Below are 72,089 nucleotides of genomic sequence, written 5' to 3' on the forward strand. Positions count from 1 at the left end.
GCCTGCAACCTCCTGCTCTGGGATGGTCGGTTGGCAAGCCCAGATTGCAGGTTGTCTACCCGCCATACCAGAGCAACAGTGTTGTGAATGAAGCCAGAGGAAGCAAGCAGCTGTGGAGCAGAGCTGCATAAGCCAATGCTTTCTATATAGCACCGGCTCCTGTCATAGGTGGGGTGATACCAAATGCACTCTGCCTGGGACAGTAAGTTTATTACTAAAATCACAGTGTATATATGGACATCTCTGTTCTGCAGTGGTTACTGGGCTGCTTTTAAACTGATTTGCAGGTATAGCGCAGTGTACCTGTGGCTTACCTGCACTAAGCCATAGACTTCTTGTCTTACCCGTGGGTTTGGTGCACTTTCAGAAAGAAATTCTATGGCAAAGTACAGCTAACCTGCAGGAAAGCCACAGGTGCAGGTAGACCACAGACCATCAGTGTAAAAGTAGCCTTAGGCCCCTTTAACATGATCTGTCTGACCCAATTGGACACTCTATTCACCTCTATGGAGCAGCAGATGTAAACAGACTTGTGTCCGTTTACACCTGCTTCCTTCCAATCCGATCTGCTAAAAAAAGGAAAGTGGATCTGTCCCCTTCCATTTGATCAGATGAGAGCAGAGGGCCCATAGAGTAGAGTGGGCCGTGTCTGTGTCCGCTTTGCATAGGCAGACTGAATGCAGAACTGTTATCTGCTCATTGTGGCCCACGACTGGTTGCTAAGTTGCCCTCGCTCTTCAAAAGGTTGAGCACCCCTGCCCTAACCCTTTCCTGCTCTATCCAAAACAACAAGTTGCCCTGGCATTGGCCATCAATGAAAAGAGTGACCAAATGTTGGCCATCAGCGAAGGGAAGAGTGCTCAGACTTTTGCCATCAGTGAAGGAAAGAGTGCCCCTGTGTTGGTCATCACTAAAGAGACAGGTGCCCCAGCATTGGCCACCAGTGATTAGAACAATGCCTCAGCACTGGCCACCAGTGAAGGGAAAAGTTCCTCGACATTGGCCATTAGTGGAGGCAAGATGTCCCAACCATGGCCATAAATTGGGGGAGAGTGCCCTGATTTTTGCCATCAGTGAAGGAAAGAGTGCCTTGATGCTGTCCATTAGTGAAGAGATGAGCACCCCAACTATTGCCATTAGTGAAGGGAAGAGTGCTCGCCATCGACCATCAGTGAATGGAAGAGTTCCCTGATTTGGTCATCATTGAAGGCAAGAGTGCTCTGACATTGGCCAACAGTAAAGGGAAGAGTGCTTTGATATTGGCCACTGGTGTAAGGAAGAGTGCTTTGATGTTGGCCACCAGTGAAGGGAAGAGTGCTCTGACGTTGGCCACCAGCAAAGGGAATATTGCTCTGGTGTTGGTCACCAGCGAAGGGAAGAGTGCTCTGGTGTTGGCCACCGGTAAAGGGAATAGTGATCTGATGTTGGTCACTAGCGAAGGAAAGAGTGCTCTGGCGTTTGCCACCAGTGAAGGGAAGAATGCTCTGATCTTGGCCACCAGTGAAGGGAAGATTTCTCTGTTGTTGGCCACCAGTGAAGGGAGGAGCACCCTGACTACTGACATCAGTTAAGGTGAAGAGTGCCCTCGTGATGACCATCAATGAAAGGATGAGCACCCCAACTGTTGCCATCAGTGACGGGACAAGTGCCCCCAACACTGACCATCAGTGAAAGGAGAGTGGGCAATGTCAGCTATCAATGAGAGGAAAAAGTCCTAATGTCTGTAAAGGAAAGATTGCTCAGCGTTAGTGTTAGTGGAACATTCCCAATCAATGCTGTAAAAACATCTCCAGCTTAAGGTCCGGTTCACACCGCTGCGGGTGAGAGATCCGGATGTGATTCGCACCGCACTGCAGTGCAAATCACATCCGATCTCCGTAGCGATGCGAGTTCAGCCATACAGATAGTATGGCTGAATTCGCATCGCTCCCGCCGCAAACTCGCACGGGACCCTTTTTTTGGTCCGCAGCAGAATCGGATCGCATGGGTGTTCACACCATGCATTCCGATTCCTGTGCGAGTGTGCAGATCGCACTGCGATATGCGGACGGATCTGGGGGTGTCATTAACATTTCATTGACACTCCCAGCAGTCCGCATAGGGCAGTGTGAACTGCCGGAGGGAGGCATGCGATGCGGGAAAACGCTGCGGATTCGCGGCGTTCCCGCATCGCTATGGTGTGAACCCAGCCTTAGTGTCAATACCATTCCTCCCAACATTTTGAGATGGGAATGCGGGATGCCTATTAACCAATGTATGTGACACGCCCACTGCCACACCCCCTTAAAGGAGAATCAACCAAAAAAAAGGTAATTAAATCCACAACTATTCCTTTATATTGGCTTTTAACATTTACAAATGCAGCAATTTAGAAATTGGATGAAAGGTTTAACACTGGGGAACACTTATTGATTGATATACAACTATATAGATCAGACCAAAATGAGGAACAAATGAGGAGGAAAGAGGGACAATTGCTCCAAATCAGGGACAGTTGGGAGCTATACAATAGACAAGAAATTGAATTGCCCAGCACTGGTATCAGGACATGTTCTGGACCTTGGGAGACTGGGGTAGCATAGTAAAGTTTCCTGACAAGAAGTGAGGGGAATTCCACCAAACGGGGACACAGCCAGCATAAACACCCGACTGACACTCTAACCCTTTCCTGCTCCATCTAAAACTAAACGTTGTGTGGAGTTGAGGTGTAAGCCCCTTGTGAATAATGTATGAGTATAGAAGGTACATGATGATATCCATCCCATAATATACACATCTTCCCAGCACAGGCCAGGCTCTTATGACAACCCTTCCTTGTCGCCCTGACACCCTGCAGCACCCAGGAGGCCCGGTGTCTTGTCAAATAGGGTCCTCCATCAGATGCTGTCCTCTGCGTACTGCGCATGCGCAGTACACAGGAGCACAGATTCCGAAAATTGCCGAGGACGAACGGCGCCTGCGCCGTGAGTCCAGGTTCTATCCCCACTATCCAAGTGGACATAGAGTTAGAATAAAAAAGAGCCGAGCAAAGCGAGGCCGAGCCCGAAGCGTGGCGAGCGAAGCTCGCCCGCGAGGGGCCCTCTAAAATTCTAAACCCTATGTCCGCTTGGATAGTGGGGCTACCTCCTCCACTCACGGCGCAGGCGCCGTTCAGCTTCGGAGATTTTCCGAAGCTTCGTCTGCTCCGTACTGCGCATGCGCAGTACGGAGCGGACACATATGGATGGCCGGACTCTATTAGGCAGAACACCGGGCGTGTCAGTGCCATGGAAGAGGCGGAGCCGGGGAAGGCGGGGCGGGGAGACATTCAGGAAACACCGGAGACTTCACCGGGCCCAGCGGGCCTAATGAGCCCCGATTGTTATTGGTGAGGCTGAGAGCGCTGAGGCCTGTGGGGAGGATGTGGAGCCGGCTGGGCGCCTTCCTGCAGCAGGCGGTGGAGTCGGTGAGTGAGGACTCGGCCCGGTAATGCCACATCGTCAGCAACCGTACAGCACTACCGGCTGACATGGTCAGAGATCCGGGGCAGGGCTGGATCTTCCCGGCTGTGATAGATATATAGGAAAGTCATAAAAGTAACACGGAGGTCCTTCATATATGCACGTGTATATATATATATATATATATATATATATATATATATATATATAAACAGGCCCTAAAAGGCATGCCAACCCCATACATATGTAATAAGAGATGTGTGTCACTGTAACAAACTTGCAGACAACTGCCAGGCCCAGCCATCACCCATAGCAATCAGTGACTGATAGGTGCTTATCTCCAGCCATCACCCAGGGCAACCACATATTGATAAGTGCTTATCTCCAGCAGTCACCTATAGCAACCAATAACTGATGGGTGCTTATCTGCAGCTGCCACCCAGGGCAACCAGCAATTAAACCGTGTATAATAATAATATCTCCAGCCATCACATATATCGCTCACATGCAGGCTATATATATATATATAGCCTGCATGTGAGCGATATATGTGATGGCTGGTAGGCTGTGCTAATCACAGGCAGTGAGACATTGCCCCGATGTGCGGATGCAGAGATCGGGCAATGTATCACTGCCTGTGATTAGCGCAGCGCAGATTTCCTGGCGGGCTCTGCATGTGGTCCATGCGAACACGTCTGAGCTCATCCCTAATGGCTGGAGTAAGGATGAGCTCAGACGTGTTCACATGCAGAGCTTGCCAGGAAGTTGGCACAGCGCTGCACTAATCACATTCAGTGAGACATTGCCCCGATGTGCAGCTGCAGAGATCGGGCAATGTCTCACTGCCTGTGATTAGCGCAGCGCTGTGCCGACTTGGCAGGCTCTGCACGTGGAGCATGCGAACACGCCTGAGCTCATCCTTAGGCTGGAGATTATTATTATTATACACAATTTAATTGCTGGTTGCCCTGGGTGGCAGCTGCAGATAAGCACCCATCAGTTATTGGTTGCTATAGGTGACGGCTGGAGATAAGCACTTCTCATTATGTGGTATACGCTGAGTGATGGCTGGAAATAAGTACTCATCGATCGCTGGTTGCTATGGGTGATGGCTGGGCCTGGCAGTTGTCTGCAAGCTTGTTACAGTGACACACGTCTCCTATTACATACCCTGTTTCCCCTAAAATAAGACCTAGCGTGATTGTCGGTGTTGGCTGCAATATAAGCCCTACCACCCAAATAAGCCCTACTCTGTTTCCTCAAAAATAAGCCCTACCCTGAAAAGAAGACCTACAAGGACTTTAACTAGGGCTTTTATTGCAGCTATCACCGACAATCACACTAGGTCTTATTTTAGGGGAAACAGGGTATGTATGGGGTTGGCATGCCTTTTAGGGCCTGTTCTCACCTTCATGATGTGGTAATACACGAGTTGTCCTTTACAGCTCCATTCACACTTGCAAATAGAGCTGATAGCGCTTACATTCAGGAGCAGTCAGCGGTTCATGGCGATTAACAACACATAGAAACCAAAAATTGATGAGTGCTTATCTCCAACTATCACCCATAGCAACCAAAGATTGATGAGTGCTTATCTCCAGCTATCACCCATAGCAACCAAAGATTGATGAGTGCTTATCTTGACCCATCACCATAGTAACCAAAGATTGATGAGTGCTTATCTCCAGCCTTTGAAAATAATTAGAGGCAATTGGACTGCGGTACCCTGCAATCCGTTGAAGGTAAATGCACTTCATTTGTGCAGCCTACTATAGACTCTGACAGCAGGACCGGAAAGTGCGCCTGTCCCTTATAGGTGCACTAAAACGTCGGGAGGGACACACTTCTCATAGATGGCTCTGTGCCTTCTGCTTCCCAGACTACTTTTCATTGCATTGAGATCTTCCTGTTTTAAAGCAGAACATCTATTCAGCTATGTTCAATTTAACCACTTCAGCCCCGGAAGAATTTACCCCCTTCCTGACCAGAGCACTTTTTGCGATACGGCACTGTGTTGATTTAGCTGACAATTGCGCGGTTGTGCAACGTTGCACCCAAAAATTGATGTCCTTTTTTCCCCCACAAAGCTTTCTTTTGGTGGTATTTGATCACCTCTGCAGTTTTTATTTTTTGCGCTATAAACAAAAAAGAGCAAGAATTTTGAAAAAAAAAAGCAATATTTTTTGCTATAATAAATATCCCCAAAAAATATATAAAAAAAACACATTTTTTTCTCAGTTTAGGCTGATATGTATTCTACATATTTTTGGTAAAAAAAATTACAATAAGCGTATATTGATTGGTTTGCGCAAAACTTACAGCGCCTTCAAAATAGGGGATAGATTTATAGCATTTTTATTATTATATATATTTTTTTATTATTAATGGCAGCGATCTGCAGTTTTTTTTATCGTGACTGCGACATTATGGCGGACACATCGGACACTTTTGACACCATTTTGGGACCATTGTCATTTATACAGCGATCAGTGCTATAAAAATGCACTGATTACTGTGTAAATGGCAGAGAAGGGGTTAAACACTAGGGGGCGATCAAGAGGTTAACTGTGTCCTAGGGAGTGGGTCTTAACTGTGGGGGGGGGGGGGGGAGGCTAAAACTGACATGACAGCGATCACTGCTCCCGATGACAGGGAGCAGTAGATCTGTCATATTGCTAGGCAGAACAGGGAAATGCCTTGTTTACAAAGGCATCTCCCCGTTCTTCCGCTCCATGACATGATCACGGGCCCCTGGCGGACATAGAGTCCAGAGGATCTGCGGGCACGGTCACGGAGCATGTGCCCACAATGCTGCGATTTAAAGGGGGCGTACCTGTACGCCCATTTGCCCAGCTGTGCCATTGTGCCGATGTACATCGTCGCGCGCTGGTCGGCTAGTGGTTAAAAAAAAACACTAAACAGACCATACACGCACTTTTTTTTTTTTTTTTTTTTTTTAAAGTTGAACTAAACCCTCCTATCCTTTACAGCCAGAGAAGCTCCCATCTTATTCTTTGTTTGATCAGCAGTCACCATGGTGATGCCCATGTGATCAGATATTTGATGGCTCGACAGTTCGGTTGACAGCTAACATAAGGACACTAGTAACTGTTTTGTGAAACAGTAAAGTTGGTGGATTTAGTTCTGATTTAATTCGGTAAAGCGGAACTTAAACCTCATATCATTTTCAGCCAAGGAAGATGTCATCTAGGCTTGTGTGTGATCTTTAACTGTCATGATGGTGCTACTGCTCAGTTATGACAGCAGACAATTTGATGGTTTGACAGTTTGGTTGAGAGCACAGGCAAATAGGACAGATGGCAATCCTGGCACGTACCGGAATTGCTAACGTTTTTTTTTTAAATGTTAATTTTCAGACTAAAGTTCCACTTTAAAGCGGAGTTCCAGCCTGTATTTATTCGCTACAAAAACTTTTGGTCCCTCAGCTCTGGGTGCAGGCGCCAGCATCCTTACTAAGGGAAATGGGAAGTGAAGCCTTGCGGCTTCACAGCATGTTTCCTACTGCGCATGCCCGAGTCGCACTGCACTTTCTTAATGGTCCTGCTGTCTTCTGTGACCTGTGTGTGAAAATTCCATCGATCACGCCTCAATGGTTGTGCAGCGATCTAGAGTAGGTACCTGTTTTTTTTTTTTTTTTTACTGGTATCCGCCCCCCCACCCCACCAAAGTGCCAAATGTGGCAGGGGAAGGAAGGTGCGAACAAGTGGAGCTCCCACTTTTGGCTGGAGCTCCACTTTAAAGTGGAATTAAACCCTCCTATCCTTTACAGCGAAGGAAGATGCTTCTGTTTTGATCTGCAACTACCATGGTGCTGCACATGTGATCAGTTATGACACCAGACATTTGATAGTTTGACAGTTTGGTTGAAGACACAACAAGCATATATGACAGTTGGCAATCCCAGTGCTCTATCAAGAAATGCCCTTTGTGGAAAAATGCCTCTGGTGGTTGTGCGCATGCATAGTACGCAACGTCACTCCATCTGAAATGTTGATCAGCTGGTGTGACGTCAACACATCGCATGCGCAGATCGGAGGCAGTAGCCAACGATCTGCTAGGCCCAGAGGGAGAATGTATTTGGCAGATTCTGCCTCGCTGTTGTGGGTGTGTTGAAGGGCGGGTTTTGTGTGTGTGTTCTAACCGGCCCTTAGAGACAGCCAAAACACGCCGTTTAACACAGAAAACACACTGTTCAATATAGCCAAAGCCACAACAGGCAAGAATATGACAATTTCATTCTCTCTCAGCGCTTGCGATAATCTGCGTGTGCGCCATGTTGGTGTCACGGCAACTGAACAACATAGCTGGAGTGACGTTGAGTACTGCACATGTGCAGACCCATCTGAGCCATTTTTTTTGACAGAGAGCATTTCTCGATAGAACACCGGCATTCCATGAATGTAACTTTTTTTTTTTTTTTAAACTCTGTTCTGGGCTTCAGCAAAATGGCAGCCTCCAGCAAGAAGAAACTGTAGCAATACTGGAGGCAATTTACAGCACACACTAATTTTGGTGGCATAATTATTAATGTGGAATGTATGTTCCTTGCTAAAGAACATTATTTTTTTATCAAGTTGTTATGGGCAAAGTTCCACTTTAAATTGATAGGTTTAGTTCCACTTTAAGGCCTCATGCACTCTGAATGTTATTTTTTTACCTCAGCTTGCATCAGTCAGACCAAAGTAGTACAGGGACTGCTTTGACGTCGCACAGATATGAATGGTAGTCATTAGAAATCACGGGGTACGACTTGTCATGTCTCAAGTTGCACAAGTGTGAAAGGGGCCTTCGTGGATTCACAAGTATTCAGCAATGTTGGTGTTTGGTTAATTTAGGATCTACACACTGATAAAGGTTGAGAGAAGGTGTGCTAAACTTTGACTCAAATATTCTTTGTTCTGCCGTTTAGCGTGAGCCGGCCCAGGACCTGCTGCAATCCTTTGTACAGCACTGGAAAGGGGTGACTCAGTACTACCTGGAGACAACCGGTAAGTATCTGGTCAGTATGACCTACTCATTGTTAGCATTTGTCATCTATAACATCTTTCTTTTTGTATGGAGACAGCCTTCGGTCTGTTCAATGTCTTCCATAAGAAACAGCTGTTTTGCACCTTTAGGAAATGTAACTTGTGGAAACATCTGAATATTTAGGGGTCATTCACACCCATGATTACGGCTGGACAGTGACTATCTGTGGCAAGAATCTTTAACCACTTGCTTACTGGGCACTTAAACACCCTTCCTGCCCAGACCAATTTTCAGCTTTCGGTGCTCTCACACTTTGAATGACAATTACTCAGTCATGCAACACTGTACCTAAATGAATTTTTTGTCCTTTTTTTCTCACAAATAGAGCTTTCTTTTGGTGGTATTTGATCACCTCTGGGGTTTTTATTTTTTGCGCTATAAATGAAAAAAGACCGAAAATTTTGAAAAAAAACACATATTTCTTTGTTTCTGTGACAGAATTATGCAAATTATTAATTTTTCTTCATAAATTTTGGCCACAATTTATACTGCTACATATCTTTGGTAAAAATAACCCAAATTAGTGGATATTATTTGGTCTTTGTGAAAGTTAGAGAGTCTACAAGGTGTGGTGTGAATCGCACAAAATTGATCACATCTGATGTACTGGTGGCCTATCTCGCTTCTTGTGACCCGAACAAGTCCGGAAAGTACAAATACCCCCCAAATGACCCCTTTTTGGAAAGTAGACATTCCAAGGTATTTAGTAAGAGGCATAGTGAGCTTTTTGATGTTGTCATCTTTTTCCCACAATTCTTTGCAAAATTAAGATTTTTCATTTTTTTTTTCTCCACAAAATTGTCATTGTAATAGTTTATTTCTCTCACGTGGCATGTGTATACCACAAATGACACCCCCCAAAAAATTCTGCTACTCCTCCTGAGTATTACAATACCACATGTGTGGGACTTTTTCACAGCCTGGCCACATAGAGAGGCCCAACATGCAGGTAGCGCCATCATGTATTCTAGGAACATAAATTACACATCTAACTTGTTGACTATTTATTACACTTTTGAAGCACCAGGACAATGACACGTGACACTGATGACAGATGGCACTGATACGTGGCAATGATGACACTTATACATGGCACTGATGACAGATGGCACTTATACGTGGCACTGATGACAGATGGCACTTATACGTGGCACTGATGACAAGTGGCACTAATACGTGGCACTGAAGACACGTGGCACTAATACGTGGCACTGATGACAGATGGCACTAATACGTGCCACTGATGACAGATGGCACTAATACATGGCACCGATGACGCATGACACTGATGACAGATGGCACTGATAAGTGGCATTGATGACACGTGACACTGACAGGTGGCACTGATGACAAATGGCACTAATATGTGGCACTGATGACAGATGGCACTAATACGTGGCACTGATGACAGATGGCACTAATACGTGGCACTGATGACAAATGGCACTGGGGGCAGGTGGCACTGGGGTGGATGGCACTGCTGGGGGTGGATGGCACTGCTGGGGGTGGATGGCACTGCTGGGGGTGGATGGCACTGCTGGGGGAGGATGGCACTGCTGGGGGAGGATGGCACTGCTGGGGGAGGATGGCACTGCTGGGGGAGGATGGCACTGCTGGGGGAGGATGGCACTGTTGGGGGAGGATGGCACTGTTGGGGGAGGATGGCACTTTTTTTTTTTTTTACTCAAGGCAGAACGGCTGCCGCTGCAGCCGTTCATCTCTCCCCTCTCACACTGTCTGTGTGAGGAGGGAGAGCGGCGCTGAGAGATGATCTCATATGTTTACATATGAGATCATCTCCCATTGGACACGCCGATCACGCTGTAAACGGCCGCTGTGATTGGCCGTTTACAGCGATCTGTGTTTGCCTGTCCCCGGGGGACACGGCGAACACAGAACTTCCGCGATGCACGGCGGCGCGCATTGCGGAAGTAAACATCAGGCCGTTCAGGGACAGCCACCCGGACGAACGCGCCTGCTCTACGGCCGTCATTCGGCTATAGGGCAGGCGCGAGGTGGTTAAACAAAAAAAACACTGTGGGCATGTATCTGCACATTGAGCAAATACCTGCGGTTAGGGACAGATGATTCGCCCTGGGTCCAGGCAGACTGGAAGTTATTTACTAAAACTGCATGGTGCAAAATCTGGTGCAGCTCTACATAGACACCAATCGGCTTCCTTTTTTTAATTTTTTTTTATTGTCAAGCATTAATTGAACAAGCTGAAGCTGATTGGCTACCATGCACAGCTGCACCAGATTCTAAATGCACCTGTTTTAGTAAATCTCCCCCTGTGTGCGGGCAGATTGTGTCCAGGGCTGATTGGCTGTCCCTAACCACAGATAACCTCTCAATGTGAGGATACAGGCCTGCAGCAGCGGACAGCCTGTTATCACCTTGTATAACCTGGTATGTCCAGGTAAATGATACCTTGTTGTTTTTCAGCACAGATTGGGATTTCATTGTGTGGTAAATGTTAATGGATCTCTCCATTTTATAATTAAAAAAATAAATAAATGAAACTGGGCCAAAATGGTAGGAAAAAAAAACATAAAATTAGCAATACATTTCGTGCCATTACCAATACCCGCCACCAAAATAACAACCCAAAATGAACTCTACTCCTGACGATCACAGCAAAACTGTGTATGTATGTACTTTTGTTTTTTTATACCCATAATAAGGCCCAGAAATAATAGTGCATGTTTTGCTTCTTATATCCTACCTAAAACACACTGACACTAAACATAAAAGTTTTTTTTTTTTTTTTTTTTTTTTCTAAAACACACTGACATTTTGGCCAAGAGTTCGACACTGAACTAGATTTAGCTATTTAAAAGAGAAGTGTGGAGTTTGGGATTTTGCTAAATTTTACTTGCCTAGGTGGATGTAGCATAGATCCAATGCTGCGTCTTTCCCCTGCTGGCTCTGACACTGAAAACCTAGCGATCAAACACTGCAGATCACTTGGGTTCTCACAGCTCCCCGAGCAGAGAGCTGGCGACTGTCGGTCAGCGACTCTTGGCTCTGCCCCCTCCTCACTCATTGGAGCGCTGGGCTGTAGAGGGGGCGGGAGAGGCTGAGCTGGGTGCGGCCCAGACATGTGGGCGGATCCCAATTCCAGAGTCATGATCTTGGACGGGCTCTGTGACGTCAGCCCGCTGTCTGCTGAAAACGAGTCACAGGAGTGCAGAGCAAACTGCACTCCTGTAATCCACAGGAGAAGTACAGCCAAACAAGCTTTAGCTGTACTTCTCCATTAACGCTTATTATTTTTATTTTTATTTCCTCTAGCAAGGATAAAAAGAATAAAGTGTATCTTATTCTCCATTCAATAGGATAATAAGTAGAGGGATGGGCTGTACAGATAGTGATCACTGTGACGGCCAGTCACAGGTTATCACAGCCATCATGTGATCAAGAGCCGTTGGTGACAGCTCAGTCTCACGGGTATATGTAGCCCCACGGAAGAAGACCTACCTCCATGAAGCTGGATATGTGTGTTCACTCACTGGGAATGGGTTACGCTTCACTTCCTATGTCTAATGCTAGCCATACACTGTACGAAAAATCTTTTAAACTCGTTTTCAAATAACAAACACTCAGTCGTAAGAGCAAACAATAGTGCCAACATGTAATGACTGAATTTTGGACAAGGAATTGTTCAGTGGATGTAAATGAATCAGTTTTTGATTCGTCTTTGTAATATTTGAGCAGTGCCATTAGTTACATTTTTAACGGGCGAGAATCACATTAACCTTTCAATTTATCATTCGTTTATTTTTTTGGGCTCTGAAAAGTCAAAACTGATTTTCTATTTTTGCCCATTAGCTGGATGAAGAACAAACAGTCCAAATGGCAGATTTTCAAATGATTTTTTTGGGACCATTAAGCCTCATACACACAATGAGAATACAGTATTGGACAAATGATCGTACGTTTTTCTTTTTTTTTTTTTTTTCCATGCTAGTCCCATATTGTTAATCGATAGATTACTAAACTTACGAAAATTCTCGTATGACCGAATATAACTTTGGAAGTGATGTAATGTGTTCTTTCATCTCTGAGCATGTGTGCTCTTGGTCTTCCATTTTTTTGGGGGGGATAAATACTGTACTGATAAAATGAAAGCTGTTCATTCTGGTATTGTAGAAGAAAAATTTTTGTTTTTGTCCCTTCGGATTATTTTGCATGAACTGTCGTGATCGGTTCTCATGTACTAACGGTCAGATTATCAGACGATCCCATCGAAAGAAGTATTTTTCGTCCGATTTGCTGATCGTGGGTACTAGGCATGTGTACTGAGTTTTCAGAGTCAGGGGGGTGAGCGTGCACCTGAAGTCTGCCAATTGTAGCTGTGGCAGCTACCTAACTTCACACAATCAGGTTTATTTACAAAAGGAGTTGAGATTTTATAAACAATAAATCGTTTGAATATTCACCTCCGTTATCCAGTCATGTACACCTAAAATAAGTAAACAGGATTTTGCTTTTGATGTGATTGGATAATTACAGTCAATATTCAAACAATTTATTGCATATAGAGTTTCAACTCCTTTAGTAATTCAGCCTCATAGTTTTACAGCTCCTGAGTGTGCATGACAGCAAAAAAAAAAAAAAAAAAACAGATCCTATTAGTTAAAGTGATGCTTATTTGCTGTGCACATAACTTTAGTCCCTGAGGCTCTGCCTGAATTCTGAGCTGTTGTGATTGGGCAAAGTTCCTAAATTTCTGGTAGCTTTGATTCTTTTTGGCACCTTCTGATTCATGCAGATTCCTATGTGTCAGTGAGGCAGCCCGACATTTGTTTGTCTTGTATTTTTTATATTTGTAAGCAGCTTTTTTATTTATCTTTTTTTTTTTCAGTGACATTTCACGTTAGGAGGAATGAATCCATTTTGAGGAGACTATGCTGTTTATATCATACATGGGGTTTACTGTAGCCTTTGTTTTCTCCACAGATGAATCCTGCCAAGCACGTCATACAGATATCCCATGGAGGCTCCGCCAGCTCCTGGACATCCTTGTCTACGAGGAGGGAGAACTAGCATCCAGCGAAGGCGCAGGGGGTGGCGAAAAAAGCGGACCTGCAGACAATACTGGACCCTGCATGGAATATCTTTTACAGCACAAGATATTGGAGACACTTTGCACCCTGGCAAAAGCAGAGGTACTCGCTATACTATGTTATCCAAATATAACTGCTACATGCATTGTCGTATAGAGTTCCTTCAAATGTAATTCTGTATGCTGCCTAATGGCCAGTACACACGATCCTAAAATCGGATAGAAAAGACAGATTCCGACGAAATTGTATGATAATCGGATCGTTAGTACATCGATTTCGAGAGATGATCACGACAGTTCATCAGATATTATTTGATCGGACGTGTATGATACCAGATTGTAAGATTTTTGTTTAATCTGTACAATTGTCATCTGAAAATACAAATGCACTACAACATATGACATGACTTCCGATATTTTTTTTTTTTTTTTTTTATTCTGTTGTATGAGAATTTTCAGGTTTGATATACAACTAGCATGCAAAAAAAAAAAAAGTACGATCTGTCATCCGATTTTCGGATTGTGTGTACAGGGCATTAGAGTGGTAACCTCTGTTACTCTAAAAGTGAATCACAGGTCAATTCATGCAATAATCTGGATATTTAATACTAGTAAAAAAAATGTTTTTAGAGAGTGGCATGGTTTGAACAATTTTTAACTCTAGGGGGGATAGAGGTGGGGGAGTCGAGGAAGAGGTAGTATTACAGTATTCCCCACTTCAGCACTGTCCTCTAGGGCTTGTAGTCCTCATACTATGTGAGGAGGAATGCAGATGACCACCTTCTGGGAGCACCTTATAGAGATGAAGGTTCGTGACACTAGCTGGAGGGAACATGCCTGAGTGAGAGATAAGGTAAGTATTACATTCAGGGTTGTCCCGATACCACTTTTTTAAGACTGAGTACAAGTACCGATACTTTTACTTAGCATATACAAAAAACTCTAACACAATCATCTGGTTGATAGTGTCTACAAATAAAGTGCACTGTGCAAATTGTAAATCATTGGTAGTATAGTCCCATTGGTGATTAAAACATTAATCCATTAGTATATATTGATGGGAAGGAATCCAGAAGTGTAGGACTAAAGGAGTCAACCCCGTGTATACATCTACCACCCAGGGGAGAAGACTAAATACACTTACCAGAAGGTAGCATCAATCATTCATGTGATATCAAAGCTTTGGATAGTGAGTGGTACAATTTCTCCTCAGTTGAGCCTCCTCAGGGAACTTCGTCCCAGTATGCCAGAATATGGATCAGGATGGCAATGTCCCAGATAGTAAAAAAAAACTTTCCACCACAGAACCGTTTGGTAGGTTTATGGTTAACGGCATCCATAAAAAAAACGCATGGTTACAGGTTTATTTGGAATAAAAAGGCTTTACATAGATTCCAATATGTATTGCAGCAAGTAAAAAATCTCCTCGATCACAAAAGCATACAATTCAAAAAGGCGAAATGGCATGGAAAGGACTCTTCAAACTGACGCGTTTCGTTTACAAAGACTTCAACTGGGGTACCCCACTTTTTACAAACTATTTCCAGGAACACGTGCAATGGGAACATTGTACTGGTCATGAATACTGGAACCAATGGGAAGTCCACGTTGATTATGAGTGCTGTCCTAAAATATCAGAGATAATATATTGAAGAGTAAAATAAGTTTTTCATGTAGACAATTGATGTTTGACATCACACCTCTGACAATTAATTGAGATATACAACATGTAAAAAAATATATATATAACTATGTATATATATAATCTTGTAGTAATTGCACAGCCTGCTCAAATCTCTGTCTTCCTTTCTCCATCACAGTACCCCCCTGGAATGAGGCAGCAGGTTCTGCTCTTCTTCAGTCGCCTTTTATCTAAGGTCCATCGCCCCCTACTGCACTATAATAATGTCCATCGGCCTGTACAAGTGAGTAGTTAAAGCATGCCAATTAATCATTTATTTTATGGAATTGTCTAAACCAGTTTGTTGGAATATTTAGGGTACAGGAAACCTTTGATAGTTGCTTTCTTGCATCACCTCCTACTTTTATCCTCCCAGCTAATGAGTATCTATACCAACAAAGTGGAACGTCAGCCATTGTCTTTCTCGCCCCAGTTTATAACTAAAGTGGCCAGCTATAATCCTTGCCTAGGCATGAGTTATGTCACCCCATCTGTCAGACATCAGGAAGTCACATCCAAGATGGTGGCTCTGGGGATGACCTCGCTGGACTCGATGTTTGTTTGTTAAAAGCTACAGTATTTGCAGCTGCTGACTTGAAATTTTAATGAAATTGAGTGAGGTTCCTCATTAATGTGAAATTTTGGGCAAAGGCAAAGATTGCATACACCTGCTTGCATCGTTTTTGGAGCATGTTTGGGGAGTTAGGAAAAAAAAACTGCACCAAAAACACTCCTTCCCATTAAAAGCAATGGAAAACACACAGTAAAACGGAGCAAAACCACACCCGTGGTGCGTCTTTGGGGCAGTTTTTGAGTCGCTTGTTTTTTAAAAACTGCACCACAAACACAGTAAAATTGTGGTAAAAACACGTATGCATTTTAAGTTTTTGCAGCGGATCAGTGTGAAAGCAGCCTTAGCATGAAAATTGTCTGTCTGTGTTAGGAAATAGAAAAATGATGGATCCACTAGCAAGATCAACTGGTAAAAGTATATTACAGGGGAGCTCAGAAAAGCAAAATTGTTAAGTTTATGCTGATGATAGATCTATAGATGTTAAAGATGGGACCATTCTGACACATAACTGTTATCTCTTCTGTTTACAGAAACTGATCACACTTGGTGGAGATTCTGTTGGGGTCACCGCACATAAGGAGGAAATGCAGTTCCTGACTTCAGTCTGCAGTAAACTAGAGAATGACTCTTCACTTATTGTACACATTCTGGAGGTATACACACTGGTAAAATGAATGAAACTTTGGATAGAATTTGATATTCCTAATGCACTTTAAATCCAGAGCTACGCAATGTCACTTTTTTGGCATTTTTGACCATGTCATTGTGTTATTTTGTGAAAACTTGCACCCAGAGCTATTAGAAAACCTCACTTTGTGACTTTTAAAGCAAAATGTAAATGAGCTTCTCTCCATTCTCTGAAGATTTGGTACCTCCCGATCTTCTTGTCCTGCCTGTTCTTCTTGCCTCCTGTGCATTACTATTGAGCTGTCCATTATAATAAGGGCCCAATAGGAATGTGTAGAGCGGGCAAGCATTCAGCCCTGAAAAAGTTAAGCTGAGATCAAGCAAATACTCCTACATACTGTAAGTTGTACCTGTTTATCTACTAACTACAAGTCTATCTGCCGCAGTGGCCGATTGGACTTGGAGTTTATTTATTTACAGATCCCTGTGAATAAATGAAGCGACTGTGTTGGTAGAGCACCATACAGTCATGCCAATTTTGTAAATATGACAGGGACAGCAGGGGAGAGGAACACCCTCCCGCTGTCAAAAGGGGAAGGTGGGGGGGGGGGGGTCAGGTTATATATTACACCCTACATACAGTTGTAACATGCTCCAAAAGTGAACTTGCCCTTTAAAGTCCAATTTACACAGTTTTTTTCTGAGCATCCAGAAGCGAGAGGGGGATCTGATGTCACACACTGCACAATTCTGAGAGCATAGCCAAATATAATCTGAGACCTGAGTGAGGGGAAAGGGTCACACCTCCATATACACAATATTATAGGGAAACATTCACAGCTGAGGCTGTCAATCATAGGCTGTGTACTAGAGGCCCCCTCCTTGTCCCTGTAGATCACTTGTAGTCAGCACATCTTGTCAGAAAAAATGACTCGTGCAGATGGCAATGGAAGGAAACTGCAGACAGAAATCACACTTGGTGCTTTGGATTGAAGCAGGTACACACTCTAGATGGATATGTTTTGTTAATTTTCCATGTCAGAGCTTTACAACAACTTTAACATACATACTGTAATTTTCAATATTTTTACTCATCTGCAGTGGCTGTAACCTTTTGTCAGGATGTGGCAGGGACATTACCATACAAGCTCCATTTAAGTTAGCCATGATATACAGTACTTAGTTAAGTGATCTGTATAAAAGGCTAGAAGAAGGCTGGTGCATGTATAAAAAATATCATGTTTATACTTCTGTCACTAGACACAATACACAAGTTTATATGTTCAGGAATTTCATTGTATATTCCTACTACAGGGCGAGATTGTGAAGAGGGCGACTTCCACTGAAGAAAATGAGCCAACTACTGGATCCGTTAGTTGTAAACCTAAACAGACGTTATTCAAAGCTTTACTCAGGCTGTCTGTGTGCCAGGTACAGAGGTTTAATATTGAAGGGGAAGGGGTTATATTGTTTGAATTCAATCTTATTTTATTGAGGAAAGGAAAAGTGTTCAGTACTCAAATGTCATTCAATAACACATATAAAGAGATAAATATAATTTTAATACCAGTGCCAAAACATCTCCTGCAGTATGGAATTTGTTAGCGTCGATTAATCTAGTTTGATATACAAGCCTGTGTAGCTATAGCGTCAATCATAACTTCTTAAGGGTCAGTGCTAGGGCTTTTGTTGTGCTAATTGCGATTTCTCTTAGGGTGAAACTCTGTCACAATTTCCATATGATGAGACTAAAGATTGTTTTGGGTGGTCATGTAGCACTGTAACATATAAAGTGAAGAGGGAGGATGAAGATGAGGATAGAGGGGTCAAGGCAGTATAGTAGGTCGATAGGAAGAGGGAAACATTCCAGTTAGGCTAGACAGTTGCATTTGGTGGATTCCTCTGCAACCCAAGGAATAAATTCTGAGGAATATCGAAACATAGATCACGAGGTCCAGGTCTTAGGGAATTGCTCCTCTTTACCCATTTCCTGTGACAACATGTGTTCTAAGCTATTGATTTGGTCCACTTCAATTGCCCACTCTCCCAGGGAAGGCACGTTTGTCGACTTCCAGTGTCTGGGCAGAACCGTTCTAGCTGCTGCCAGAAAGTGGCGCAGAATGTCTTTTGTATCCGATTTAAACGTTCCAGGGAGCATAGGTAGCAGAGCTACCTCAAGAGGGTGTGATTGATGTTGCCATGAGTCTGCAATAGAGGTCGGCGATCTTTTGCCAGAACCTCTGCACAGGGGGACATTCCCACCAAATGTGGAGTAATGTTCCCTTGGATGACAAGCAACGCCAGCAGGTATCCGGGAGCGCTGGGTTTATCTAGTGCAAAGTCAAGGGGCATTTGTACAAATGGGTCAACAACTTGAACCCTTTTTCTTGAGCTTTGGAGGCTAAGGAAATTTTGTGAGTAAAAATGAAGCACTTTTGCCAGTCAACAGGTGAAATGGAGTGACCCAAAACTTATTTTCAGGCCTGTGTGTATGGGGGGAGATCGGGATTATAAACCATATGTAGGCGAGAGTATAGTTGAGAGACCACATGCATAGGGGGGTCGGTCTGAAGCAGCATGTTCTCCAAGTCGGTTAAGTCAGTAAGTATATCAGGCAGGGATGGGAAGGTATGAACGTAGGATATCACTTGTTGCCTCTGTAGCCAATATGAGGCGATTGGCCGGAGGGAACGACTGTAGTCAGAGACTAGTTGGACTTGGACTTGGGCAAGTCGTCTGTTCCTCTTTAAACCAAGGTCCAAAACTCACCCCCTATATGGCTGGTGGAAAAGCCGGAGTCCCAAACAGTGGTGTCATGGGTCCTTTAGTGGAGATAGGGTCTTGGAGGAATTCATGCTGGTCCATATTTGTATAATTTGTCGGGTGAGATTGCCAAGGAGTATCCCGCCCTTCAGGAATTCAGCAGGCGTCCACGGCAAAGCGCGGAGATCTACTGGATTGAGATGGCTCTCTATTTGTACCCATAATTTGGTGAAGGATTGGTGGAACCAGTTAAGTATACGCATTAGTACTGCTGCTCTATAGTATATAGAGGCATCTGGAGCTCCAGCTCCACCCTAAATCTTGGGGACCGATAGAGTCTCATAGTGTATCCGAGGATGAGCCCCCCTCTATATAAAGGAGGAAAACCTTTGGCGGTGCTTCTTAACCACTTGCTTACTGGGCACTTAAACCCCCCTCAGTCCCAGACCAATTTTCAGCTTTCAGCGCTGATGCACTTTGAGTGACAATTACGCGGTCATACAACACTGTACCCAAATGAAATTTTTATCATTTTTTTCCCACAAATAGAGCTTTCTTTTGGTGGTATTTAGTTACAGCTCGGAGTTTTATTTTTTGCTAAACAAACAAAAAAAGATGCAAAAAAAAAAAATCATGTTTTAATAGTTTGTTATAAAATTTTGCAAACGGGTCATTTTTCTCCTTCATTGAAGTGCGCTGATTAGGCAGCACTGATAGGCTGCATTGGTGGGCACTGATGGGCTGCATTGGTGGGCACTGATGGGCTGCATTGGTGGGCACTGATGGGCTGCATTGGTGGGCACTGATAGGCTGCACCGGTGGGCACTGATAGGCATAGTTAAGGCGGCACTAATAGGCACAGATAAGGTGGCACCGATGGGCACAGATAAGGCGGCACTGATGGGCAAAGATGGGCACAGATAAGATGGCACGGATGGGTGGCACGGATAAGTGGCACGGATGGGCACTGGTAGGTACCACAGATAGATGGGACTGATGGGCACTGATAGGTGGCTCTGATAGGTGGCTCTGATAGGCGGCACTGCTGGGCACAGATGGGCGGCACTGCTGGGCACAGATGGGCGGCACTGCTGGGCACTGATGGGCGGCACTGGGGTGCAGCACCTTTGAGGCAGATTGGGTGGCACTGTGGGTGGCACTGTGGGTGGCACTGTGGGCACTATGGGCACTGACGGGGGGCACTTACTTTTGCTTTTATTTTACTTCAGGATGGCACTGCGGGAGGCAGGTGGGCACAGGCAGGTGGCAGGTGGTCCCTTGTATTGATGGCCGTGATCGGGACTGATGTCCCGATCACGGCCGCCGGTGATCGGCTTTTTTTTTCTCTCCTCGCGCTGTCAGCGCGAGGAGGAATAATAGCCGATTACCGGCTCCGTTCTATCACATGATCAGCTGTCATTGGCTGACAGCTGATCACGTGATAAGGGGTCGGGATCGACCCCTTACACGGATCGGTGATCAGGCGAGTCTCACGGACTCGCCGATCACAGAGCGCGCCGCGCGCGCCCCTTGGGGGGCGCGCAGGCCGCTCGTAACCGGGACGACGTCAATAGACGTAGTCCCGGAAATGTAGGTCCGCGCTAATGCCGTCATTTGGCAATAGCGCGGATCAGTAGTGGTTAAAGAACCAGGAGGTATGGAAATGGGAATCGTCTGGAACAAATGGAGAAACCGAGGGAGGATGTCTATTTTTAGAGCATTCACTCTGCCTAGCCATGATAGGCGTTTCTTCATGTAGTTTGAGAGATCTGTCTTGGTTCTAAGCAGAAGGGGAGTGAAGTTCAGTGAGAACAATTGGGACCCTTCTGTGGGTATTTGGATTCCAAGGTAACAGATGGAAGTGGAACCTGTTTTAAAGGGAAACTCCTGGAACAGTGAGCTGTTCAAGAATTCAGACTTAGTATGATTTACTTTGAAGTTGCTTAGCTGCCAAACCTTGTAAATTCCTGCATGATATGTGGTAGGGATAGATGGGGTTGGGTTACAAACATTAACAGGTCATCTGCAAAGAGAGCCAGTTTAGAATGAGTGGGGCCTACCGACACGCCTGAGATGTTGGGGTTATTGCGCAAGGCAATTGCCAGGTATTCCATGACAAGAACATAGAGAAGGGGAGATAAAGGACAGCCTTGTCATGTCATGTTCGATTGTGGATGGACAATGTAGGGTACAATGAGCCATTCACCCTAATTCTAGCTGAGGAAGAGGAGTATAGGGACATAATTCGGGATAGCATATTGGGGCCCAGACCTCTATGCGCCAGAGACATCTGGAGGAATCGCCAGTCGACCCAGTCAAATGCTTTTTTGGCATGGACCATCAAAAGGCATAGAGGGACATCATGGGTGCAAGCATAGTCAGTAAGAAGCAGAGTTTCCAAAGTGTTGTCCCTTGCTTCTCGACCACTTACAAAACCCAACTAATCAAGGTTTGTGGCGGGGGGAGCAGCGGCTGCAATCTATTTTTTTTTTTTTTTTTTTTGTATTTTGGCGTATATTTTTAAGTCTACTCCAATTAACGATATGGGTTATATTGTTTTTACAGCAAGCATCTGACTTGTATTCTCTTCAGTCACAGAAAGGTTGTCTAGCAGTTCGAGCAAAAGAGACTCTTCTTGGGGTCCTCCGCACCACCCAGCAGGAGGGTCCAGCACGAATTATTGCACACAGCGACCTGAGCCAGCAACTGTCAGAACGACTATGTGACTTGCACAATGACATCCCTCTGAGCGCTCACCCATGTGATATCACCAGCCAAGAGGACACTGATTGGAGGTTAGATTGGAATTATTCTATACGCATTCCTTTCCCTAAAACTGTTTCTAATTGGTATCTCCTTCTTCTTTTTTTTTTTTTTTTTTTTTTCTTTAAAGATCATTCCACTGCATCTTTTTCCTATTGAAACAAGATCAGTTTCATAAATAGATTTTTCCTATTTAAAAAAAAAAAAAACGTGGTCACAGTGAGGTTTGCCTTGGCTGCCTACTTAAGGTGCTTAACCTAAAAAAAATATTGGATCCTGTTCCCTTAAAGCATATTATACAGCACAGTGCTTGTGCAGGGTCTTTTGGCCCCCTGTAACACATGAAATACCTGATTGATCCTGCCTTGCTATACCCTCCCCCGTCAGTTTACATGCCTCCGTCATCAACAGCCCTGCTCCCTGCTCTCCTCTGTGCTCCTGTGTTCTCCCCCCCCCCCCTTCACCTCCCTCCCTTCCTGTCTGCTCATATCAATGCCCCCCCCCCCCCCCTCCTGCTGGTATCATATGATGATGTTAACATCCTCTCTGTTATAATAAATGATGTGCCCCACTGTATATGTTTTCTAAAAACCCCGCCGATAAATAACTTTATTCTATAGCGGCGGTCACATGACCAGCCGTCTCTCTCCTACTCTCCTCCTTCTGGCTGCCATCAGAGGGCGTTTCTCGGCCCTGCCCATTTTGCTATCAGACCTGGAGAGAAGAGAGACGGCTGGACACATGAGCACTGATCGGTGTTATAAAATAAGGTATTTGTCACAGATTTTTTTAGAAAACACATACAGCGAGGTACAGCATTTATAACAGAGGGGATGGTAGCAACAACAATATGTGGGTTAACCACTTAAAAGTAGTTGTAAAGGCAGAATGTTTTTTATCTTAATGCATTCTATGCATTAAAATAAAAATCCTTCTGTGTGCTGCAGCCCCCCCCCCAATACTTACCTGAGGTCCCTTTCTGTCCAGCGATGTCCACGAGAGTCTCAACCGTCCAAGATTTTCCTTCCTGATTGGCCATTGGCTCCCACTGCTGTCAATCAAAAACAGCTAGCCCATCGGAGGAGAGAGAGGGTGGGGCCAGGATCACAGAAGAGGGACCAGAGAAGAGGATGATCTGGGCTGCTCTGTGCAAATCCACTGCACAGAGCAGGTAAGTATAATAGGTTTATTATTTTTATAGGAAAAAAATGAGACTTCACAATCACTTTAAACCTGAATTCCAGGTGTGATCTGAATTGCATACTTGCATTGGTACAACATATTTCATATTCAGGGACTGCTGGAGAAGCTGATAATTGCTGTAGTAGCTGACGCTACTAAAGTAATAGCAGTGATCTTCCAGATCCATCGCTGAGTGATTTCCTGACACTGACTACAGGGGCTGGCTTGCTCAGCACTGCTGCCATTCGCCATTGTATTGTTTTAATTGAATGCAAGGTGTTCTTTGGATAAGATGGTGGCAAGCCTTCTCAAGCTGGAAGTTATGGTTAGGTATGCAATACAGATCTTACCTGGAGTGCAGCTTTAACATTTTACTCCCATATAGCGTCACTCATGCCCTGCTCATCCTACCACTGTGAAGCATGTAAGCAGGATCTCCTGGATTGATTGGACGCCTGGTGCCACATTCATAAAGTTGGGCTCCCAAAAGATGGCTGTGCGTGTGTATAGAAAAGCTGGTTGTCTTGGGATTCGCCAGGGAAGGCTTTATAAAACTGTTTCATGCATGTATTATCTTTTAGCATGACTTCAGTCTGTGGCTTAAGCCAGCCTCTTTTAACCAGGATGCTTTGAGGTTTCTTTAGGGGTCCCTTGGCGAAATGGCTCCAAATTGCCCAAAAAATTGTATACAAGCTAGCAGGTGGATCAAGCTTGCCTTTTAGTTATGCAAAACCACAGGTTTTCGTTACAACCTTCTAGCCGCCAGCATCCTGACAACCAGTAATGTCATTGGCTGTTAAGGAGGACATAAGGTGCCTGCACAGCATCCTTGTTGCCCCTTCACTGCCCCCCTTCATCAGCACTGGGGGTCACATTATTTGAGTAGAGGAGCGAAACGGAGTAAGAAAAGAAATGCTGGAATACTAGTCAGTACAAGTGAGCGAAGGTGTATTTGCTTTGGAAGAATAAATCTCTAATGTTGGGTGTCCAACATGTGCACCATTACAACCTTTAAGCCGTTGCGTCCTAACAACCAATGATGCGATTGGTTGGAAAGGATGGTGATGGGCTCCTGCACAGTATACTTTTTTTTTTTCACTTACTAAACTACAGACTATTGCCCTCTATGAAGATGAGGAAAGAGGAAGGTTTTCTGTAGGCCTAACACATTTTTTAGGCTAGCAACGCTGCTATTCCATAGAGCAGAGAGAAAACGTTGTCACCCCTAGAACAAGTGTGTCACTGTCAGGGTCACGAGGTGTAAAATAAAGAAAAACAAACCTAAGAAAACGAATGCAGCCACTACATCTAAGTACTGGTAACCTGCAGTTTATGAAAAATGTTGTTCTTGGCTATAGATGCACTTGGCTTTATAGTAGAATGTGGGTTGCAGGACTACTGCCAATGTTTTATATATAATAATGTTACATAATTCTTAAATCTGTTCTCTCTGCTTTGCAGGACAGAAGTCAGCAAAGAAGAGTATGACACCATGCCACCAGAGATGGCCGCCGTGCGGAGGTTTCTGTGCTGGTTAAGGTTCTGTAACTCTTTATTACAGGAGTCCCATGAGGTAAAACAAATTTTGGACTCTCTCTGTGTTTCTCTAGCACCTTTTTGCTGTATCTGAATGTATCAAGCCTAACCCTCTTTCGTTTCCTTATCACAGATGATTGCTGTGTCCATAGCAAATGCAATTACAGAAGTCTACCTGCAGGGAAAGCTCCAAGACGAACTGCTGCAAGTGTGAGTGTCAGAAATTTTTCAGCATGTAGAGGTGTGGGATATTGTGATTTTGTTATGGGGATATTGATACTGGGTGATGGATATAAAGAGAGCCAGGAAATTAGATCTTCATGTGACTTGCTGCAGCTTCTAATGCCCACTGTAAAAATTGAAATCAGAGTAAGCATTTTCAGTACAGGGGAGAGGATCCTGTACAAACTTGCCAGCAAGCTGCGTCCAGGCCAGGAAGCCTGGACATCTATTAATGGCAACATAATTGGCTTTAAAAGAGTTAGCACCAGCTGACCTTTTTTTTTTTTTTTAAAGTGTTATTATATGTTCAGCTTTAAAAAAACAAACAAAAAAAACATACAACAGATGTTATACTTACCTGCTCTGTTCAGTCGTTTTACATAGAGCAGCCCCTATCCTCTTCTTCCTGGATCCCCAAAAGCCCCCCCCCCCTTGTGCTTCTGGCTCCCCCCCCCCCCCAATAGCAAGCTGCTTGTTCTGTGACACTGGTGTGTGCTCACTCACGATTCCTGCTCTATTCGTTATTAAGACGCACAGAGCTGTGACTCAGCCTCGCCCCCTGCTTTCTCCTTATTGGCTCACTGACTGACAGCAGTGGGAGCAATTGGCTCTCACTGCTGTCTCAGCCAGTGAGGAGAGAGAGAGAGACCCGTGGCAGCCAAGGCTCTTGTGCACGTCGCTGAATTGAGAGGGAGCTCAGGTGAGTATTAGGGGGACTTTAAGTACAGTACATTGGCTAACCAAGCTCTGTAATTTGTCCAGCTTTGACATTGGTTATTCATACTGCTGTGTGATGTTGAAAACTCTCTAGCACAATGTGTTGGAAAGGGATGTGCACACATTGATAATACACAACCGTGTTTTTCCTGTAGATCAGAACTACATATTTTGAGAAGCACGGCTCTACTCACTGCTCTGCTCCAACATCTGAACTCCCCGCCATTACTGCATCAGCTTCTCATTTTCCTGCTAGGAGAGGAGAAAGGCCCAGAAAGGAGGAGTGATAAATCTCCACAGCTCCGATACCAGCTTATCCAGAGGTGCAACCATCTCTCTGATGAGGTAACCAGCTCACACCGTTACACTATTACATGCCTAGTATACTTCATTGCAACAGTGAGTCTATTTAGAAAGACCTGAAAGTGATACTAAACACACTGTTTAATTTAGATTGTCACTTCTATTTCTGTATGTGGATGATGACACTGTGTAAATTTAATTTAAAAAAATCTAAGTACCTTTTTCCTAATCAATCTACAGCTGTCACATGACCCAGCTCTTTCCCAGCCTGTCTGCAGGGAATCATAAGCAGGAGGAGCTTCTAGTCCTCTGCTGCTGGTCACATGTTCAAGATAAGAAGAAAAAAAAGCCTTTGGAATACAACAATATCAACAAACTGTTTTAAATTGTCATACAAATGTATATCTGAAATCAAATCTTAATTCTATTTTGGCAATAACCTAATGTGGGCGGATTCCGGCCAGTCACATGCTGTGTCACACCCATCCAGCCTGTGTCTTAAAATAGAATGGAGGTGAAGCCCCCATTGCGTTTAGCTGGTTAGTGGGCATGGAGGAGGGAGGGAGTGGGCTGTCATTTACCACTGTGTATACCTGCATACCTGTGACAGGGAGGAAATGCTCATCATACAAAGTCACTGAAAACTGAGCATGTCCAGAGTGCCACCCCAGCTGCAAAATACCTAGCTGAATTGGGGACTTGGACAGAAGGTGGTGATGGAGAGCAGCAGGATCAACCAGTTTTTTGCAGAATGCAGAAAATAATTCCTATAGTGTTTTCAGTGAGTAATGAACAGCATGTAATACATTTTTTATCAATAGTTTTTTTTTTTTTATGATGTGGGCTTAGTGACACTTTACAGAAAAATTCTAGGCATCTGCATATTGTACTATTCCAGAGATCTCCACTTGCTTCCGGGTCCCATGTTGAGCAGCCAGCACAGAAGGTTGTCCACTCAGCACAGGTACCATTCACAGAATGATTGGCATCTTCTGAATAAATGCAAAGCGTTCTCTGATTGGAGGAGGTGCAGAGTGTGATGTCACCACCCCACCTCTCCACCCTGTTTAATCAGAGTGCATTGCACTCATTCAGAAAATGCAAAGCATTCTCTGAATGGCGTCCGTGTCAAGCAGCCAACCTCCTGCATTTAAAGTGCAGAGTGTAGTCTCTCGGGTCCTGGAAACAAGTGGAGATCACTGGAGTAGCGGTGTCCATTTCAGTTATGTCAAGCTTCCAGGGGCATCAACCAGGTATTGTGTATATACATGGTTACAGTGTTGGCCCAAGCTGGTTCAAGTATAGCATGCTATTGTCTGTAATTCTTCTTTAAATGGTTGGTCTATCCAAAAATATTTATATATGAAGTCTGGCGGGTTTCTATGCGTGGAGAGTTTCCTCTTTTTTTTTCATGATTTACAATATAAATAAATGGAAAACCCAACTAGGAGAAGGTGGCACACTTAATAATTTGTTGTGGTATCTGCCTAGTACTATGACCACAAATGCCGATATCCTTGCCACTTTCTATAAGTTGAAAAGAAAGGCCATACATTTTATTTTTTTTCTTGTATAAACTACTATTCCCACCAACCAGCCACGTAATAGATGAACAATGATGGATAATTTTAAAAGTCCAGCCCGTGTGAGAAGGGTAAGCTGCAATATAAAGTACATTTTATTTTTTTTGAGTTTAGATACACTTTAAAATAATGTATAAGCCATTGTCTGATAGCCCTACCCTCTCCTCCTTGCCGTTGTCTGCCTTATAGCTACCTGAGACAGCCAAATAAACACACTGAGGAAAAAGTCCTATCCGTTCAAAAAGCATGACTTTTTTTTCTTTTTTTTTTTCAGATCAGTCTCACCACAATGCGCCTGTTTGAAGAGATGTTCCAGTCATCTGATGAGATGGCCCTTAACAGTCTGGTGCTCCGTAACCTGGAGAATCGGCATTACCTATCGGGGGGAAGTGAAGAGAGCCGAGTGCAGGATATGGAATCCTTTGAAGGCACAGAGTAAGTTACTGCATTGTTAGAGATGGTAATGAAAGGGCCAGTTCACACCACAAACACAGACAGGATTCTTTTCTGCATGCGTGTTTTTGATGCAGTCCGGTGCATTTTTCTCCCTATTTTTTTCTTAACCTTCAATAAGACCGGGGTAGATGGGAAGATTTTGTGGAATGTAGAGGGATCCCTGTACCATCTGGAAAGGATTTTAAAATTCTTCTCCTGCGAGTAACAGGAGATAGAGGATTTGTGTGCGAAGTGGAACGCAGTCTGCCAATCCGCTCTGGAAAGGGTTTTTCCCAGGTCTGCTGACCACATCCTAGTGTAAGGGGGTAGGTCATCCTGTATGACGGCTTGAAATAAGCCGTGGGGGAAGTAGATGTTTGGGCATATCATGGAGGGAGCTTAACCGTTCAAATTCAGAAAGCAGACGATGTATTTGAGAGGAGAGGAATAGGTGTTTTGCAAAGGAGGCCAAGTGTAGAGAATTGAGCCAGTCTCGGGTATCCTCAGGGAAGATCGGGGTCCCAAGTTCTGGGCAGATGAAAGTATGGGCTTGGGGCCAGGAGGAGCGGTGGAATGAATCCAATGTAGGGACCCCGTTGCCCTGGGGAAGGGCTGGATTGTCAAATAGGGAGGGTAGGGGAGAGGGATCTGAGGAGAGGACCTCACATAGTCCCCTCCAATACCAGAGTGTGAGGACAGCGGTGGTTAGAGGCGAAGCGCAGGATAGGCTGGAGAACCTATTTTTATAACCCCATAGGAGGGCATGTAAATCAACTGGAGCCAGATCTTGCTTGACCATTACAGAGGCTTTTTGAAAAGGGCGTGGGAACTATACGCGAGCCATAAGTAGCTTTGTAGTATAAATTCCTGTAGTTTCGGGCGGGTGAGCAGTTTGTAGTTTAGATAGTCCCTGGTTCCAGATAAAGCGGATGAAGAGGGAACTTAGGACTTAGGAAAAAAAGGATTTAGGAATTAGTATGGGTACAGTTTGGAAAAGATTTTTAATGGTGGGCGGGCAAAGGACAAATAAACAAGGGAATGGTAAGACCCAGAGGGTATGCCCCAGGGAGCACTGTAGTGGGGTGTCCAGGAAAGATTGAGAAATTAGAAAGTAGTCTAATCTGTTGTACGAGTTATGGGCTATAGAAAAATATCTGTAATCTTTCTCAGTGGGGTGGTGTATGCACCAGACATCTACCAAGTGATGTGTGAGTGCAGTAGGGATATGAGAGAGAGGATGCGGTCATGGAAGACTTACCAGAGGATGTGTCGGCAGACGGGGACAGAGCAACATTAACCACTTCAGCTCTGGAAGAATTTACCCCCTTCCTGACCAGAGCACTTTTGGCTATACAGCACTGCGTTGCATTAACTGAAAATTGCGCGGTCGTGCGACTTTGCACCAAAAAAAAATTGACGTCCTTTTTTTTTTTTTTTTTTTTTTTCCCCACAAATGGAGCTTTCTTTTGTTGGTATTTGATCACCTCTGTGGTTTTAATTTTTTGCGCTATAAAGAATAAAAAAAGACACAATTTTGAAAAAACAATATTTTTTACTTTTTGCTATAATAAATATCCCCCAAAAATATCTAAAAAAATAATAATTTATTTCTCAGTTTAGGCCGATATGTATTCGTCTACATATTTTTGGTAAAAAAATCTCTAAGCGTATATTGATTGGTTTGCGCAAAAGTTATAGCGTCTACAAAATAGGGGATAGATTTATGGCATTTTTTTTTTTTATTCCCTTCCTTTTTTTTAAGTAATCTGTGTTTTTTATCGTGCCTGCGGACACATCGGACACTTTTGACACTATTTTGGGACCATTGTCATTTATACAGTGATCAGTGCTATAAAAAAGCACTGATTACTGTGTAAATGACACTAGCAGGGAACGGGTTAAACACTAGGGGTTGATCAAGTGGTTAAGTGTGTCCTAGGGAGTGATTATAACTGTGCGGGGGATGGGCTCACTACAACATGACATAGATCACTGCTCCAGATGACAGTGAGCAGTAGATTCCTGTCATGTTGCTAGGCAGAACAGGGAAATGCCTTGTTTACAGTGTCACGATCGCGGACCCCCTGGCGGACATCAATGCCGGGTCTTAAAGGGGACAAACAGGTACGCCCATTTGCGCAGCCATGCTGTTGTGCCAACGTACATCGTCGTGCGCTGGTCGGCAAGCAGTTAAGATCACCTCCAACAATGACGCAGGGACCCCCGGAGGAAGATAGTCTGGTGAGAGTGGAGGAAAGAAAGCGAGCCTGGTCCGTATTAGGAGCGTAGACATTGGCCACTGTAAAGAGAAAATTATTTAGTTTCAATTTCAGAAATCTAAAGCAATCATCGTCATCAATGTAGAACTCAAGAAATTCAGGATGAAAATATCTAATGCAATGGAGACTCCTTTGGACTTAGCTTGGGGGTTAGTGCCATGGAACCACTTGGGATAGTAGCGGTTATGGACTATTGGTACTGAGCCAGAGCGAAAATGCGTCTCCTGTAGTAGCAGGATACTGGATCGCATTTTGTGGAAGTGGTAAAGGATCTGGCTGTGCTTCTCTGGGGTGCTGAATGCCCTACAATTATAGGAATGCGGGTTGGGGGGGAGGGGAGTGGATATGGGCCCTTCGGGTGCCAATTTCTCCCAGCAGTGGGAAGGGAAGAGAGGGGAGGAAAACTGGTGAGGATAGGTAAAAGAAAAAGCAGCTTGAGGATATAGAAAAAAAAAAAAGTCTCAGGCCTCAGTGTCAATAATGTAACAACAGAGGGGTTTGAGGTATACCTGACCACTGAGGGCAGAGACCAGAAAAGCAGAGGGAAGAGAAAAAATGGAGAGTAGGCCACTAGGTGGCACCAAACAGTCAAAAACAAATGGACATAATAAGGTACTATAGGGGACATTTCTGGACCAAGAACAATAAGGGGGGGGGGGTGTAAGTGGGAGGCATGGAGAGGCCCACAGGGCCCAGTCTCCACAGGGCAGCGGGTAAACTGGAACATAAATATATGCCATGGAAGAGTAATAGTCATGAGAAACAAAACAAAAGATGGCAAAGGCATAAAATGACAAACTCCTTCTATATAGGTATACAAGCATTACAACAACATGAGGATCATGGCGAGACCCGGATACCATGCGATGGCATTGAAAAGGAAAAAAAAAGGACATATCCATAAGCATAGCATCCAGGTGTCGCTGTCAGGGAGATAAAGTGACATTGATCTAATATCATGCAATAGAGGGGGGATAAAACCGTTAACAACGTAAACCTGAAAATAAGCATTAGAACGTAGATATTATTATAAGTGAACTTGTCAGCGAAACATGGGCCAAGAGTTTGTCCCTGAAAATCAAATAGTAAGATGCAAAAAACAATGAACATTATGCAAAACATTAAGTGGGGATTCACAGGCATATTTACACCGGAGATCCAGGGAAATCTCAGGAAACAGTCCTGCTAAACTGGGACAGACGATCGACCAGTCAGGGCAAGTCAATCATCCGGGTCCTTGTGCGAAGAGGATCTGGAGCGTCGTTTGCGGCCTTGTTTTTGCCACTGTGGTAGGAAAGGCAGACCAGAGGTGGCTGAGTGGAAAGGCCAGTCAAGCAGGGAAACGTGCGGGAGTCCCAGGGTGCCAAGGAACGCAGGAAGGTCTCCAAGAGTGTGAAAACTGTCTGTCTGTCTTTCCCTCATGGTGGACTCGTAGTCGGAATGGGAAACACCACTGGTATTTCATCTGGTGTGATTGCAGGAGTTGCGTGAGTGGCTTCAGAGCTTTCCTCATGGTCAAAGTCTGGTGGAAGAGGTCTGGGAGAAGCATCACCCGAGTATCGTTGAAGTGGATAGAATCCTGTGTGCTTGCAGCACGCATAATGGCTTCCTTGATGTTGTAAAAGTGAACCCTGCAGAGAGTATCACCCACAAATGAGGGGTCAAGTTTTCTGGGGCCGGATGTTTTATGAACACAGTCAAGTTCAAGGGCAGGGGCAAAAGCTGATTGAAAATGGATGACACGGCCTGAGGGAGATCTTTGGGTTCAACTGACTCAGGTATTCCACAGACGAGGATATTATTGCGCCTATTTTTATTCTCAATGTCATCTTGTTGGTAAGAGAGGTGCTGCAGCATGACTGTGTGAGTGTTGAGGATTTCTTAATGTGATTGCACAGCCACATTGCGGTCCTCTGTGGTGTTTTCTATATTCGCAAAATGGGCACCAATGGTTTTTTTTGAGGTCTGAGATCTCCTGCTTGTGTCTTTTTGATCAGTTTTACACACTGCTCAAAGTCAGCCTTTATGAGGAGAGAGCGGATATAGCTATGCAGGGATTTCGTTTGGGATACCATGTCCCATCTGTCCTCGGATCCCAGGGAGGTGTTGAAGTGGCTTCTGGATCGTCTATTACAGCGATCCTGGTCTCCAGGAGGTGGATGGCGACCCTGCACAGAGTCCAGGGTTGACTCAGAGTGGGCTGGGGATGGAGGCGCTGGCACCATCTTGAATTCAGGCCGGCGCTGGGCCGTGGCAGAGGATTGGGTGAAAAAATGCCCCATATCACCCCCTGGTGAGACACGGTCCTCTTCTGGTCTTTGTACTTATTCGTCCACATTGCTCCCATGGGGAAGGAGTTTCGTGTCGTGTAGGAGCTCTGTGGAGCCGCAGGATCCTGGAGCCGATGCCCTGATGGGTTTTACTTCCTCTTTATTCCACTGCAAAGTAAAATCATGATGCATACTAGCCCATTATGTGCTACTCACATGCAAACAAAATCCACAATGTCCCTGCTGGTGGCCGCGTCCATCTTCACTTCACTTCTCTTCCTTCCGGGGCCATGGACTCTGGCTCTGTGACTGGCCGGAGCCGTGTGATGTCACTTTCAGGCATGTGCACGGGTGCTGACAGTCCCACCATGGGCCCTATAGAGATGGCACAGTCGTGCCCTTTAGTGTGCATGCGCTGATGACTTCAGTACAAGCGCATATGATAAATATCTCCTAAACCGTGCAAGTAAGCCTTATTATAGGCTTACCTGTAGGTAAAAATGGTCTGTAAGGGTTTACAACCACTTTAAGGTGGCTGAAGACCGCCAGCTGGAGAAGATGCCGATGAGGGACCTTGTGGAACTCCAACTATTGTTAAGGCGAGTATTATTTTGACTTTAGTTCCACTTTAAACATCCGTTATGATCCCTCCCTCTGACCCAATAACAGGCTTGGTGCCTGGTAATTGGCCACTCATTGTGCAAGAAAAACGAGAAAGCTACTTGCCCCCCATACCCAAGAAATACCCTTTTCTGCAGGCAAAGCACAGGTTTACATTAAGAACTGAAGATTTTATGAAAAACACACACACACACACACACACACACACACACACACACACACACACACACACACACACACACACACACACACACACACACACACACACACACACACACACAGCAGTCTATTTTATAAGAAGTCGCATAGCCATTGGTCCAGCAAATCTGCCTCTGTATATTGATTCTCAGTGAATTGTCCTTCCATGAGAAATGTTTTTTTATTTTTTGTTTTTTGTTCCTAAATATCTTGGAAATATTTTCCACATTTGGGGGTTTTTAAGGTTTGGTCAAATTTACTTGACCAAAAGAGACGGGGTAATAAATTCCTGCTCTAGTCTGCAGCCTATAATGGCTTTGCACAGTGCTTTACTCACTGAGGAAGCCATTTGTTTTCTGGCTGTCATGGTTATATGTGTGGATGGTCCTGAATGGTGGCCTATGGTGTGGCGGAAAAGTTTGAAGATGTTCCTTATGGTCAGAAAGCGACTGTAGATAATATGATCTATAGTTTACTCTTCTAATATATGCAATGGATATTTATGCTTAAACTTTACTAATGTAATTATCGCCTACAGTGAGCTTGAAGAAGACCCGTATTTCACAGATGGGCTCCCGGATACAGGTCTGCCGATGATGGGAAGAAGCCAGAGAAGTCACGGAGAGTCCCGGGGGGCTGAGCAAAGCATGAGAAGGTGAGGAGGCACAGCAGGTGGTAAGGGTTAAGTGAAAAATGTCACTCTGCGCACCAGTAGTAAACAAAACTAAAGCTGCAAGCATGAAAGTTAAAAATCACTCAACATATATGTATAAAAATATGCTGCACTGATTCATATAGCAAAAAAACATTAAAGTGGTTGTTAAGCTACCTATAACAAATCCTGTAAGGCTCGGTTCACACAGGGACGACCCGTCAGGCGACTTAGCCGCCTGACAAGTCACGTCCTGCTCTATGCAATGGAACCGTTCTAATCGGAGCGACTCAAGTCGCTCCGACTTAGAAAAAGGTTCCTGTAGGACTTTTGGGGCGACTTGCATTGACTTCTATACAAAAGTCATTTCACAAGCTGCCGCTAAAGTCGGATCCCGGTCGCCTGAGGCAGTCGCGCTGCAAGTCGTGCTGCCTCAGTGTGAACGGGCTCTAATCCCCTTTCTTACATGAAGATCTAATGTGCAGTGTGTGTGTGTTTTGTAAAAATGATTCGGCGAAATACCTTATTTACAGTGCCGCGGGGTGCTCACGTGACCTGACGGTGCTCTACCTCCTTGATCCGAACACTACACTGGGTGGGGTTGTGTTTCCCCACTGATGTCAGCCAGAGGGGGAGAGGGAGAAAGGATGAAGGAGTGTCAGGGCTGGGCTCAGCCCTTCCTTCTATAAACTGGCCGCTCAGCTGTAGGCTAATTGCCAGCTCCCATCTCTCCACAGTTGCTCACCTATTGATGATATCCTGCTATTCAGTCCTGCCTACTTAAGCCGCCCAGCCCGATCTCTGCCTTCACTTTGGTCAACATCAAGAGACCATCTCCTGCGTTACTGCTAAAGATTTACTTGGCTGACATTCCTTCTGGCTCCAGATCCTGCTTGCTGTTCCACTACACTGTTCCCTAGCTTCCTGACTTTCTGGCTTGTCTGACTATCTGTTTTGGTTACTGAGCTTTGGCTATGTTTTGACTACGTTCTATTTACTTTTATTATTAAACAAGTGTGATTTTAACTGTACTTCTGTCTCTGTCTGATTCATGGTTTCTGACAAGGAGGCATGTAAACTGACCATGGTAATCGGGGGGATCAGCAGCCAAGATTACCATGGTCAGCACACCAAGGGGGACATAGGAACTGGCAGGATCAACCAGGTTTTAGAACATAGAGAGGGACAAATGACACGGCACATGCACTGTGCTTTGTATCCTACTGTAAAGATCAGGATTATATAATTTTATTTTTTGGGGGTTACAACCACTTTAACATAAAGTACTAAATACATTTAAATCATAATTTTGTCATAGATATGTGTAGTTATAATCCAACATCACCAGATAACAGCACCAGAATGACGAAACACATAGGCTTGGTAGCACCCTGCAAGAGAGCTAGGTTTCCTGGAGCCAGAGGTATTTGTATATTGCCAATGTTAGAGCCATCTACCGGAGCAGCATTGAAATGGGTTTTAAATGGATATTGGCATTTTTATTGAGCTGCTATTTGAGTGCATTTATTTTTTATTTTTTTGTCTTAAAATAAAAAATATCTTAGTGAGCACTATGCCAGTTTTTGTTTCCTTTTAATAACTGACCCATGCTTTATTACCTGAGCTTAGAGGATTGCTGAAATTACCAAGTGAGAGTTCTGCGGAGGATGGCTTGGGCCTTGGGAGAGTGTAGCTGGCTTTATGGAGTCTGATTGATTTGATTAAAGGCACAATAAGACCTTTGCAATGATGGTCAATCCATAAGGTGAGATGGCGTGGCCTGGTGATGTGCTAGAGCAGACGTGTGCTCTGTGAGCTCCGAGGCCGACACCGAGAAAAATACCTAAAATCATCCAAAAATCCATATTTTTGCTACCTGAGCGATGGGCCGGCGGACGGGCAAGTCTCTGCCCAAGAAAGGAGCCTCGACGGGGTCAATTAAACGATTCCTTTCCGTGGAACCGGACGAGGTGGAGGAGCAGGACGACCTAGGCCGCAAGCCGCGGGGTGGAGTAGATCTCGCCTCCCGCGATGGGCCGGACCGGAGGTCGCGCTCGCCTGAGTCCTCGGCAGGCTCGGGCGATGAAGGGGAGCAACATCCTTCCGCCGGAGCGGCGCCGAGAGTGAGCGGTCTCCCTACCACCTCCGATCTCGCCTCCATGCTTCTGAACCTCGAGCAGGTCATTAAGAAGGAGGTCTCCGCAGTTCGTTCGGATCTCTCGCAAGTATTGGTTCGTGTCGAAGAGTTGGAACAACGTCTAGATCGCCACGCAAACGCTATCCGATCCTTACAGGCGACTACACGACAACTTGCCATTTTGCATCGTACGACCGTTTACAGGATCGAAGATCAAGAGAATCGTAACAGACGTAATAACGTTCGGATTAGGGGACTTCCCGAAGCGACTGGGGACGACGACCTGTTACCGTCCGTTCGGGGCATTTTCAACAGTCTTCTGGGCCGAGCACCGGACGCCCCCTTGAAGATTGACCGGGTGCACAGGGCACTCCGACCACGCAATCTTGCTACAGACGTCCCACGGGACATCATTTGCCGGATCCACCATTATCCTGAAAAGGAACTGATTATGCAGAAAGCTAGGGGAGCTAATCCGTTTGATTTTCATGGAGCGATGTTATCCTTTTTCCCGGACCTAGCTAAGGAAACCTTGGATCGACGCAGGGCCCTACGACCCCTCACGGAACTGCTTCGGGCGGCGTCCATTAAATATAAGTGGGGCTTCCCTGCGGCCTTGATCGCCTCTAGAGATGGCAGAACCGCAATACTTCGATTCCCGGAGGAGCTGCCCAAATTCTGCACGGATATGTCCGTTCCTATCCCGGAGCTGCCTGGATGGCAGGACGGCATCCCGCCCCTGCCCGCAGGGGCCGACCAGGGCTGGCAGAGAGTGAGCCGTGCCCGCCGCACTTCTGCACCTGATTACCGCCCTTGAACTGGCAACCTGCCCTTCAACTAGTTTACCTGTTCAGGATGTCTACTTGCATTTGTGGGACATACCGCCTGAGCGCAATTGGGGGGGCTCCCTTACCAAGTTTGTGCGAGGAAGCTGACCGCCTCTGGCGACAACGAGTTTTTGCAATGGCCACGGCTGTGTCATCCTTGGCCATGTGGCCCATACCCCGGTACATCCTTGGGGGCCTCAGTCTGGATGCGAACATTGCTGTTCTTTTGCCTTATTTAATGGCGTGTTATTTTTCCATCTCCTTCTCTGTGCCTTTGGAGCGTGACTGACTCGCGGTACCCCCCCCCCCCCCATTGTGTATCTTACCGCCTTAGCTTCATACCCATATTGTTCTTTCCAGGCGTTTTACCGTTTTATGTTTTGGATGATGTTATCTCTAGATTTTTATGCCTTGGTGCCGGCACCGGACCGCGGGGCGCTACTTTGGACCTTTATGGTGTGGTTTGCGCCCGGCTGCCTGAGTCCCGTCTCCCCCTTTTTGAGCGGGGGCTGCCCGGCGCGGGGCCCTGGCGTCCGTTCCCCTGTTGGGGTGGCGGGCGTGGGGGCCCTGTGGCGGTCACGCGGCCCGCTCTCGCACGGCATGGAAATGCGTGCACTACTAGCTGTTCTCCGACAGCACCTTTTTTGGTTCATTTTGTTTTTCCCACTAAGGTGGGGTCTTTCATTTTCTTGTTGCCTTTCCTTCTCCTTTCCTTTTCTCTTTCACCTTTCTTGTCTATTGCCTCCACCTCCTCTGATCCCCTCCCCCCTATTTGGCGGCAGACCGCCTCTGTTTTGAATCGGTAATGTTGTGGTGATCGCGGTTCCTCCTCCTGAGACCCCATGGCTACTGTGAACCTTGTATCTTTTAATGTAAGGGGCCTTCACGCCCCGGGGAAGAGACACAACTTATATAGGGAGCTGGACCGTTTGCGGGGGGACGTGGTCTTCCTCCAGGAGACCCACCTCACGCAGACGACTCGAGTTAGACTGCACTCACCGAAGTACCCCACGTGGTACTACAGCCTCTCCGACATTTCTAAAGCAAAAGGTGTGGCCATTGGGATTCGTAGGGGAACCGCGTTCACGTTTGAGGAAATGTTGTGTGATCCTGCGGGTCGTTTTCTGTTTCTGCGGGGCACCCTGGGCAGCATGCAGTGTACTTTGGCCACCTTATACTCCCCTAACAAAAACCAGGTGCATTTTCTGGCTTCCACACTCAACTCCCTGCGGAATTTTGCACGTGGATGCATTCTTCTAGCGGGCGATTTTAATGTTCCCTTGGAACCTACTGTGGACACCTCCTAGAGGTGGTTCCTCGCTTTCCGGCAGGGGAGTGAGGTATATACGTTCTCGACTCCATGATCTACAGTTGATGGATGTCTGGAGAATTAATCACCTGTGGGAAAGGGACTTTACCTACTTTTCTCCGGTGCACCAAACCTACTCTAGAATAGATTTATGCTTCATTGATCACCAGCACCTCCCGCTCATAGTGAAGTCAAGCATTGACTCATCCCCCATTTCGGACCATGCTCCGATTTCCTTAACCATTAGCGTGGCGTCCGTACCCCTGAAATCCACTAACTGGAAGTTGAACGAGGAACTCCTAGCCGAAGAGGCGGATAAAAAGGTGATGGGTGACAGTTTGGAGTTTTATTTTAAGACTAATGTCAGTCCTGAAGTTTCACCGGGAGTGCTATGGGAGGCCCACAAGGTGTATATTAGGGGAAAGTTCATGGAATTGGGTTCTAGGAAAAAGAGAGAGCGCTTAACTCAACAGTCCGACTTGTTGCGTGATATCACAGACTTAGAACGCCGGCATAAGCTGAACCAGACTCCGGCCCTTTTTCACGCCTTAACGGAAAAACGGGAGACCCTGAAGTCCCTCCTTCATTTAGATCACAAGCGACGCGCGCGGATAGTAGCTCACCGATTTTATGAGTGGGGAGATAAGCCCAGTAGGCTGTTGGCCAACTCGGTGCGACAGCGTAAGAACGCGGCGTTTATTGCCAAAGTTAAGACCCCCTCGGGAGACCTGGTGTTCGAGACCCCCCGTATAGCCAAGACATTCAGGGACTTTTATCAGCGCCTGTATCAGGTACACCAGGGTGTCCATGACAGAGAGGCTCGGGGACGCCTTATTGGGGACTATCTGGCCCGTGCCGCCCTCCCGAAACTCTCCGAGGAGGTTTTGGCTTCCTTGGAGGGGGAGTTTACGGCTGCGGAGCTCCTGGGCGCCATGAAAGCTATGGCGCGCGGTAAGGCACCGGGACCAGACGGCCTCACGGTATCTTATTATAGAGCGTACGCTGACATACTGTTGCCGTATTTGACCAGATATGCTAACGTGACCTCGGACGGCGGGGACCTTCGCCCGGAGACCACTCATGCTCACATCACGGTATTACCCAAGGAGGGCAAGGACCCTAGTGACTGCGCGAGCTACCGCCCTATTTCGCTCTTGAATATTGATGCGAAGATTTATGCTAAAGCCATAGCGAATAGGCTGCTCCCCTTGGTGCCACAGTGGATTTCACGGGATCAGACAGGATTCATCCCCGGGAGGGAAGCAAGGGATAATTCTCTCCGCACACTTTCCTTGATGGCTTATGTGCGGCGGACTTCCCAGCCCACCCTGTTACTTTCCACGGATGCTGAGAGGGCGTTTGACAGGGTGGACTGGGACTTCCTTATGGCTACGCTGGCACACTTGGGTATAGGACCCACTTTGCGCTCCAAAATAGCGGCGTTGTACCACTGCCCCACAGCTCAGATATGGATTAACGGTACCCTTAGTGACCCCTTCACCCTATACAACGGCACTCGCCAGGGTTGCCCGCTCTCGCCGATATTATTCGCGATCTCCCTGGAACCATTTTTATCCCTTATTAGGCGAAACCCGAATATACGTGGCGTAACAATAGGTACGACGGAACACAAATACGCGGCTTACGCGGACGATATTTTGTTTTATGTGCAACAGCCTCTGATCACCCTTCCAAATCTTATGTCCGAGTTTTCGGCCTACGGCGCGGTGTCAAATTTTAAAATCAATATGTCCAAATCGGAAATGTTAAACATCTCTGTCCCCGCCAAACAGGTATCTCACCTGAAAAAGAACTATCCCTTTACCTGGCAGTTGAGCTCCATGAAATATTTGGGCATTCAACTTACGCCCTCACTATCGTCCCTTTTCCGCGCTAACTTTCTGCCTTTGCTCAACACACTTAGGTCAGATATCCAAAGGTGGTCCCAGCTACGACATTCTTGGCTGGGTAGAATTGGTCTGGTTAAGATGAACTTGCTGCCTAGGGTGCTCTTCATGCTTCAGATGGTCCCGTTTGGGATACCGGTGGGGTTTTTTACAATCTTGACATCTTTGGTATACCGGTACATATGGAATAGGAGAAGACCCAGGCTGAATAGATCTCTCCTCATCCGCCCTAAGTGTAGCGGGGGTTTAGCTGTACCAGACTTTAAGCTTTACTACAGGGCCGTTGTGCTGACTAGGCTCTCTGACCTGAAGTATTGCAAGGACACGAAACTCTGGGTAAACTTAGAAACGGACCTCTGTGGCGCTGAACCTTCCACACTGATGTGGATCCCGAGGAAGTTCTGGACCCTTTTGCCTACCACGTCACCGCTTACACACTCCTCCTTGATGGTGTGGGACTCTATCTGTAAGATGTATGGCTGGTTGTATAACTCCCCCCTGATGCCCCTGGTGGGTCACGATTTTTTCCCACCGGGTAACATGGACCCTCAGATTCACCCGTGGCGGCTGGGCACTAACACATGTCTACATCAGTTCACCGGCCCATCCGGGGTGTTGCCTCTTTCTTCCATCATGGGTGACTCCTCCATATCCTACATGGATCGATGGAAACATCATCAACTATTGAACTTTGTTCGCATGCTCCTAAAGCCCCTGCGCACCTTGGCGGAGCTTACACCTGTGGAAACCGCATTTGCCGAACCTGGCCCGATTGAACGGCCGGTTTCGTACTTTTATCAGGCATTGCTGTCCCTCACTTCTACGGGTACTCCCTCCTTCCTACGGTACTGGGAAAGGGAACTACATACGGCGCTGTCTCCGTCCCAGCAGTCACAAATCCTAACCCTGGCTCATACCTCCTCTGGATCCTCTAAGACATCAGAAATGGCGTATAAACTTTTGACCAGATGGCACTACACACCGGTTGTTTTACATAGGTTTTCTCCTCAGTCCTCCCCACTCTGTTGGCGGGAGTGCGGGGAGGTAGCCACTCATGCTCATATTTGGTGGTACTGCCCGAGGATCCGCCCATTCTGGCTGGCGATTTTCTACACGATTATAGAAATCCTGGGGTGGGAGGTACCTAATGACCCGTGGTATGTTCTGTTCCATTGCACGGGGAGGCCGACGGGCCCCTATAAGAGGTCGATTACACCACACCTCTTAAACGCTGCCAAAACCCTCATTCCTCAGTTTTGGAAGCTGAAGACGATCCCCACGCTCCGGCGTTGGTTACTCAACGTGGATACCACATATTACATGGAGGACATGACTCTCTCCCTCCGGGGTAAATCTGAGTTGGCAATGAAGATCTGGGCATGTTGGGTTGCCTTTAAATATTCATCTAGCTATGCAGCCATAATGTCTCAACCAGTGTGATGTGATCATAACTCTTGTTCTTACTATATCAACTGTAATTTTGCAATTGTTTGCCTGAGGGTGGTCTGCCCCCCACATCCCCCCCCCCTTCTTTCTCTTTTTCTCTCTCTTTCTGTTTATTTTCCCTTTCCTTTACTCTCCCTCTATTTCTGTCCACTATATTCCCTCTTTTATAATGGAAGAGGTGGGTGTATTTGTCTGTGCCATTGTAACTAACGATATAATGTTGCTGCCCTTGATATTGGTTTATGTATTGATCGTTATGCTTTGTACACGCCTCTCTTCTTTAATAAACATTAATTATAAAAAAAAAAAAAAAAAAAATCCATAAGGTGAGCGTGTATCCAAAAGGGGTTTGGTGTCGGTATCTGTTATTACATAAACCGACCATATTGACCCATCTATGTGGACTTGATCATGATTGGCAGATGTGTGTCAGTTTTATTCATGGACATTTAAATGAAGAACTGTTATGCAGTGATGTTGGATTATAATTACACACATGTTTATAGTTATCACAGCTCTGATTTATGTTAATTTTGTTATTTTAGGTTAATGTTTTATTTAATTTTTAAAAAAAAATTGGTATATGAATCGGCACGCATATTTTTATACACAGGTAAGGTTAGACTAACCACATGGTGATAGGCAAACCAAAAAGAAGATCTTTCATGAGATTCCCACAAATCAAATAAATTCAAGAAAGATGTGACTGATTATTCTGCAATCTCGTGAGTCACATTAAACAATCACAAATTATGTTCCTGTACTTAACACAATTATTTTAGCAAACATTATTTATTGAATATTCTTTAAGAACACAATAATTATCTGGTTTGTGTATGGCCATCCTAAAGCTAAAGGAGCTCGTTTTAACAGTCGGCAAAAAATGCTATGTTTGGTTGATGGGTATTAGATATAATATATAGAATAAAAGAATATAATGCTGTAAATACATTTCTCAGATCCATTCTGCTTTTGCCTTTCTAGTTTCCTTTCCCTGGTTCCAGAGGAGATGAAGTCTTCAGACTCTGGATTTGACAGTTATCTGCAGGATGCTCTAGTCCAAGTAAGACCGTTGCAATTAAAGCTTAAAGAGGAAATAAACCCCAATGGATCTGACTTCCTTTTTTGCTCCCCGCAAGGCTTGCAGATTAAAAGCATGCATGCGGGAGCCATCAGTTAGTTACAGCATACGCTGGGAGGAGAAACGGCTCGGAGGGCCATTTCTTCACATTGCATGTGCCGATGACGACATTGGCGCAATACAAGTGATCTCCTAAACGGCGCACCTTTAGGAGATGTTTCCACCACCTATAGGTAAGCCTTATTCTAGGTTTACCTATAGATGAAAGTAAGGCAAAAGGATTTACAACCACTTTAAAGTGGACCTGTACTCAGAAAGTTAAGACCTGGTAGATCACTTCAGGCTGGTCCCTTTTTGCAGGTCTAGCTAAAACATTAAAAATAAGTGTCTATACTGTTTAAAATCCAGTAATACACTGTCTCTGACAGCCTTAACCACTTCGCACCCAGGCCAATTCTGACATTTCTCTCCTACATTTAAAATTCCTAATTTTTTTGCTAGAAAATTACATAGAACCCCCAAACATTATATATGTTTTTTTAGCAAAGACCCCAGAGAATACAATGGTGCTCGTTGCAACTTTTTTATCTCGCACGGTATTTGCGCAGCAATTTTTCAAACACGTTTTTTTCAGAAAAAAATGTTTCATGCTTAAAAAAAAAAACAGTAAAGTTAGCCCAATTTTTTTGCTTAAATGTGAAAGAGGAGGATACATCGAGTAAATAGATACCCAACATGTCACGCTTCAAAATTGCACGCGCTCGTGGAATGGCGCCAAACTTTGGTATTTAAAAATCCCCATAGGCGACGCTTTAAATTTTTTTACTGGTTACATATTTTGGGTTACAGAGGAGGTCTAGGGCTAGAATTATTGCTCTCGCTCTAACGTTCGTGGCGATACCTCACATGTGTGGTTTGAACACCGTTTTCATATGTGGGCGGGACTTACGTATGCGTTCGCTTCTGTGTGCGAGCTCACGGGGACAGGGGCGCTTTAAATTTTTATTTTTTATTTTTATTGTTAATTTTATTTTTATTTTTTTAGTTTTACACTTTAAAAAAATAAATAAAAAAAAAATTGATGACTTTTATTCCTATTACAAGGAATGTAAACATCCCTTGTAATAGGAATATGGCACGATCGTACCTATTTACAGTGAAATATGGGGTCAATAAGACCCCATATCTCACCTCTAGGCTGGGAAGAATTAAAAAAAAAAAAAACGATCCTGGCTTCCTAGCCAGATCGGCGCCGTTAATTTGAATACCGAGGCCGGGCGTGAGGTCATAACATCGCGCCCAGCCTCCGAACGATCATAGAGACTCTGGGGACAATCTAGTCCGCCGGAAATCTCTATGATTACTTGCTGGGGTCGGCGGATCCTGTGACCGACTCACCGATGGAAACGGTGAGTCGGTAGAAGCTCCGGAGGGCGGCGGGAGGGGGGGGGGGCGTCCCCTCCCGCCGCCTGTAAGAATGATCAAGCGGCGGAACAGCCGCTATGATCGTTCTTTATGGTGCAGGGAATTGCCAGCTGAAAACGGCAATATCTGAATGATGTCTGTGGCCTCAGGCATCATTTAGATATAACCACTGAAAGCCCATGACGTCAATAGACGTAGTGTGGGAACCAAGTGGTTAAAGCAAAATGATGCCCTCCTATTCTTAATAGCCAAGGAACCTGCTTCTGTTTGATCTGCTTGCCATGGTGCTGCACATGTGATTAGCTGTGACACCAGCCATTTGATGGTTTGTTTGAGGACAGAAGCAAATCTGACTGTTAGCAATACTGCCATTTCTGGATTATTCATAAAACCTTTCAAAGCACTTGTAAATTGCAGATGTTAAAAGAAAAAAAAAAACCTGCAAGGCAATGGCATAATGTGCTAGTATGCATCGCCCCCTCCTCCTTTCCCTGCCGCCGGTGCCAATTGGAAAGTACAGTGCATTCCATGCATGTGCAGTAGGGAACCAGGAATGGTGGCGGTAGCACCAGGGAGTTGATCCGAAGGTCTGCTGGGTTGCCGACATCGCAGGCTCCCTGGATAGGTAAGTGGCCTAATTTTAAAATTTAGCAGCTGCAGTATTTGTACCTGCTGACTTTTAAATTTTATTTATTATTTTTTTTATTTTTTTTTGGCTTGACCTACTCTTTAATGTATTGTGAACTCGGTAATGCATAGGGAGGTTCATGGCAAAAGTCAGTAAATGTGAACTAACGCTTGTACCTAATGCAGATCCATAATCTGTATGTCGTAAAAATGTTTTAGTCCTTTAGTCTAGTTCATTTTGAGAATGTCAACTCTTTGGATAAGATGATTACATTTTTGTTGTGTGTTTAGTAGAGTCACTGTGTTATCTCATCCACATAGCACCAAAGTTGTTGTAAGCTGGCATCACATTGGAATTGGCCATCAGCTTCACAGTCCTTGAGCACCAGCCCCACTGGAGAGGAATTCTATGAGGGTCAGTTCCTGCAGGTCGTGTTTGATCGGCTAGGGGGAATCCTGGATCAGGTATTGCATTTTATTGTCTCTGGCCAGCACATCACTTGCTGATATTAACTAGCATCTTTTCAAAGCCTGGAGTGCACTGAGTCATATGGGAGTATTGTGGTGCAGGAACATGGGTTTCATCTTCTAAAGCAACATATAGCAGCTTACTTTAAGGGTAACTCCACTTTCATGGGGAAAAAATAATGGCAAATAAAAAAATATATAGCATATACAATTACTACACAAGTCCTATTTTAATTAAATGTTATTAAATATTACCTTTCGTTTTTCAATCTGCAGCTCATTTTCTGTACAATGCAATAAGGCAACCTGGAGTACATAACCCATTTACAGAATCCCCCCCCCCCCCCCCCCCCAGATATATAATTTCCTGGTTGTATGATTGGCTTACTGATTTTCCCAGAAGTCTGTTCTAAGATACAAGTCAGATTTTGGGCATCCCCTGCAAGAAAAAAATAAAAAAAGGCATTTTATGGTGAAAAACTCCCAAGGGGAAATCACGTCTAAAGGGATGCAGACCTCGACACTTTTCTCATTAGAACTCTGTAAGTGCAGCAGCTGATTGATCATTAGAAAGACACCCCCATTAGATCTAGTTTAGAAATAAACACAAACAAACCGCTATTTCATCAGAATAACAAAATGTAGGAATCTGCAACGAAGTTTGTTAAAGCCCCGGCAATTTACATATAGCAACCAGAGGGGAAAATATATTTAATACTCTTTAATGACTATAAATAGCTTTGATTCCTGCTCTGTATGTAATATGCATGAGCTATTGATTACCCATGTTATCCAGGTATTGTGTGGCTTTCTTTTAACCCATCTGTTTCTCCTGGTTATTTTTCAGCCATACGAGATGAATCTACAAGTCACCTCTTTACTTACCCGCATTGCCCTGTTTCCTCACCCACACATCCAGGAGTATCTTCTTGATCCTTACATTAACCTGGCCCCGGGCGCCCGATCTCTATTTTCTGTGCTCGTACGGGTAAGACCTTAACCAAAGCCTATTTGTACAATACGTGTTGTTTATTTTCCTCCAGTTCAAGGAAACCTGTACAGAGATACACTATGTGGACACCTGTTTATTACATTTGTGTGAGCATTTTGGACATTCGTTCCAACAAGTCATATGCCTATTAAAGCGGAGGTCCGTTGTTTTTTTTTTTTTTTTTTATGTCAGCAGCTACAAATACTGCATCTGCTGATTTTTAAAATAGGAGCACTTACCTGTCCAGGGCACCCGCGATGTTGGCACCCGAAGCCGATCTGTCGGGTGCTGCCGCTGCCATCTTCGGTAAGGGAATCAGTGAAGCACTGCACATGCACGACTCGTGCTGTGCTATCCCACTGGTCCCTGCTGTCTTATGGGACCTGTGTGTCTCCCACAAGACAGTGGGGGGGGGGGGGGGGACGAAGACGAAGAAGGGACCGGAAGTGGCGTAGATACCTGTGGGTGGCTCGGGTATATGCCTGGAAGTGGGAGCAAAATACCTGTATTAGACAGGTATCTGCTCCCCCCTCACCACTGAAAGGTGCCAAATGTGACACTGGAGGGGGGTGGGGGGTAACCGGAAAAGCGGAAGTTCTATTTTTAGGTGGAACTCCGCTATAAGGCAAAGAAACATTTGAGGTCAGGTTCTAATGTTAATAGAGAAGACCTGTCTCAAAATTTACATTCCAGTTTTTTTCACAGGTACAGTCATGCTGGAACAGTAAAGGACTTTACTTAAACTGTTGCCAAAAGGTTGGAAGCGACCAATTTTCTAAAATGTCTTTGGTTGCTGTATTTTTATTGGTGCCCTTCTGTAGAAACACATGAACTTGATAATTTGGAGGCTTGTCCACATATTTTAACCGTAAAGCGTGATGGTGAAGAGTCCTCAGACTTTCCTCTAACGTGTAAAATTAGATGCTGCCATTACTGGCCTTTTTAAGAAGGCTATTTTTTATTTTTTTTTTGCTTTCTCAGGTTTCGGTACTTTGAGAAACTCACCTGGAACAAGCATTGGAGAACAGGAAAGGCAGAGTGAAGTTTTTTTTGCTTGTTCTGGGTCAGAAACACTGAGATTATTGGATCAGCATTGTTCCTTGTAGCCATGAATAATGTGTATTAATTGGAGCTATGGGTACAATACAACCACTAAATGATCGTTCTTCCTGAAGTTTCCTCTGTAAATATGCATGTTCCCATGCCCTTGGTAGATAAGCCTTTGGGGGTGTAGAGGGCAGCCAAAGGTAACTAAAACCAGCTTTAATATTTGGGGAAGCAAAAGAAATTGTAGCCCACCAATTTGCTGGTTCCCTGAGAAAATTGGGTTGTCTTCTGATACCCATAGACATGATAGCCAATCCAAAAATGACAATACGAGACAATTGTCTCAAGTCTTAAGTACCTTAATACACCTTTATATTGTGTTGTATCGCTCAATTCCTAAAGATTTAAAGCAGAACTAAACCCTTCTATTATTGACAGCCAATGAAGTTGCCATCTTGGCCTCTGTTCAATCTGCATTTTTCATGGTGCTACATTTGTGATCAGCTATGATATCAGCCATTTGATGGCTTGACTGTTCAGTTGAACACAATAGTAGCTGTAAGGGCCATTTACATGTAACTACTCATGCAGCGATCACAAAAGAGTGATCAGCCCTGGATGCAGACTACTTGTAGTAGGTAGTCTACTACTCTCATGTGATCCTGCCATAAGCGATTGCATGCGAGTGGCCACGATTGACTACGAGAGCTGGCAGCCCCTGATTGCTTTTCGATGGGGCTGCCTCCTGCAGCTTATTGCGGGAATCCCATCTGGGGTTCTCTCATCTAATTGGAGAGTGGGTGCATTCCCAGGTATAAATGCACCCTTAAGAGTTCTCCATCATGGCATGCCTTGAATGTAACTGTTTTGGTAAGCAGTTAAATCGGTGGGTTTATTTCAGTTTTTAACACAAGGATAGGGATTTTTTTTTTCAGACATGTGACTCATTTTCAATTCTGATTAGAATTAGCTGGAAATATCTGTTACATTTTGTAGCATTGTTGTGACCCGCCACATTTAACTAACACTTGGTGATGCTGCAGGTGGTTGGAGATCTTGCTCAGCGCTCCCTGCGAGTGTCCAATTTCCAGGAGATGTTGCACCTTATGAGACGACAGCTGCTAGGGGAGACCCCGGAGGCAATGTAAGTACCTATGTTTCAATTATAGCTGGGAGGTGGGCTGAGCCAGCTCCAGGCATCCTAATCCAACAGGTAGAATGGGAGCAGCTAAAAATGGCCGCAGCAAGTGTGCAGACACGGGAAATTAGTCCAGTGATCTCTATACTGAAGCGCCCCAGACATTAAAGAGACCTATCTTTCCATAAGACTGTAATGTGCATCTGTTGTCTCCTACACGTTTTTACATGTAAAAGCTGTAGACATACCCTGAGACTATTGCTGGGCACTGCTATCTTGGATCTGATACCAGGAGCCCTAGCAGACTCAGAGCTGTCACTCAAGTGACACTCCTATAGTTTTCCCTTTCACTTCTTCCCTAGCAGGTAAATAAAAGGTGCTTTAGAGAGGGATGAAGGAGCTGGGCCAGCATTGACAATAATAGAATAGAAGAGGAGAGGGCTGTGAAGTGCAAAAAGGGAGAAGAGAACTGGGGCTAAGGAAACTGACCCTTCTTGGAGTGGTTGAATTCCCTAACAAGTTCAAAAACACGTTGCAAGTGAATGAAAAATTATTATGGAAAAAGAAAAAAGCAAGTTAAGATTTTTCTGTGTGGTGTTTTTTTTTTTTTTGTTTCATAAAAGGTCTATTGAGATTTTTATCAAGATGACTTATGAGACCAGAATACATGTTTCCCACATTATGACATACACTATAAAGATGGCTGGAAATAGCATATGTTGGCAGAGAGTATTAAACACCAAGTGGTCAAGTCTTAGAATAAACAGTGGGGTAGGATAGTCAAATAGGTGCGCAAAGGAGGTAAAAACTATAATGAGACAGCAAAAATGGGGAAACTATATAGTCCGATACATATCGGTGACCAAATCACTAAAGTCATCAGTAAAGGGTTTTGTGATGAAACGCGATACCACGAAGATTTGAGGATGATACGGGAAAAATATGGTTTCGTGAATGGGCAACAGACAGACCCCTTTTCTGTGTTTATTACCTTTTTAGTGCACTCCAGAATAGACACAATGGGGATTATTTACAAAAGGCAAATCCACTTTGCACTGCAAGTGCAGTCACTGTAGATCTGAGGGGGACATGCAAGCAAAATTAAACAGAATTTTAGCTTGCATGTGATTGGATGATAAAATTATCAGAGCTCCCCTTCATTCCAGAGCTCCCCCTAGATCTCACCCTCATTCCAGATCTTCCCCTCATTCCAGATCTTCCCCTCATTCCAGATCTTCCCCTCATTCCATTCCAGATCTTCCCCTCATTCTATTCCAGAGTTTCCCCTCATTCCATTGCAGAGCTCCCCCTCATTCCAGAGCCCCCCCTCATTCCAGAGCCCCCCCTCATTCCAGAGCCCCCCCTCATTCCAGAGCCCCCCCTCATTCCAGAGCTCCCCCTCAGATCTACAGTGACTGCACTTTCAAGTGCACTTGTAGTGCAGAGTGGATTTGCCTTTAGTAAATAACCCCAAATAATCCACTTTGGTTTAAGAGTTAAAAGAATTACAGGGCACTCACCTTTTTATCACCTTTATTGCTGCTATAAATCCAGGCTATAAACAACCTTGCCATTGACCTGTTTGCATAAAAAAGTGCCCTGGAATCTTGTAACTTCAGTAAACTAATGGCTTTCAAAAATTAAAAAAACAGTATGTAAACAATGCAACTTGCCACCCCTACACAATAGACTGTTCAGTAAAAAATTTTTTATATATCAGTTTAATTATTGCAAAAATACTTATTGATCCTGACAAAATCCAGGGTAATCCTGTGCACTCTGCAGCGTTCTATCTCAATCAGTTTCATCTTTCTGCCCGTGTTCTTTCTGTGCACTACAGAATAGCACCTTCTTTCTGTCTTGGGTCCTCAGTACTGCTTCCATAGATATAATAGGGTAAGTGAGCGTTGTCAACCTAAGACAGGAAGTGCGTTACTGGCAGGATTACCGGATGAAAAACAAATGACTTGGGAAAGAAACTAACGCAGCCATTATATCTAACTTCTGGTAAGCTTACTCCAGTAGCTAGATTGGCATATAATGTTTATAAATCCTAGCAAGGAAGGAGGTTAGTAGTTTAGGGGCACTATTGAGAAACACTCTGGCTCTTCTAATGGGTAGCATTAATAATTTTTCATGTCCTGTAAATGGTCCAATTTAGTTGAGATAATACCCGACATAGACATTATGGTAAAACCCTACATATAGTTTCATGGAGTTTTGTATAGACACCTGTTTAAATTAAACATAGTTATTGTAGGGCTGGAAGTCTACATGTATGTATATTGTGATGGCATATGGATATCTGATGGGTGGTCTGACCACTGACAAAGTTTTTTCTTTTAATGCTGCTGCTCTTATTTATTTTATTTGTTTGTATACATGCAAAAATTCAAATAAAAATTAATGGAAAAAAACAAAAACTTCTGGTAAGCTACAGTATATTGAAGGTCGCTGGGGCTAAGTGGTTAGCACTTCTGCCTGGCAGCACTAGGGTTGTATGTTCGAATCCCAACCATGACACCTGCCTGGAGTTTGCATCTTCTGTGCCTGTGTTCCCACACTCCAGAGACATGCTGGTAGGTTGATTGGCTCTTGTCTAAATTGGCCTTTGTATGTGTATGTATGAATGTGGATAATATTATTAAAAAAGAGGAAAAAATAGCAATTCCTGCATAACGCGGATCAAAAGCCATCTCACTGAATAGGTGGGGTCCTTAAAACAGCAACAAATACATATAACAAAAAACTGAGGATCAAGGACGACCACTCACAAAAGAACGTTTTGATTCAGGGCTTACAGCAATATTTCATGGAAATATGGAAATTCTTTATTATACAAAAGTATAACAGTAATCAACAGACTGCTAGGCTCTTAGCCAGCAACCCTCCAAAAAAGCAAAACTGTTAAATGTATGAATGGGAGTTAGACTGTAAGCTCCTTGAGGGCAGGGACTGATGTGAATGTACAATGTAAATGTAAAGCGCTGCTTACATTTACAGAGCTATATAAGAGCCTGTAAAAAAAAAATACATAAATCTAAAAACAATAAAGTCCTTAGATGTGATGGCTTTATTAGTTTTCTCTTTCATGCATTTGCACTCGGTGATGTTACCATTAACCCACTTCCAGTCCAGTAACAGAGTGACAATGCTTTTAGACTGTACTGTATCAGGACAACAGAAAGGGATTTGTTTCACCCACTGGTGTGTGTGTGTGTGTGTGTGTGTGTGTGTGTGTGTGTGTGTGTGTGTGTGTGTGTGTGTGTATGTATGTATATATATATATATATATATATATATATATATATATATATATATATATATATATATATATATATACCAGACCAAACATTTACCACCTAAGAAAAGTTCATGTGTGAGGGTTACATTGGTAGTAGTGTGTGTGTTTTTTTTGTTTTTTTTTTTACACACTTTAGATACAGCAAGGGAGGGTTATAACCCCTGTCAGGTTTTTTTTTTTTCATTATCTGTGTCCCATTGCAGAGATTTCCCTTCACTTCCTGTCCCATAGCCAAATAGGAAGTGAGGAAATCCCTGCAAGTTAAGGAAATTCTTTGGGGACCCCCAGGTCACCAGAACTAGTGTCCTGATTCCGTCTGTTACTTATTTGCGGACAACCGAAAATGTGGGATTTTCTTGTACTTTCCCTTTCAATGATGGTAAATGGGACACACACAGAGGGTGAATCTCCTTAATGGGGACACAGACAGCAATAAAACTTGACAGGCGTTCTAATCCCTCTCCATTCTATCCAAAAGTGAAAAAAATAAGTTTTGCCTTTAGTTGTACTTTAAGTTTATTGTAGATTGCAAGCCGACAGCTCTACAACTCCCTAATACAGATACAAAGAGTGAAGTCTGTCTGCTTTTGTCTGTATCCTATTTATACTGGATTTTACAATGTCATTTATTTAAAGCGGGGTTCCACCCTAAAGTGGAACCTCCGCTGATCGGATCCCTCCCCCCCTCCGGTGTCACAATTGGCACCTTTCAGGGGGGAGGGGGGTGGAGATGCCTGTCAAAGACAGGTATTTACACCCACTTCCGGGCATAGACTCCCGTGGGAGTCTACGCCATTTCCTGTCCTGCCGCGCTGTCTACTGGGACACACACGGGTCTCAGAGACAGCGCAGAGAATTCCTATTGCGCTGCGCGACTCGCACATGCGCAATAGGGAACCGGGAAGTGAAGCCGATTCGCTTCACTTCCTGATTCCCTCACCTAGAATGGTGGCGGCAGCAGCCGAGGGCCGAGCGAACGATCGGCCTCGGCTGCCGGCATCGCTGAAACCCGGGACAGGTGAGTGTCCATTTTATTAAAAGTCAGCAGCTGTAGTATTTATAGCTGCTGGCTTTTAATATTTTTTTTTTTTGGTGGAATCCCTCTTTTAGTCTTCATCCATGTTCCTTCTTCATTTCTTCCTCCATGGTTTTCTCAGTCACTGTAATCTAGACCCCAATAGTGTCATGAAAGGCTTTTTAAATATGTAAGGACAAATGTGTGGAGATGCTTTTGTTATAGTTTGTTAATCATGCTAATATATTATTATTAGTGTTATTGAATAACTTTTATATATAACTTTTTTTTTTTGGTTCCCCTTGGCAGGCTGGGCCATGAGACCCTGTGTCGTGGGGTTGTGGTGCTGGAGGAGTTCTGTAAGGAGTTGGCAGCAGCAGCTTGTGTCACCCGTCATCCACTTGGTGTCTAACCAGTGACTTGGATCTAGCCATGAATTCCAGTGCAATATTTCTAATACTGTCTCTGTTATAGGGACATCAAAGACTTCTTTTATACCTCCATGTGCCTTATGTTCTGTTATACCAGGCCATAGTCACAAGCTAGGAAGGAAGCTTGACAATTGGTACTGTGCCTTACCGTCCTCCATGTTGATGTGGCCTCTCAAGTCATCTACCTATAGATACTGAGCCTCCTGTTGCTGCAATACTTTATATCTCTGTGCTGCTACAAGTTTTCTGCATATTGATTTTATTTCTTTGTATATATTTTAATCTGCAAACCTGCAGGGTTGTTTAATCTAATCCCTTTTAATGCGCTGGACAGTTTTTAATCTCCTATTGGGGTTTGTGTACACAGTCGCTTTTTGTGTGTCGAAATTGTGTTTTTATGTTGTTTTAGGTATTATACTTGGTTTTGCACAAAGGAGCCCCAATCATCCACTCCGTGGGTCCCCCACTGGCGCTCCTGGCCCCTCCCCCCACCATAGCAAGCTGCTTGCTATTGGGGCACTCGTGCATGCTCACTCCCGAGCCAACTCTGTGTGTCCATAAAACTCCCAGAGCAGCCACAGGCATCACCCTGGTACAGTTTTTTTTTTTTTAGAACTTGGCTCCCTTGTAAAAGCAATCCTAGTGGCTAGACTGCTTTTACAAGCAGCAGGAGAGGTCCTGTTTACATTCATTGTAAAAGCAATAAAAGTGATAAAATATAAAAAAAAAAAAAAAAAACTTAAAGTGTGGAAAAATAAATGAATATTTAAAAAAAATGAAAGAGAAAAAAATTAAAGAGTCCCCGTGCTCGCGTGCAAAGGTGAACAGGTGCATTGGTCCCTCTCACACGCAAACAGCGATCGTCCCACACATGTGAGGTATCACTGTGAACATCAGATCATGGGCAGTAATTCTAGCACTAGACCTTCCCTGTACATCTAAAGTGGGTAACCTGTAAAGGCTTTTAAAATGCCGCCTATATATAGTAAAATTTACAGCATTTGTCACCGCTGCATAGGCATGCGCAGTGTTAAAGCGTAACATATTTGGCATCCATTTTCTTGATGTAACATCTTTTATATGTTAAAAAAAAATATTGGATTATGAATTGTGTACCGTGTGACATAAAAAAAATTGCAATGACCACCATTTTATTCTCTAGGGTCTCAAAATGCAGTGGCACCCCTGATGACCTCAGATGGCACCCTGGTTGAGCTGATTTGGAGTAGGCAACCTTTAAGAGGTGATGATCTACCTGAACAACATGAAGGAGATCAAATCTCAGCAGGGTGCACCTTTTTATTTATAGAAAAATGAATTTACTAGCAAGCCCCCAATAATAAGCAAGGAACTATTATCCCTGCTGCAGCCACAAATCAAAGCTTTGTGGCCACAGCATAGATGCACCCCCAGGCACTGAGGTGGTAAAACTGCAGCTGAACCACGCATATTCCTCATGATAGAGATCTCACTGGGGAGGAGACGTTTAGACCGGGGTCAGCAATGCAGAGACATGAGCTAACCTTCACCTGTCTGCGATCGACGGGTTGCCAACCCCGGGTTTCAGAGCATACACCCTAAACCACAATACTCATTTTCAGCAATCCAGGAGTTAAGTCCATAGAAAAAAAAATCGGAACTCAAGACTTCTCAGGAACTCTTTAAAATAGGTATTTTATTAATAATAGTATTTAAACCAGCAGTACAAAAAGGTGAAAACACATTTAGGCTCCATGCACACTGAAGCTCAAAAAAGCTATTTCTGGACGCCAGATTGCTGGCAGAAAACGCTGGTTGAAAAACCTGCTTTTAACAGCGTTAATGAGCATTAATGAGCGTTTTACAGCGTTAGCGTTAATGGGCGTTTTTTATAAAAATACACAGAGGACACTCCAAAAATCCCACAATGCATTGAAAAATAGAATGCCGAACACTAATGAACGAGCGTTAATGAGCGTTTGTCGTTTTTTGCCGCTGAAAAACGGCACTTTGAACGCGAATTTCTGGCGTTCAGAAAAAAGCCCATAAACTCCACTGCTCATTAAAGCTGAAAAACGTCCATGTGTGCATGGACACATAGGCTAACATAGAGTGGAGTTTATGGGCTTTTACAAAAAACGCCCAAACGCCAATAAACTGCAGTTTATCAGCTTCAGTGTGCATGGAGCCTTAGGCTCCATGCACACTGAAGCTCAAAAAAGCTATTTCTGGACGCCAGATTTCTGGCAGAAAACGCTGGTTGAAAAACCTGCTTTTAACAGCGTTTTATACTAGCGTTAATGAGCGTTTTACAGCGTTAGCGTTAATGGGCGTTTTTTATAAAAATACACAGAGGACACTCCAAAAATCCCACAATGCATTGAAAAATAGAATGCTGAACACTAATGAATGAGCGTTAATGAGCGTTTGTCGTTTTTTGCTGCTGAAAAACGGCACTTTGAACGCGAATTTCTGGCGTTCAGAAAAAAGCCCATAAACTCCACTGCTCATTAAAGCTGAAAAACGTCCATGTGTGCATGGACACATAGGCTAACATAGAGTGGAGTTTATGGGCTTTTACAAAAAACGCCCAAACGCCAATAAACTGCAGTTTATCAGCTTCAGTGTGCATGGAGCCTTAATCTGTAGCAGATTTTAAATCGGGCACTGACATTGAGAAAAGAGCCCAGAGAGAACTTTATTTTTTTTGTACTATCTAACTCCACATTTAGGCCTCATGCACACTGGACCATTTTTACAGCTGCCTCCTAGGGGTTTCTGGTGTGTTTTTTTTTGTTCTCTGCCTCTAAATGCCCCTCCATGTTATCCTCTGTGTCCATGCACACACAGGTTTTTAGCAGTGTTTTGAGGCAGGAAAAAAACCCCCCCCCACTGCCAGTGCGTCCAGGAGCAGCAGAGTTGAGGCAAGAAGAAATACTTGAGGCTGGGCTCACACTAGTCCGGTGCAAATTGCAGCTGTTTTCTGTGCAAGGATGAAAATGATTCATTCAGCGGTTCCTCCTGACTATTTTGTTCTGGGAGTGGGACAGGAAGTCCTCCTCCTACTGCCTACAGAACACAGCACGCCCAGCAAGTGCACCTGTTAGTGCAGTAAATAGTTTGTTTGGGCCAGCTTGGCCCAAACAAACTATTTAGAGGGACATTAAACATGGGGTTAGGCTTTAAAAAAAAAAAAAAATCCTATGAAGAACTGAGTGCCGATGACCTTTTGTCTATGAACTGATTCAATTTATGGATTACCGAAAAAGCAGTACTAGCCCTAGCACAGGGCATGGTTTAAGGTGTGTGGCTCTAAATTTACACCACAACTCGAAAAGCTAAGTTGAGTGCTCATTGTTTCTTGACCTTGTTCACTGGCATTTTTTATTTGCCTAAAGGACAAGTTAATTAAAAAAAAAAAAAAAAGAGCCCATGCTACCAAGGTCCCATAATTCTAAGTGACCCTAACCTAGAATCCTGCCATGACAGGGGCAGCACAATGGCCGTGTGGTTACCACTTTCGCCTAGCAGGGCTAGGGTTATCTGTTCGAATCCCAACCATGGTACTACCAGCCTGAGGTTTGCATGGTCTCCCTGTACCTGCATAGGTTTCCTTTGTGTACTCCCACACTCCAAAGACATGCTGGTAGGTTAATTGGCTCCTATCTAAATTGGCCCTAGTATGTGTATTTATTATTGTGAGTCAGGGACCTTAAATTGTAAGCTCCTTGCATGTATAATATACCAGTATATGTAAAGCGCTGTGTAAATTGATGGCGCTATGCAAGTGCCTGTAATAAATGTCAGCAGCGGTCTACATCCTTAACACCTAAATCATCTTCAGCACTGGCTGCTCCAGTGCAGTGACTTCTCAGACTTATATTGTACCATACCCCTTGTGTCTCTAGTGTTGGGAGTACAACCACATTCAAGTCTATGGAGAGTTACATTATAGGCGCTTATCAGCACTAAAGGAGAGGGGGCAAAAAAAAAGGGATCGAGGATGTAAAAACTGGGTGAGGCAGCTGCTGTTGTGGAGAGGCAAGCAAGTTTAGATTGGGTTAGGAGAAAAGGGAGAATAGGCTGTGTTGTTGGGGTTTTTTTTTTTTCTGTAAGAGAACTTGTACTTTAATATGCACTACCCATTTGCTTTGGTAACCCTGTACAATGAACACTGCCTTCATAGCCAGTGCTTTTACATTTACCTAGTGGCATACAAGATGGAACGTGTCCTAGAGGCTCTTCATCCAGCTCAGGGTCAAAATGAAAGATTACAGTCTTGCCCTTTGTCTGCCTCCAGGGTGCCACCTGAAACTGCATTCTCACCTGGCGTGTGGATATATGTACTGTACATGCTTGTCAGGTTGTGTCTTTCATAAACACATTCTGGAGAGTGCTCATGCTGCTTAATAGCGAGCCTGTATGAGCCCTGATGGCAAACTACTTTGCTCTTAAAGTATAACTAAAGGAAAAACTTTTGTTAGGTTTGGATAGAGTGGAGTTGAATTAGAACACCTGTCATTTCACACCTGTCATAATACTTATTTGTGTTGTTTACCATTATCATTAAGCCCCCATTCACATCGACACGATTTGACATGTCAAATAGCAGTGTATTGCCAGCAAGGCACTGTCTCAATCGATGCAACACCAACTTTGCGGCGCCGCACCGATTTTCCAAAAGTAGTTCCTGCCCTACTTTTGGCAACTTCGGGGGCGATTTCAATAGACATCTGTGCATGAACCCACACAGATGTCTTTTTAAATCGCCCCTGAACTTGCAGTGAAATGTGGGTTTGAAACCATGAGAGTCCAGCCTTCAGTGTGAACGAGGGCTTAAAGTAAAAGAAAATCCCAAATTTTGAGTTGTCCCCAAAAGAGTAAGAGGGGAAATCTTCCAACGGGTACACTGCACGCTCCGGGGGGTGAAATGAAACGTGTTGGGGGCATGGCCTGGTTGGATTCGAGGCTGAGGTTGCCATTCTATTCACCCCTGTAGGACATCTTAGATGTGCAACTTCCTTTCTTCTTGAACCCAGAAAAGTAATGGAGAGGAAATCTTCCAATAGGGACATTAGTTCTGGTGACCTAGGGGTCCCCAAGAGATTCCCTTCATTTGCAGGGCTTTCGTCCCACATCCTGTTTGGCAGTGAGACAGGAAATGCAAAAAGATGCAAAAAGAAACCTTAGCTGAGTTATAATCCTCCCTTACTCTAGGCAAACTTTTTTTTTTTAACGTGGGTTATAGTTCTATTTTAACTACTTGCCGATCAGCTGCTGCCGTTATACGGCGGCAGGTTGGCTCCCTTGCGTGAATCGCTGTAGCTGTACGGCCACTGCTTTAGGGGTATAGGGGGGCGCGCGCCCGTGGCGCGACGTAGGAGCCGATGCGCATAACCCATGGCCACCCACGATCGCTCCTCAGAGAGCCAGACTGGGGATCTGTCAATGTAAACGGACAGATCCCCGTTCTGACAGAAGAGGAGAGAGAGGGAGAGATCTGCTGTTCCTAGTGATCAGGAACAGCGATCTCTCTCTACTGCCAGTCAGTACACTCACCCCAGTTAGAAACACATCCCTAGGGAACACTTAACCCCTTGATCACCCCCTAGTGTTAAAACCTTCCCTGCCAGTGACATTTATACAGTAATCGGTGGCTATTTTTAGGTCTGATTGCTGTATAAATGTCACTGGTCCCAAACAAGTGTCAAGTGTATTGATCTGTCCGCTGCAATGTCGAGTCCTGCTAAAAATCGCTGATCACCGTCATGACTAGTAAAAAAAAAAAAATGCATAAAAATGCCATAAATCTGTCCCTTGTTTTGTAGACGCTATACCTTTTGCACAAACCAATCAATATACACTTATTGCGATTTTTTACCAAAAATATATAGAATACATATTGGCCTAAACGGATAAAGAAATTGTTTTGTTTTGTTAATTTTTTTTATAACAAAATGTAAAAAATATTGGGTTTTCTTTCAAAATTGTCACTCCGTTTTTTTTGTTTATAGCGCAAAAATAACGCAGAGGTGATCAAATACCATCAAAATGAAAGCACTATTTGTGGGGAAAAAAGGACATCAATTTTGTTTGGGTACATATCTCCGTCCTCCAAGAGCACTTCTTTATCATTTTGTAAATCCTTTGTAAGTGGTTGTTGGTATGATTCAGAAATAGATGTGGTGCATTTATAATAAACAAGTCCATTATAAATATTCCCCTTTACAAAGTAATACATGAAGAAAGAGCAGCGGTTTTCCATCCCCCACCCTGCTTAGAAAGCCTCCCACGCTCTATGCAAACGCAGGGCCTTTCTCTGGCAGTGGGAAGTATATTGTTCAGCATTGTTTCAGACGCTGCCATTTATAGTGAAGTTTTATGATAATCATCCAGATAAGGGGACCTTGTGCTTGGAAAATTTGCTGTGATTATTGCTACAATTAACCATTAGAAGTGTTACTGTCGGTTGCATTTTCTTAATTTGACCCACAAAAATACTAGTTTTGACGTATTCTACGCCAAATGCCTTGCCACTCTCCAGCTTTGTAAATGTGCAATAGGTGTGTAATTTTACTGTAATAATTTTATGAATATTTCTGTAATTAGCAAAGAGGGGCTCACAAATCCTTTTATCTGACTGCACAGTGTACAAGGTATTATTAGAAATGTGATTGATCCTCCTTTTTAATAGCCTGTGCTTTGTAAATCTGTGTGAAGGGGGTCAATATACTAAAGTATGTTTTATGTAAAATTCTGCATAAAAAAAAAAGCATTGCCTTATTTCTGGAATGGCTTTTTTTGTAAGTTCAGAAATCTAATTTAATGTAAATTTATGGGATCATTCTTACAGTGATGTATGGAAGACTGTAACATATAAAGTACATTTAAAAAAAAAAAAAATTAAGTGTCATTTTTTCATATCTTTTTATACTATCCTAGGATTTTCACTTCTGTCCTGATTAACATAAAGATTCTACCGCACTGTCTCATTAAATGGTGAACACCAGCCAGCACAGCTAAAGAACAATTGAAAACCATGTGATATAAAATAAAAGTGCAGCACTAATGTGCAATATTAGAATGAACTAAAATTGAATATTGTGTAATAAACAATGAAAAGAACTCAAATAATAAAAGACAATGCTTAGGGAAAAAACACTTAAAGGGACATGACACACAGTACATAAAACCACAGTGCAAATATATTGTGTATAGAAAAAGTGAATGTGATATCCACAGGTAAGAAAGTCAAACGTGAATGAATCCAAGTCCATAAATGAATTGTCATGGCATCATTGTGACTTCAAAAGGAGATATATAGAGAGGTTGTGAGTAGATAGATGGTCCACCACCAATTATGTGCAGGCTTACCGGAAGGCTTGGACATTTGTGAAGATAAAAAAGCGCTTCGGCAAAATGTGATGCAATGGCATCAGTAGAGCCCGTCCCTTGTTCCTTTTACTTAAAGAGGAGAGCCGTTTAAAAAAATAAAATAAAAGTCAGCAGCTGCAAACACTGCAGCTGCTGACTTAATAAGCACACTTACCTGTCCAAGGCGCCCACGATGTCGGCCGCCCGAGGCCGACCTGTCCCTCAGCTCTCGGGTCCCGGCGCCACCATTGCTTCTAAGGGAAACAGGCAGTGGAGCCTTACGGCTTCACTGCCTGTTTCCTACTGCGCAGCGCTTTGTGAATGGGACGCGCTGTGTTCTGGAACACACAGTTCCCAGAACACAGCGCAACCCATTACCCAGAAGACAACGCGACGAGGAGAGAAGACCAGAAGATCTCCGCGGAGGAGGAAGAGGAAGATTAGGATTATGTGCCTAGCAACAGGCATTTCTGGTAAGTAAAAAAAAAATTTTTTTCATTTTTTTTTTTTTTTAGATTTTTTTGTCATTTTTAATATTTTTTTTTTCAGGGTGGCCCTCCACTTTAATAAAATACTCCTTTTTCTTAGAGGGCTGCTTAGTGGAAGTCCATTAAGAAAAATTTGTATTTTATTAAGTAAAAGGAACACTCACATTTGTAAAGATAAAAAAAGTGCAGATGATGTCTCATTAGATGAAACGCGTCGGACCGGGCTCTACTGATGCCATTACGTCACATTTTACCAAAGCGCTTTATCTTCACAAATGTGAGTGTTCCTTTTACTTAATAAAATACTCCTTTTTCTTAACGGAATTGTGGCCCTCTATCTTTTTTTTTTTTTTTCCTTTTTAACCATACCACACGGTCACATCATCTTACTACTCATCTAACCATTTTGGGGGTTACTAATCTGGAGAGCCATAGGAATATCTGACTCCCAGCCTGAGGTCGTTTATATATAGATGCCTGCAATTTTTGGTGTGTTACACCATAAGCCTTCACATAATTGGTGGTGGACTATGCACTCGCAACTTCTCTATATATCTTCTTTTGAAGTCGCAGTAATGCCATGACAATTCACATGGACTTGGATTCATTCACACGTTTTGACTTTCTTCCCTGTGGATATCACGTTCACTTTTTTTTTTTTTACACAATATATTTGTACTGTGTGTCATGTCCCTTTTAAGGTTTTTTTTCATATGCATTGTCTTTTATTATTCAAGTTTTTTTTTCTTTTTATTACACAATATTCAATTTTAGTTCATTCTAATATTGCACATTAGCGCTGCACTTTTATTTTATTTCACTTCTGTCATGATTGCCTATAGAATTAATACTGAATTGTGAAACAATCGTATGAATCAGAAAATGCCAAGTGAGGACATTTTTCCTTGGCTACAAGAAGTGCAGATTTTACTAGTAAAATTTTAAAATGACTAGGTTTAGCAGGACCAAATAAAAACAAAACACTATTTTTGATTTGATAGCATTTTAAAATCACTAGTGGCACCGGTAACTTTATATTTTAGTTTTGATAAATGAGAAGAGTAGATACTTCCAATGAGCCCATGGTAGGCAGCAGCACAAAAACACGACATTCCCATTTGTTTGGAATAAAAGTTGTTACAATCTGTGTCCCCACTATAGAGATTTTCTATCACCTCTTGTCCTTATATGAAGTTAGGGGAAATCAAACCAACAGCAACACACAGACCATTAGATCTGTATTTTTATTTATTTTTTCATTGGTTTTAGCACTCTGTTCCTAACAACAACAAAAAGTTGTTGGAGTCCACATTAAAGGATAAGGGCACTTTAAAACAGAGTGCATCCATCCCTTTTTTGCCCCTGATCAAACCCATGTGTAGGCACAGTTAGAATGTGAACAAACACTGGAGGCCATGGCCATTAGATAGAGGTAAGTATGCGTGGGGTAGGAGGGGGTTTTGCTAGGTTAGGGGAAAGTGGGCAAAAAGGATAATTGCACTTTATTTTAAAGTGTACTTATCCTTTAGTATTTTGTCTTACATACGATCTACAGAAATGATCCCAAACCTGTGGTCAACTTCTGTGTTTAGTACTTGTTTTCCTGGTAACCTCATATATCCAATATTCAGTTATGACTAAGCACAAGATGTGTGAAACATGTTTAAGAGGAGTTCCGGCCTGTAAAAAAAATAACCGTCCAGCAGCTACAAATACAGTAGCTGATGACCTTTTAATATAAGGACACTTACCTGTCAGCACCCCCTAGCCAATTACCTGGTGTCGGCACTCCTAGCCAATTTGTTTATCGGCATTGGGTGCAGGAGTTGGCATCTTCATTAAGGGAAACAGGAAGTGAAGCCTTGTGGCTTCACAGCCTGCTTCCTACTGCGCACTGTCCATTCAGAATGGCCCCACTGTCTTCTGGGACCTGTGCCTCTCCCAGAAGGCAGTGGGTGGGGGAGGAGGCTGGGCTAGAAGTTTTGCATGGTGATCGCGGCGAGCTGGTACCTGGTTTTAACAGGTATCCACCCCCCCAAAAAAAAAAAGTATAGTGGGGGGGGTGCGAACAAGCAGAGATTCCCCTTTTGGGTGGAACTCCACTTCTAACCTTCCAGTCATTCCTATGACTGCATTTGTCTGCATTACAATAGTGGTATCCTGTTGCGGTGTACGTCTGCCTCTTCCTTGTTTGTCACATGGTGAGCCGTGCCAGCACCTGTGGAATTACCTGCTGTGGGATCTCCTTGGTGCAGCTGGAGCGGTGATTTCTCCTCTACCTTCCTATCCAGTATTGGTGATGGGTCTCAACAATGCAATTTTACCACCTCACTAACATGAGACCCAAGGACAGGTTTTGGAAACCATTCTGCAATGTTGTGAGATTGTAGATGTTGTGATGGCCTGATTTAGATAAGGGTTGATTTACTAAACTGGAGAGTTCAAAATCTGGTGCAGCTGAGCAGAAACCAATTAGCTCCCATTTTTTTTTTTTTTTTTTTTTTACATGGGAATTAAAAGCACTCTACCTCTTCAACTACATACATATAAAACTACATACACAGGGATGGAGGTTGTATAGTTTACTATATTCAAGCACACCAACAAAATTTGTACAACACTTTATGAAAATATAAAGGTTTACAACATATCCTATATTCTCTTACATTAAAGCAGAACTAAATGAAAACATTAAAATGCGAGCAGACACACTCCTTATTGCAAAAGAGACATATGTCCTTTCTGCAATAAAACAAACTCGCCTGCTAGCATGAACTCCCGTGCACGTGCGTGTAAGTTACGCCATTCTGGCAAATCAAGATTAGAGACGACCTTGAGCAGCATGTTTGGACAAACCCGCCCAAGCTATCCCATGGGAAGTGATCACAACAGCCAGGCATAGGAGGCATTCCCTGCCCTGCAGCTGCATGTAGGCAAGGGGCGTTTATACGCACAGCTGCAGGGTATGCCTCCGCTATCTATGATTGGCCTGTTTGCTTTGACAGCTTTCTGGGAGGATAAGCTTGGGCTGGTTCGGACTTGTGTCAGAACACGCCTCGGCTCATCCCAGATGAAGGTGGCTGAAGATCCCAAGCCTGGAAAACAATGAGGCAAAGACGGCTGCAAGAGGAGACGAGTTTAGTTCCACTTTAAGGTTTACATCATTCTTTATATGTGTAAAGTTATATTGCACAGCTCATAATAATTCAACTAAGCAGCTCAAGCAGACTATAGATAAGCATACGCAGGGGTTCCCCAGTGTACCAATGTCGCTCAATCCTGTGGGGAGTGTTCCTCTAATGTAGACAGAAAGCTCTCAGTGCTGAACTCAAGCTAGCAGGATGTGGTCTTCTGACTTGTGTGTAGTGCTATCAGTGCGCTCCGTCTAGCTGGCAGGAACTGAAAGCGAGCGACAAACTGCACAAAATAGCTTCAAAGAGCAGCATTAGATGTTCTGAGATCTGCCTAATTCCAAAATTACTACAGTACTTTTTTGGATTAGCGTTTATAAAATATATTTCTAAAAAATATTTTAAATATGTAATGATTGTCTCACAACTTTCACATTTTAATGCTGATTTATAGCCTCCCCAGTACAATTATATTTATACTGCCGGGGTATGGTATGAAATGTATTTATTAACCATTAACCCGAAGGCTTTCTATATGGAATCACTTGCACTTTCCCCTGTTGACGGCCCTCGCAGGGTAGCAGGGGGAATGTCTGATCTCCTGTGAATCACAGTCCCCACCTACAGTGGGGAGAACAAGTATTCGATACACTGCCGATTTAGCAGGTTTTCCTACTTACAAAGCATGTAGAGGTCTGTAATTTTTATCATAGGTACTCTCCAACTGTGAGAGACAGAATCTAAAACAAAAATTCTGAAAATCACATTGTATGATTTTTAAATAATGAATTTGCATTTTATTGCATGAAATAAGTATTTGATACATCAGAAAAGCAGAACTTAATATTTGGTACAGAAACCTTTGTTTGCAAATACAGTGATCATATGTTACCTTTAGTTCTTGACCAGGTTTGCACACACTGCAGCAGGGATTTTGGCCCACTCCTCCATACAGACCTTCTCCAGATCCTTCAGGTTTCAGGGCTGTTGCTGGGCAATATGGACTTTCTGCTCCCTCCAAAGATTTTCTATTGGGTTCAGGTCTGGAGACTGGCTAGGCCATGCCAGGACCTTGAGATGCTTCTTATGGAGCTACTCCTTAGTTGCCCTGGCTGTGTGTTTCAGGTTGTTGTCATGCTGCAAGACCCAGCCACGACCCATCTTCAATGCGCTTACTTAGGGAAGTTGGCCAAGATCTTGCGATACATGGCCCCATCTATCCTCCCCTCAATACGGTGGAGTCGTCCTGTCCCCTTTGCAGAAAAGCAGCCCCAAAGAATGATGTTTCCACCTCCATGCTTCATGGTTGGGATGGTGTTCTTGGGGTTGTACTCACCCTTCTTCCTCCAAACACGGGGAGTGGAGTTTAGACCAAAAAGCTTTATTTTTGTCTCATCAGAACACATGACCTTCTCCCATTCCTTCTCTGGATCATCCAGATGATCATTGGCAAACTTCAGACAGGCCTGGACATGCGCTGGCGTGAGCAGGGGGACCTTGCATGCGCTGTAGGATTTTAATCCATGATGGTGTAGTGTGTTACTAATGGTTTTCTTTGAGATTGTGGTCCCAGCTCTCTTCAGGTCATTGACCAGGTCCTGCTGTGTAGTTCTGGGCTAATCCCTCACCTTCCTCATGATCATTGATGCCCCACGGGGTAAGATCCCCAGACCGAGGGAGACTGACCATCATCTTGAACTGCTTCCATTTTCTAATAATTGCGCTGACAGTTGTTGCCTTCTCACCAAGCTGCTTGCCTATTGTCCTGCAGCCCATCCCAGCCTAGTGCAGGTCTACAATTTTATCCCTGATGTTCTTACACAGCTCTCTGGTCTTGGCCATTGTGGAGATGTTGGAGTCTGCTTAACCTCCCTGGCGGTATGATTAGTTCTGATTTTAGGTGCTGAATGCAGTACAATTATTTTGCATGGAAATTTGGCGTTTTATATTGTAGGCCTGCAATTCTTTGGAATAACTCACTTAAATCTGTCCAAACCAGAGTCTAGCAGACATCCCAGGTATGATATTATTTATAATATGATAATAATAATAAAAATTATTCAATAAAGTAATCAAATCCAAAAAATCCTGAAATTTGCTCATTTGTAGAATTGTCGCTGTCATTAGATTTAGTGTTTGATGACGTATTTCCCCACAAATCGCTATAGCTCAGTTCTGCAAGTGATTATAATTTATTATCGCTGTTTTCTAGTTGGTCTAAAATCACTTTTGACATAAAGGGACACTTTTAGGTTGCTATGGGCAATCTCCAAATTCCAGGCAGAAAAAACAGTATTTATAATATAAAAGTGCATGCAGGGCACTGGACAGACCACTAAGGACAAAGGGGGTGTGTAATTTTTTTTATACAGTACTGTAATCTGTAAGATTACAGTACTGTGTGTGTTTTTAATTTTTTGAATTTGGCGCCGATCTCCGCTCCCGTGCGCCATAACGTCGCAGGGAACGGAGCTCGGTGGCACTATGTGAATAGAGCGGAGGACAGCTCGCACACACAGCAGGGGGACATCGCTGGATCCAGGGGACAAGGTAAGTAACTTCTCCCTGTATCCAGCGATGCGATCCCGATTCTGGCTCAGGGTTACCTCTTATGGTACTGAAATACCAGCCGGAGCCAGACTCAGGATCACCGCCAGGGAGGTTAAGTGTGCGGACAGGTGTCTTATATACAGGTAATGAGTTCAAACACGTGCAGTTAATACAGGTAATGAGTGGAGAACAGGAGGGCTTCTTAAAGAAGGAATAACAGGTCTGTGAGAGCTATCATTCTTACTGGTTGGTTGGTGATCAAATACTTATGTTATGCAATGAAATGCAAATTATTTATAAATCATACAGTGTGATTTTCAGGATTTTTGTTTTAGATTCCATCTCTCACAGTTGAAGAGTACCTATGATAAAAAAAATTACTGCTCTCTACATGCTTTGTAAGTAGGAAAACCTGCAAAATCGGCAGTGTATCAAATACTTGTTCTCCCCACCGTGTCATCCATAGCAGACAATGCAATGGCAATGGGCATTTCTGAGGAGGCAGAGCATGTTTTCCTGAATCTCTCTCATAGATCAGTACCTGTATTGCTGGACAGGAGCCGATTCTTGACCAAGTGATACTGAAGCCAATAAGCAATTAAAATAGGGATTACATTTTTCTATTAAAAAACAGGCCAGCTGCAATAAATTAAATTTTTTTTTAATAGCTACAGTTTAGCTTTGCCATAAAAAAGGTGTTTCCAAAATTGTCAACATTAGAATCATGGCAAGAATTTAGACCTGGTTCATACCTATGCATTTTTTTTAAGCACGTTTTCAGTTTTGCAGAAACACACTATAGTCCATTTAACATGGTTTGCTATGGATGTAGTTCACATCTGTGAATTTTTATTGGAAAGGGCCACAGACTTTTTTTCTGGTTTTTGGTTCCAAAGTCTTCAATGGATCAAAAACATGTATTGAAAAACACAAAATGCACCTGGAATATGCAAACTGCAACCTGCATAGGTGTGAACCAGGCCTAAAGCTGTAGATCATTAAGTATCACATTCAGTTTAAATTCTTTGGCTGGTCCAGGCTGCAAAGAAGAAGCAGGGTGACCCATTTGGCACAAAAATCTGAACTTTAATGTTAAAAAAAAAAAAAAAAATCTTTAGTTTTAGTGAGCTAACTTACTTGTAATGAAGGATGTCTAATGAGCAGGGCCCTCCGATTCCTTCTGTATTGAATTGTACTGTCTGCCCTACTATTGTAAAGTGCTGCGCAAACTGTTGACGCTATATAAATCCTGTATAATAATAATATTCTGCAGGGATTAATGAAAATCTTCACTGCAGGGATGCCCCGTCCTCTTCCTGTCTCAGACCTTTTGGTGATGAAGGAGTTAGTTTGAGGTCTTCTGTAAAAATTTCTCCAAGGAGAACCTACCTCCCAATAAACCTCATTGATAAATGATCTTTCACTTCTGTAACACTATCCGTGAACAGGGGAGGGGGAGTCTGATGAGTCTCAGGATTCTATCCCCCATTCACAGATCATGTTACAGGCATTGAAAGAATGGACAAGGTAGGTCTTAGTCAGTGACTTTTTCAAAGAACTCCTATAACCAAGAGAGACAAGAACACAAGGCATCTTTGCAAAGAAGATTTCTCCAGGATCGAGATGTCTGCCCAACATGAGACATACTTCATTACAGGTAAGTTAGGTTGCTAAAGATATCGAGAATTTTTTTTTTGTTAAACATTAACATTTCAGCTCTATAGAAATCAATGAACATGTAGTAGCACAAGCCACCAGAAAGGCAAATGATGGATTCACATATTGCAGGGCTCAGGCATGGAATAAGTACTGTTTTCCACATACAGTGGAATTGCAGGGCATACGTTTACTTGCCATAACAGAAGTTAAAGGGTTAGTTCACCTTCACCAAATAGCTGCCTATCCAGATAAGGGGAGTCTGTAGATAAAAACAAGCGGTGCAGCTTTGACCAAAGTTAAATAATGCCCTTGCGATAGGTGTAGGCCATTTTACATAACTCATGAAGCATGACTGGAATACTTCTAGGAAGTTGCTAAGGGTAGCCTAATGTTACTCCTTTGATGAAGGTGAGCAGTAATGTTAGGCTTCCCATAGCAACATCCTAGAAGTATTCTAGTCAGTCTTCATGAAGTACGTAAATGGCCTACACCTATAGCAAGAGCATTATTCAACTTTGATCAAAGCTGCACAGTTTGTTCTTTTGATGTCCCTTATCTGCATAGGCAGTTTTTGGTAAGGGTGAACTATGCCTTTAAAGCCCATTTTAATGCTTTTAATACTGTAATGCAGTCAGGCTACAGTAATGAATATACCTCTTTTTTCCTTTTATTTATAAGTGCTGAAGTGTTAAAAATCGTGTACCAATAGTTTTCTGGATGCACTGTAAGTAGCAGCCAAGCTGTCTAAAACATCCCCTTGCACACTGCTCTAATCAACAGTGGTGCTCGGGAAAAGAGAGCGATGTTGATTAGACAAGTAATAATAATAATAATAATACTATATATACACCCTATTAGATTGTAAGCTCTTATGAGCAGGACTCTTGTATTTTACTGTTACGTCTTCCCTTTTAAATTGTAAAGCGCTGCGTAAACTGTTGGTGCTATATAAATCCTGTATAATAATACTGTATATCAGGGATATGCAATTAGCGGACCTCCAGCTGTTGCAGTACTACAAGTCCCATGAGGCATAGCAAGACTCAGACAGCCACAAGCATGACACCCAGAGGCAGAGGCATGATGGGACTTGTAGTTTTGCAACAGCTGGAGATCCGCTAATTGCATATCCCTGCTGTATATGCTGCCTGACTACTTTACAGTAATACATTAAGAGGGTCCAATCAAACCTTAAATAACTGTAAAATCAGTGTGTGATGAGGTCATCCTGACTGTTATATTAGAATGCCATCACTTCAAGCTTCTACACGCCACTTGTTTATGTGGAGGCCTTAATGTTATGTTAAAGGCTTTTTGTTTTTAAATAACAAACACAATGTACTTACCTGCTCTGTGTAATGGTTTTGCACAGAGCAGCCCCAATCTTCCTCTTCTCGGATCCCCCGGACTCCTTCCCCCTGCCGAGTTCCCCCATAGCAAGCCGCTTGCTATGGAGGCATTTGTGCTAGCTCGCTCCTGAGCCCCACTGTGTGTGTCCATAAGAGAAGCCAATGGCTCTGGCTGCTGTGTCTGAACCAATGAGGAGGCAGAGAGCCAGGACAGCAACCGCTCTCATGCACATCAGGGGGTCGGGCTAATGTTGGGGGGAAGCTGCATACTGATGGTTTTTTACCTTCATACATAGAACGCATGAAGGTAAAAAAAACCTTTATACTTTAAAACCTCTTTAAATATCCCCCCCATTGGAACAATGCCTGAGCAGTCTCTTGTGTGGCCCCACATGCTGCAATCACAATATGTCTGACATCTTGTGCCCCATACCATAGCAGTTTTGAATGGGCAGTAAAGAGATGCATGCCACAAAAAGGCCGCAACCAATGCATTACAAATGTGCTTAAATTCTGTATCCCTGAATTGTAAATAATAAATAATTCAAGCTTCTTGTGACCTCTAAACTTCTCTTGAGCAGTATATCTCTATCCTGACTTATTTCCTTGCTCAAGCCCTTATTTAAGGTGAAACAATAATGGCTTTATTATGCGATGGCCCCCACAGGCCTTGCTTAGCTAGTCATAAGGCAAAGCATACACATAATCAGGCTTATGCAATAAGGCAAAGTGGCTTGGCCCGACTATTTGGAATTCATCTTCCTTTGGCCTAGCTCCAGTAAAATCTGATTCGTTTTTACATTATTCTGGCAATCTACTTCGCCTTATTATACAAGTGTGATAATGTTTGTTCACAGCACAACGGTGTATACATGCAAAGCTCTTTATGTGCCTACACATCTGAGACTCAGCTGTATAATGGCAGGAGTGTTGCCTTCTCTATGCTGTTCTTCAGCTCTTCATCCTCCATCAATACCCAACTGAGACTGTGCACTCTGACTCGGGGTGGTTTTAGGCCATTGAAGACCCCCATGACGGTTAAACAAACTCCATCTGCGCCATCCCCGCCTTGATGTTGTACCCCTAAAATGCCATAGGATTTGGGGGGATCTTGCAGCAGGCTGCGCAAGGGGTTGAGAAGGCTTCCCCCATGGGTGGCACAGACAGCAGTGGGTAGGCAGGCAGGGGAACTGGCACCCTGCAGGACCCACAATTCTCCTGGGGTAGTTAAGCAAACTAGGAGCATCCGCAGGATGAGGAATGGGGAGGGGTACAGCAGAGGTAGCATATAGGGGTGTGAAGGTTGGGTCCTGTACTCCAGTGCCAGCTTTATGAGAGGAAGGATATCTCTGCAGCGCAGCGGCAGAGGGGAAACCCTGTCCCACCAGGAGGCCTGGATAGATTCCTTGTCTGCTGAGGCCGGAGACTTTAAAGAGCCCCCTAGAAGTAAAACAAGGATCATGGTGAGAGCATGTCAAAATACAAAACAAGCAAGTACACATTAACATAGGCAAGAGCTACACCTCAACCTAGATTGAACTACAGTTAGGAACTACAACTACTGAGCCACATAGTGCTCTACTGTAAGTGTTATCATGACAACCAGTAGAGGGAGCTCTGCACCCTTACCCCTTGCACCTATGTCCTATTGGCATTGTGGCTTTGACACATCTGCTTTAAATGATATTCCATCTATGCAACTCGTGTAGTCTTAAAAAAAAAAAAAAGGTAAAGAAAAAGTTACTTCTTTCTGGGGTCACAAAAAATTATGAGGCAAGCATTGATAAAAGAGAAAAAAGAGAAAACACCTCAATTTATAGCCTGCTAGGAAGGTACACAGTGTGGGTTGTTTGTTGCCTGAAAATGCTTCAGCAGTGACATGTGATGGCGGAGGAAATGAAGTCTCTTGCTAGGAAGTCCCTGGAGAGGAGGGTTGTTGAATCTGCCTTTAGCGAGCCACTGGCTTTGAGGGATTGCCCAGGCCCTGTTATGAGGGAGGGTCTGCATTTGATTAATCTGGAGAGAATCCCTTTAAAGTTTTGGGATTTGGCCAGCCTCTCGCTCCATGGCAGACTATGTGATGGGCAACCTTAAAGAGGAAGTAAACCCTAATGGGTTTACTTCCTCTTTCATTCCCTGCAAAGGCAAAGCATAATGGACTACTATGCATCGCATAGTAGTCCATCATGTGTCACTTACCTGACACAGGAGCCAGCGAAGTCACCGCTGTCCCCTGTAGTCCGGCGCATCCATCTTCTCGGTGGGGTCTCGCAGCTCCGCCGCTGTCATTCGGCGAAGCCGCGATGACGTCACTCCCGTGCATGCCGCGCTCAGTGCGCCTGCGCGCTGCTGTCTACGGCACATGCGCCATAGACAGCGGTGCCTGTCTTCGGGCAAATATCTCCTAAACCGTATAGGTTTAGGCGATATTTCTTGGGCCTAC

General features: G+C 43.9%; 2 protein-coding genes across 4 annotated transcripts in view; one reads left to right on the top strand and one right to left on the bottom strand.

Moving 5' to 3' along the window:
• The first annotated feature begins 3,271 nt into the window (after positions 1 to 3,271).
• On the top strand, positions 3,272 to 59,043 carry FHIP2B (FHF complex subunit HOOK interacting protein 2B). 2 transcript variants are annotated; one of them, XM_077469822.1, is made up of 17 exons: positions 3,272 to 3,445; positions 8,371 to 8,449; positions 13,452 to 13,660; positions 15,378 to 15,482; positions 16,343 to 16,477; positions 17,754 to 17,870; positions 21,795 to 21,997; positions 24,609 to 24,720; positions 24,817 to 24,893; positions 25,778 to 25,967; positions 27,783 to 27,943; positions 33,850 to 33,966; positions 42,574 to 42,652; positions 45,044 to 45,187; positions 46,038 to 46,178; positions 48,272 to 48,372; positions 52,995 to 59,043. In XM_077469822.1, exons 1-17 carry the CDS (start codon positions 3,401 to 3,403, stop codon positions 53,095 to 53,097), a joined length of 2,118 nt encoding a protein of 705 aa, XP_077325948.1. In that variant the 5' UTR covers positions 3,272 to 3,400; the 3' UTR covers positions 53,098 to 59,043. The 2 variants fall into 2 exon arrangements, with proteins under 2 accessions (XP_077325948.1, XP_077325949.1); XM_077469823.1 differs by having other exon boundaries at positions 3,273 to 3,445; positions 16,343 to 16,465.
• Positions 59,044 to 68,790: 9,747 nt separating this feature from the next.
• Positions 68,791 to 72,089, bottom strand: part of NUDT18 (nudix hydrolase 18) — an 8,930-nt gene continuing 5,631 nt past the window's right edge. For both annotated transcript variants that reach the window (XM_077469824.1, XM_077469825.1), the window contains exon 4: positions 68,791 to 71,086. In XM_077469824.1, coding sequence (XP_077325950.1) covers positions 70,554 to 71,086 — 533 coding nt within the window. In that variant the 3' untranslated portion in view covers positions 68,791 to 70,553. The remainder of the gene's footprint in view (positions 71,087 to 72,089) is intronic.

Source organism: Lithobates pipiens, unplaced genomic scaffold (genome assembly GCF_037356315.1).
Source record: "Lithobates pipiens isolate NorthernLeopardFrog02 unplaced genomic scaffold, aLitPip1_a1.2 Scaffold_8, whole genome shotgun sequence".
NCBI classification, from domain to species: Eukaryota; Metazoa; Chordata; class Amphibia; order Anura; family Ranidae; genus Lithobates; species Lithobates pipiens.

Coding starts and splice junctions, on each gene's coding strand:
- FHIP2B (XM_077469822.1), top strand. CDS start 3,401: ATGTGGAGCCGGCTGGGCGCCTTCCTGCAGCAGGCGGTGGAGTCG. Junction 17,871..21,794: donor TCAGGCTGTCTGTGTGCCAG/GTACAGAGGTTT, acceptor TATTCTCTTCAG/TCACAGAAAGGTTGTCTAGC. Junction 24,894..25,777: donor CAAGACGAACTGCTGCAAGT/GTGAGTGTCAGA, acceptor TTTTTCCTGTAG/ATCAGAACTACATATTTTGA.